The sequence below is a fragment of the Vipera berus genome (genome assembly GCF_964194415.1).
Source record: "Vipera berus genome assembly, chromosome: 2".
Lineage (NCBI taxonomy): Eukaryota > Metazoa > Chordata > Lepidosauria > Squamata > Viperidae > Vipera > Vipera berus.
Genome location: NC_138203.1, coordinates 172,547,153 through 172,614,684, shown reverse-complemented (window position 1 = coordinate 172,614,684; position 67,532 = coordinate 172,547,153). Strand labels below are relative to the sequence as shown.

The 67,532-nt window shown below is 40.1% G+C and overlaps 1 protein-coding gene across 1 annotated transcript; it reads right to left on the bottom strand.

Moving 5' to 3' along the window:
- Positions 1-6,987: 6,987 nt before the first annotated feature.
- SEC14L1 (SEC14 like lipid binding 1) lies at positions 6,988-43,511 on the bottom strand. Its single transcript, XM_081320419.1, has 16 exons — positions 43,337-43,511; positions 39,911-40,000; positions 27,744-27,893; positions 27,530-27,661; positions 26,724-26,852; positions 25,732-25,963; positions 25,263-25,372; positions 22,373-22,562; positions 20,355-20,443; positions 19,331-19,401; positions 17,298-17,469; positions 16,815-16,949; positions 15,181-15,315; positions 13,237-13,491; positions 11,932-12,110; positions 6,988-10,273 (listed from the first exon to the last, which is right to left on the bottom strand). The coding sequence occupies exons 2-16, from the start codon at positions 39,971-39,973 to the stop codon at positions 10,168-10,170; spliced, it is 2,148 nt and encodes a 715-aa protein (XP_081176545.1). The 5' UTR covers positions 39,974-40,000; positions 43,337-43,511; the 3' UTR covers positions 6,988-10,167.
- Between the last annotated feature and the right edge of the window lie 24,021 nt (positions 43,512-67,532).

The window sequence follows — 67,532 nt, the reverse complement described above, 5'->3', positions numbered from 1 at the left end:
CCCTGGAAACCACAAAAGCTCTAAAATGTCCCCTCACGTGATGGGGCTTGGCTCTAAGCTTGACCAGATGTGGTTCCTGCATAATGGACTGGAAGGAGAGGAGCGAGTCCAGCCTCCAAGGCAGGGAACTCCACCTGTTGCTTCCTCTTTCCTCAAACTGTAACACACGTGGATTGGCACTTACCAAGGCTGCCCATCTGATCAATGTTTTTAATGGAACTGCTTTTTGTTTGATTGCAATTGGAACTCCAAAAATATTTATTGCAGTGCTCTCTTGCTCTCATGAAGTAATAGTGTCTGGAAGTCATCCCTGTATAAGATGACTTATTAGAGCCAGTTTGGTCTAATAGTTAAGGCTCCAGGCTAGAAAACAGGAGAGTGTGAGTTCAGGTTCTGCCTTAGCCATGGGTGACTTTGGGCCAGTTACTCTCTCTTAGCTCTACCCACCTCACAGGGTTGTTGTTGTGGGGAAAATAGGAAGAGGAAGGTGTGTTGGATATGTTTGCCACCTTGAGTTACTTATAAAAATAATAAAAGTGGGATATGAATGAATTAATACTACTAAATACTGCTACTATGCAGACTCCAGAATTAGTTTTGGATTGAGGCCCTTTAGAAGGCCTTCTATTAAGGAATACTACTTCATATCAGTTTTGGAAACATTTCTACCAAAAGTTGAAGTTTGTAATTATCACTACAAATAAGAGAGAGAACTTTCCATTGTCAAAAAATCCAACCATGATAACTTTTCTCTTATAACTCTATTCCTTTGTTTTCTTTTTATGTAGTTTTATATACTGCTCTCCAATGTCAAAAAGATGGTGCTCTGCAGATTTATTTACAATGCTATCAACATTTAGGACCCAAGCAAAATACAGATTTCATCCATTGGGGTAGAATGAATGAGAACTCTTACTCTCCATAACCAAATCATGTAATGTGGACCTACTTGTTCTGTTGGGTTTACATCCAGGTAGCCAAAACTGAATTGACAGATTGCAGTCTCAGGGGTCAGGAGATTTTTTCGTATTTCATTGTTTGACAGAACAGGTAACTCCAACAGAGAGGAAAATCTAATGGAAAAAACTCTTCCTGAACCAATAGAAGCCATCATGGCCCATTCTTATCCCCCACTCCTCATTATATTCTAAGGCCAGAAGGAATTAGAAGGAAACATGCTGAAGCTGAACCAGGAGATGTGCTTGGAGAGGGCATGGATCTACATCTGAAAATACTGTACTGCCAATCTGGTCTCTAATTTCTTTCTAATCTTTAAATTAAAAACTCAAGAGAAGAGTTGAAAAAAGATTTCTACCAACCTTTCTGCCCAAGTCCAGTGGAATGCAGGATGTCATGGGGGCTCCAATGACTGAGATTTCTATTATAGCAGTCACCTAGGATGGCCTTGTAACTTTTGTAAATGCATTTTTTTTTTAAAAAAAGAGTAGGATAAGAACAGTCCAATATGTATTCTATCATGGCCTGTGAGATTATGAATTTCAGTTAAAATGTCTATTACCAACTTCTGTTACGTGAGATAACATGCTGTTTTATTACACTGGCTGGTCCCAATGGGACAAAATTTTATAGCTCTCAACATATAAAATTCAGATCAAGGAAAGGAATTTAATTATCGTTACAAATCAATTCAGAGGAAGATGGAGTCTTTATACCTTCCTGGTTTTGGCAATCAGTGGTTCTCTGGAAGAAATGGATTTTGGTACCAGTTCTTTTACACGTAATAATGATCTTCTCCAGTCATTGTTACGAGTAACTTCTTTGACCTCCAACAATGGAATGAAGACTTTAGGGAGATGAGTATAACTAAGCTCAAAATAGAAGTGTAGTCTGTTCCAGTTTAGCTGTGTCCCAGCAACCTCAGCATCCTGTGTTGAAGCAGTTTGGATTTCAGCATTTAGGCAGCTGAGAAACAGTGGGAAATGGAGCAGTATGACCATGCAAGAGAGCACTGAATAACTCCTGTTGTTTTGCATTTTTTTAAAAAAAACTGTTTTGTTTGCAATGGGTGTCTGCAGTATCGAAATACACGAATAAAGCAGCCTAAGGCTGTTTTGCTGTAATACTTGGGGGGGGGGAGGAGGGGGGGAGAGGATAAAGAGGAGAACCTGCCTGCACTAAATTAAACTGAGAAAGGAGCTATATCTGCTTTGTAGAGCAACTGTGAAAAATATTCATAATAGTTTTCTTTCCAAACAAGAGAACTGTGTTCTGATCAAGCCTCACAAATCCTCTTCAATAGATTTTTTTAAAACATTTGAATTATTCAGAGAGATGGCAGGTATAGGAACCATTCAGGGTAGGAGGCAGATATAGGGCACTGTCCATATTTCAAATCATAGTAATCTTTCTGTATAATCTGTATCTTGTGCAATTATTAACATTATTGTTGCAATAATAACTGTGACAGTGACTGACTAGGTCACATACTTCAGCAGAGATTGCAATGAGGATTTGGAGAGCTAAAGGAATGTGAGTGATACTTTTTTTTTGCATCTCATGAACTCACCCAGAATCCACCAAATTGTCTCCTAATATCCTAGCTGTGTAAGCTTGAATTGTTGAACCAAGTGAATGCATCTGTTCATTTCCAGTCCAGGTCAACCTAGCATGCTCAGCCAACATCCATCCAAATGTTTGCATGAGCATGAAATGGATGCAAGTTGAGCCACTTGGTTCTCTTGGGCATTATCATAACTTGTTTTAGGTTGAGAAGAAGGATGTGGCTGCCATGACTTTCTCTTTCTTGGTAAAGTTTATAGATTTCAGAAATATTTCGTAGGTTTTCTATAGATTCTATAAACATCTGGGGCCTTGATCCACTCTATATGGGTGGGGAAGCTCTCCTCCCCTACCTTTTTATCAATCTTTGTGAATTTTCATTGGTAGATATCTTCACTAGACACTTCTAACATTATCAGATAAACTACATGCTGGCTGTGAGTGTGCATCTTGTTGAAAATACCAACTATAGTTCTAGTTGAAAAAGATACAATAGTTAAAAAGAGATTGAAAAAGCTAAGATGTTCACTGGCACCTTTTCTGGTCCAGAAAAGGTTGAACAAGTCAATGAATGTTTCCTTAAGATAAAAAGTTGTCTGATACGGAGACAGATCATTAGTTCATCTAATCTGGTATTGTGAATGACTTGCTAACCTGGGGAAGCTCTTTACCATTCCAGACAACACTACCCCTCAACCCTGAAACTCATGTTGAAATGTTACAGATTAAACAGTGTCCTGTGCTTTCCCATTGAATTACAAACTTTTCCTTATGTATTTATTAATTACATTTTAATGCCACTATTTCACTGATCCATTGGAGTAGTGTCTACTGTGGGTGGTGACTCTGGGCAGCATACACTATTACAGTGTATTCATTTCATGCAAGATTCATTTTATACAAAATATATTTACATTGTGCTGTGCGGTCTGCTACAAAATTAACTAATTTTTCTTTTGGGTTTAAGAAAACAACCTGATGATGAATGAAATTGTTTGCATAATTTGAAATTTTTAATGCTATATTCTTCAAATGAAACCAATGGACTATACTTAATTCATATTTAAATTTCATCATACATTCCTAAAAGGTAACAATAACCGACTCGGCCATCTTGCTGTTCATACATAGAAGCTAGAGCAGGGGTGTCAAACTCAATTTCATTGAGGGCCGCATCAGCATTGCGGTTGCCCTCAGGGGGGTGGGTGGGCGTGGCCTGGGCAGGCGTGGCTAGAGTGTGTATGGCCTACTGGGTGGGTGTGGCCAGCTCTACATCGTTCGCATCAAGGGTGCCTATGGGGGCCTGGGCAGGAGTGGGACAGATCTGAGGGTCTCTGGCAGGAGGAGGGTCTCTGGGCCAGGGCCAAGGCAGTGGGGGCCATTTCCTCACTGTTTCCAGGATGGCTTCGCGGGCCGCATGAAACCACTTCATGGGCCGGATCTGGCCCCCGGGCCTTGTGTTTGACATGTCTGAGCTAGAGTAATGTATTTATTTATTTACCTCCCTGCACCACCTACAAGAAGAGGAGGCTAGGACTTTCAAAGACATAATGATTATTTTGAAAAGACTAAAAAAAATTCAACATGAACCGTGTTAAGATTAGCACTTCTGCCAAATCTGCCAGATTTGACCATGAAGCACTAAGATAGCCCCACATCTAACCAACATCAATATTGGGATGAAGGGAAGTAAACTGTTTTCAGACTCACACTGAATGAATACTTACCGGAGCAGCTGTAGAAATTCCAGAGGTTGGACTCTGAACTAAGTTGTTTATTACATGTCTATGCATTCCAATTTGCAGTTTATGTGGAAATTATCAGATGGTGAATGCCTATTTCAGAAGTGTGGAAACAAAAATCCCAAGATTGTAAATATTTTTTCACAAATTGTGGAATGGATGCAGGCTGTTCACTCAAGAGATCTTCATGCCACCTCGACATCGAGATACGGAAGACAGCTAAGGGGTAACATATGAAGATTGTGTGCAAATTGGTTTTAGTCAAAGTCTTCTCCTGAATTGCTCTTTTAAATTTCCCTATGACTGTATGCTTAGTCTGCAAGCACGAGGGAGTGATGGGTCCTGCAAAATTCAGCCGTCTCTAGCCAGGGATGCACCATGAGCCACCCCCTCGCCACAACTAACTTATCAAAGGGTAGTTTTCAGGCATACAGAGAACTGTATGGTTTTTTTCCTACAAGATTGAAGCCTGCTTGATAAGATTAAAATGCAAAATAGAGGAGTTCATGGACCAGATGCATCCTTACGGAACTGAACATGAAGTCAGTCAGCCAGTCAAGGTGAAACTCATTCTCCCGTCTCCTCCAGGTAGAGATATTCATCTGGAGAATAGAACAGCAGTCAGCTGCTAAAGATTACTTGCATCACCTAGTGGACATTTCTGACTCTGCACCATCTACATTAGCAAGATTACTGTGTCAGTAACGGTCTGAAGAGATGTCACAGGCATATACATCCACACTTCAGGAGAACTGATTGAAGACATAGACAACCTGCTTGCTTTTCCCAGGGGGGATTTTATAGTCAAATATTCATATTACCATATCACAAGACTAGGTAAGAAATATTCAAACATGGGAAAGAGAATGCTTTTTAAAATGGCAAATTTTAGGCTCGCCTTCTGGATGTTTCTAGATATTTCTATGTAAGAAATTGCATCTCTGTCTCCATCAAAGCAGTTTCTCTGACTGCAGACCTCGTCCGCAAAAGTCTTCATCTGTCTTTCTGATGTGTTAAATTTCTTGCTTATCAACAACTTTTATAAAATACATAGGTAGGATTGTTTACAAACACAATATGGCAAATCAAAGTGTGCGTTAATCCTGCTGTCACACTATAGGAAGTGCAGGACATAAGGTAGGCCAGATCCCTTTTAGAAAAGGCAAAATGTAAATATTTAGCCAGTTTGGTGTAAAGACACCAGGCTAGAAACCAGGAGACTTGTGAGTTCTAGTCCCACCTTAGACAGAAAGACAGCTGAATGAGTATGAGGCGATCATTCTCATTCAGCCCTAGGGAGCAGACAATGGCAAACCACTTATAAAATCTTGCTAAAAAAACTGCAGTCAACTGATCTGAAGGCAAAAAAAGCTATTTATTTAACGTATTAGTTCATATGCTCAAAATTTTCCTGCTGACCTTTCCATTGTGAGCCCTGGTGGTACAGGGGTTAGAATGCAGTACTGCAGGCTAACTGTAACCACTGCCTGGAGTTCGATCCTGACAGGGCTCGAGGTTGATTCAGCCTTCCATTGTTTGAAGATCGGTAGAATGAGGACCCAGATTGTTCGGGGCAATATGCTGACATTGTAACCATTCAGAGAATGCTGTAAAGCACTATGAGGCGATATATATATATATATATATATATATATATATATATATATATATATATATATATATATATATATATATATATATATATATATATATATATATATATATATATATATATGTCTAAGGGCTATTGCTATTATTCTTCTACAGGTTATTGAAAGGAGATGGACAAGTACACAAGAGAGTAAAAAACATGTAAATTGTACTTGTGCAAAGTAGTCCCCAAAGCATCTACACTGCCCTGTTAAAAGTATGACCAGCAAGTGACATTAATGGAGAACTGGCAAAAATAAATAAGAGTTGGCTGCCACTTCTCTAGAATTGTCAGAACTCATCAAACTTCAAAGCTTAAAAGGAAAAGGTAGCCAGGACTGATTCAGAAAACTGTGATGGTGCATTTGGTACCTCAGTCTGCCCACAACCACATTGGATCATGTTTTCCCAGCCGATTATGACCTTCTTCAATTCCAATACAACATAAAAATAGATGTAATTGCATGTTCACAGTATATTTTTTTTAATTTCGGTGTATCTTCATTTAAGAAGGTGAAGATTTTGAGGGAGTGCTTGTAATCTGCTCCACTACAATAGGAATAGCCCTAAGACTTATATACCACTTCACAGTGCTTTATAGCCCTCTCTAAGCGGTTTACAGGGTCAGCATATTGCCCCCAACAATCTGGGTTCTCATTTTATTAACCTCAAAAGAAGGCGGAGTCAACTTTGAGCGGGTAAGAATCGAACTGCTGGCAGTTGGCAGAATTAGCTTGCAATACTGCATTCTAACCACTGCACCACCACAGCTCAATAAAAACAAAAAACTAAGGGAACCTGGTAGAACAGCCTGCTTATTCAGAAATCAATGCCGTGAAGTTTAATTGGGGTTACTCTGTAAGAATATGGAATATTGTACTCAAAGTCTATTATATACTGTACATACCATTTCTATGAAGTATTTGATAAGTTAATCTTTATTGTTGTTTTTTACTGTGGGCACAACGGCACACATTAAAATGAAATTTAGTCTGAATGACAGCATTTCTTTGACACCAAATGCTATCCAACTTCATATAGGATATAAAGGGAGTCCAAAAGAACAAACACTATCCAATTTTGATCTTTGCTTCATTTATTCCATTAAAAAAATAAAGTACACAATATGCTTGGGTGAGAAAGTAATCATCCTGTTAAATTCAGTAAATGCCTGCGCTCTTTCAACTATAATAACTGAACCAAATGCTGTTTTTACTGACCCGTGACTCACATCATGGACAAACACCTTCAGTTCAGAAATATCTTTGGGATTTTCTTAGCATGAAAGGAGTTTATATCAGGTTCGGCTACATCTTTTCTACTGGGCTGAGATATGAACTCAGCTGTGGAAAACACTGAAGCTTATAGACTTGCTTTCATGTTTGGAATAATTATTTTTCTGCATGCCCCAGCTGAACATCAGCTTCAGCCGACAGGAAGACGGATTATTTCTGTAGATTTTTGTTATAAAGCAATATTTAAACTTCCTTAAGATAGTCATCTGGGTCCTGCGGCAGCACAGAATTCCCAAACAACAATACTGCCTCCATGTTTGATAGTTGGTATAAGGTTCTTAATATGAGTTTCTGCCAGCCCAAACAGCCTAGCCTGAACAGTTTCCTTTCTAGTTCATCTGTCCATAAAATATTCCTCCAGAAATCTGCAGGGTTTTGACTGCATAGATGGAACCATTAGGAATAGTTTTCTGATCTCCAGATTGATGGGCATCAGTTACGTTTCAATGAGGTCTTCAGAAGTATTTTCTGGACGCACAATGGGTTGTCTATAAAATCTGTGGTGACACCAGTGACGAGGGGACCCTATGTGAGTGTCATACTGCACACAGACCTAATCATTTAATGAAATAGCCACACAACCATCCCTACACTAAGCACTCTTGTTGTGTCTTGTAGAAAATCACCACTTCTGAAGCATGTTGAGAATAAATCGATTCAGACACTTTTCCCATATCACATTTATTACTGATACAAATAAAAAAAAATCTTTAAAAGACTGTTACCTTATTACCGAGATTGAGGTAATATGTTTAGAAAACATTTACAGAAATCAATATGAAGTTGAGGAATATAGAGAAGGTGGGAGAAAGTTGCTAAATTAAGTTAATAGAAGGGAGGTTTATGAGTTCTGGCAGAACAGAGACAGAATACTACTAGTAAGATCACACACTAAGGAGAAGAGCAAAGGGTTAGTTGGGCCATAGCTGGGAGGTCATGCTTTTTATGAGGGCTAGCAACTCCTCCACTCCATGTTTTTGTGCTTTGAGCTCTGAAATGCACTTTCCTCACGAAGTCTAGTGTATTGCCCTCCAAGGGACATTGCTGAGCAAGCAGACATCTTAAGATAGGAACCGGTGTTCCAATGGTTAAACATTCTCTTTACAGCTGCCAGCAAAATTGCCATGGGGGGAGGAAACTATCTTTTACAGAACCCCTGTTTTGGAGAGGGAAGACTGTACCATCTTGCAACCAGGCATGGGGGACAATAATTACAAGATGATGAACATGGCACAATGTTTCTGAGGCTGGGTACCATGTTCATGATTACATACCAACAATTAAAAACTGCGCTACTGAAGATACTAGTGCTCTTAGAAACTTATCACAAAAAAGCAGCAGCTGGATGAAATACAGCATGGGTGGATCTGTGGAACAAATCTATACTCTTTCAACTCCATTTAACCAGTATTTAGAATGATCATCTAGATTTAATATTTTAAACACTCACGGGTTTTAGTTTTATCATTCATATGACAAGTCCTTTGAATTAGCACATAAACACTCTTGACCTTAAAACAAATTCCTTGACCTTAAAACAAATTAATAAATTAGCAAGTTGCATTCATCATTTACTTTCCTTTTCTCCAAAACAGAGTGTACGTTAACCTCCTAGAAGATATGTAAGCATAGAGTCTTCTCTAAACAAGGGTATAATTATACACTGGAGGTGTGTGTGGTGTCTAGAGCTCTAATTGGGAATGAATGAATCCAGCAGATACTATTCCATCAGCTACTGTCGGCTACATGAACAGATTTGCAATCCTTGTTGTATCAGCAAGACTAGTCTGGCAGCTGGCTGTTTTAGCTCCCAAGGCTTCCGAAAAGCATGCTTCAAATACTAATGAAGCAAGTGCTGGAGAGTTTAAGCAACCTTTAGCAAATTTAATATTACAGAAACATGTGGATGTCTGCAATGGATTATTGCCACAGCCTGGCTGTGCTCTGGTAAGAGGGTAAACATCCTGTCTGTACTGCAGAAGCGCAGGATAATTTCTCTTGGCATTCACAGGGCAGATCAGGAAAGTGGAGAAGGGCACAGGAAGGAAAGGACTCATGCAGCCACTTCTCCAGGAAGGTCTTGGCAGGAAAGACGCCACTCTTCAAAGGGTATTTGTCGAAGGTGAAAAGAAGCAAACGAGGTACAATCAGGTGCACCTCCGGGAGAAACAAACCTGAGGACTCAAAGGAGGGCCAGCCTTTGGATTGAATTGAGGGGAGCCTGCTCTGCCCTCTTCCCTCCCACCTTCGGCGCTCAGAAGTGTACGTTCTAGCTTAATGCCCTTCAATGCCCCCCAAAAGGAGTCTGTCCTTAATCATGTGAGCTAGCAGAATGAACTCATGTTAAAAGAGCTGTCTGACAAGGATGAACAGCTCGCCTCCATCTGTCAGGGCAGTATCTCTCGCTGAGAAAAGGTAGGGGAAAGGGTTCAGCCAGTTCACCAGCTGGCTTTTCACACAAAATGTCGGGTACCCGGCTATTGCACTCCTTAGGCCTTAATGCTGGGCCGCAACAGACTCAGGAGAGCAGGAGCAGAAAGTGTGTGTGTGTGGGGGGGGAGTGTACTTAAACTTTGAGAAAGTCTCACTGGTAAAAGCTTTAGGACAGACTTCTAATGCGTTACAAATATATCAACAGGAAGTTAAATAAATTCTCAGCCATACAACCATTGATTGAGTCTTCCTTTGCAAAACAGCCCTTACATTTCCCAATGTGTGGATTTGTGCAAGCGTATGTATAAAAAACTATGGCTATTAAGATTGGACACACTCTTTCGGCTCCAATTCAAAACGAAACCAGAATATTTAAATGCACGCAGCTACTTTTACTATCTATAAAAAGACCTTCCATTTGTGTGTGTGTTTTTGCAACTGTCACTGATGATTATGCTGTATTGCAGGTGACTGCCATAGACGAGGGTCCCGCCATCTCATCAGCTGGCTTAATGTAGGCAGCGGCACTACCTGGATATCATGGAGCTGGACTGGGATTGGCTGGAGGAAGTTGTAGCAGCACTGAGCTGAGAAAATCCACTGTGACTTGATTCAAGGCTGCTCATGGATCCCCTGTGGAAAGATGGACTTACGGTAAGGATAAGACACCTTCACATGCTGAGCTGTATGAAAAAAATGTACACCGGGGCGGGGGGGGGAGGGGAAGGAAGGAAGAAAGAAAGAAAGAAAGAAAGAAAGAGAGATCCCAAATGGAACTGGCAATGTTTACTGATAGCCTTTGCCAGAGGCTCAATGTATAGTGCTGATCATGGAGTCTTTTCATTAGCTTTAGCTTCTACAGCTTCCTGGCCAACCTGAGGAACCATATGGCACACAGCAGGTGGAGAAGGGCTGGTTTATATAGCCGGTAAGCCAAGGAACCAGAACGAACCATCCATGTATATGCCAGCTTTCTAACTTCCCAAAGCAACTCCCAACTATTACAATAAACAGTCAGCCTCAAAGATGCCAAAGCCATCTTTAAAATAAATAAAATAAAAATAAACGGTACTAGTTTGCCATATATCTTTATAGCTAACATCACCATTTAAAAATCAACTATAATACCTTGTTTATGTACCTACAGTTAAGAAAATAAATTGTTCTTCAGGACTTAATTGAAAGTCTGCAGTGATGGGACACTGACCCACCCCCTACTAACACTGAAGAAAGGAGTACTTCTTACCTTCCAATTCCAATTTCTTATTCAAGAAACTAAAAAAAATAAGTTTCTCTAAAAAAATAAGCATGTGGTATGTGGAATCCAGAAAATTCCTTAAATTGATTCAGATTACAAATGATTAATCTGAGTCCTTTAAGCAATCTTCAAGATTTTATATACTAAAAAACGTTCACATAAGCAATTGCCACTTATAACCAAAAAACAGATTTGAAGAGACAAAATGCCAACACCCACACTCGTAGTGAATAGCATCAAAAACAGTCATAAGTTCATTTACAAAAGTATTTGGCTTGTTGTTTTCTTTCTCTTCAAACCAATAAGCAAAGGTCGCCACTGTCTGATGTAACTTACTAGTGTAAGAAAAAATTCTGGAACCACACAGCCACGATTGAACTCTTTACTGTTAAAAAAAGATCAGTAAAGCTACTTAACTAGTCCAGGATTACTGTAGTTTTTGAGACCTGCACTTATGTTTTCATGATAACAATTTGCCCCTTATCTCTGGTCTAAAAGATGATCTAACTTTTTTCCTCTCTCTCTCTCTCTATTTATCAAACCAATGTTTGTTAGTATCAGTCAAGTGTACTTATTGTTTAAAGACCAGTAGATATATTAGCTACCCCTAGCGATTATCAATTTTCCTATAGGACAGAAACAGTTAAAATCATTTTCCAACTTGGTGAAACCAGTCACCCAAGGCAAGAAAACTGGACAGCAATATAATATATGCATTTTTGCTGTGCAACCCAGCAAGTAATGTGAAGAATAGAGATAAGAGAAAGCAGTTAAGACAGAGGAACCACAAACATCAGATGAATTACTTTTAACCAAAAGTGTTGTCTAAAGCTCACAGGCGTAGTACTTTTAGGTATCATCTTGATGACTCTAAAGTCTCTAGGAAAACCAAGTCATGAAAATGCTGCTGTTCCTGTAACCATTCTGGGTAGCCTTCAACTACTTGCACTTAGGCTTAGTGAATCCTCAGAAATTTTCTCAATTTTTTGTGTGTGTAAAAGACTAGCATTTGCAACACTACAGTTAACCTCACCTGAAATCTTCTGACCCAATTACTTCTGTGTAGTACATCACTTTGCACTTGTGAGATGAGACTTGTAGAGATGCCAGTACATCATCAACACGAGGCAGACTGGTGGTAGCGCAGGCAGGCATACTGTGGAACCTCCACTGGAGAATGTAGAAGCCAGGCCATCTAGTCACATGAGACCCCTTAAAGCAAGAGTGGAGGAAATCAAAATAACCTGAAATGGCCATCAGTGCTAATAAACGACCACTTGGGTATAATATTAGGGCACTTCTTCAATCAGCAGCTGTAAGTCGGCTCTCCCTTTCATGCTCAGCCTACTTGATCTATTCAGGGAGGCTGGTAGGCAAGAACGCAAGAAACATAGTTCGATTAAACCCGATTCGGTTTTCTTGAGTTCATGGCTACTGATCATCATGGCTTATCACAGATATAAGATATGAAAAATAAGGGTTAACTGGCAAGCATGGCATACATAATACCTCAGTACCAGATTCTGACTTGGTGGTAAGTCTCAATGTTTACACCAGGTACAAAGTTGTAACAAATTATGTAGCCTACCATCCTGCAGATGGACTTACGCATAGTTTTGAACATACAAACTTGTTACCATTGTAGAATTTGTATATCACCCTTTTAAAACGCAGAGATGTACTTTTCAGAGATTCTGAAAGTTGGGAGATCTCCCCTAAAAAGCAGCTATTTCCTAGAAGAAGGTTGCAAAATTTTAAGGAGGTACAGAAACCCAAGAGAGAGGGACTAATCACCAACTAAAGCAGTCCAAGATTGAAAGGTACATCCCCCTGGCAGAGCTTCCTCACTGACGTACAATTGATCTCAGAAGTACACGACTGACTAAAATATCACTTTTCCCTTGCCCTGAAGGAGCAGTTACTTTTAAGGTTTGGTTGGCTGAATTGGTATCCCAGTTTGCAGAACTTTAAAATGAGTAATTGGCCAAGTGTTCTGGTGTGCAGCAGAAGGCAAAATAGGTTTAGTGGGTGAAACCAAACTCAAAACTATTTAAGAAGGACTTAAGATCTCTTCCCCTCCTATAGCCACATTAAGGCAACCCATTTTGGAAATGAAAACACGTGAAGAAGCCCTCACTTTCTAAGGATTTCACGCTGCTGCGATGATACATTAGGAATTCTATTAAGACTGGCTAATGACATAATCCCAAAGAAGCAACACAAGAATGCTGCTGTGAGCATTCAAAACATGCTTGAATTAAAAAGTCCATTCTGATACATTCTAAAAGCATTTTGCTAGGAGTCAAAGTAGGGACTGTGTTTAAAAAAGTGTTCTCACCTGCACGCTTTCCCCTTCCTTGCAGGTGAGTGGTGATTCCACCATACTGTAGTCTCTTCCCAGTTGCCAAGCTTTGTCTATCAACTGTACGTTATTGCCGCCAGGAGAGGTAATGCTATGTGCTCCTACCAAAGAGTCCTTTTTTGGAGGCTGAGGGGCTCTCTTGGAGTGATAGATGTTGAAAACAACATCACCTTTACAAACATCAAAATCCCAGGTGATCACAGAAGAAGATTCCACAATCTGAATGAAAATCTGGAAAGAAAAGCAAGTGGCTATATTAGAAACTCAAGCCATGACAGGTATCTCTACCGGCCAAGGCTCCCCTCTCAGCCTTCTCTCTCTGGTTGGGAGCCTGCTATTTATATCAATTACGGTACCAATAAAGGAGAATATTTGTAGCTCGGGGTGGAAACGAGGGGCCCTCTCTGAGCTTTTTTTTTTTTTGCAGATGTTTCATTACCCAAACAAGGTAACATCATCAATGCTAGGAAGGAGTGGTGTTTGCTCTCAGTGTCTATTCTACTGGCTTGCCCTGTCAGTGTTGGTGGGGGTGGTCACTTGGTTGGGCTGCTTACCGTTGGCTTGTTTGGCAGTTCCCTGATTGGGGTATTGTTTACTTGATTGTTGGTCTGATGATAATCTTGGAGTTAATCTATGGTCACCTGGGTGCAGATTGCTGGTGTTTGGGCCTTTTTGTTCCCTTTTTGGTTTGTTGATTGTCTCTTTTGCATAGTATGCAGATATTGTTTACGTCTATTGATGGCCAATTTGTCAGGGTGCCAGGCTTCTAGAAGTTCCCTTAGTGGACTTGCGTTTGGTTTAGGATGGTCACAGCTTCCCAACTGAAACTATGGTTAGGTCTGACCATAGTTACAGTACCTCCCATCAGAAATCAGATTGAAGAGTTCATCTAGCTACAAATGTCCATTAATAGTGTCACATACTCAAAGCAATAAGAGTTTGCTATTGTACAATTTTAATCTTCAAGTTAGATGACTGTTGAAACCTTAACACTGCAAATCAAAATTTGATGCCCCAAAGCCATAAACATAGGCTGTGGTCAGGTGAGACCTATGGTTATTTAAGCAAAAATAACAAAGAACTAGTAACAGAAGCTAGGAAAATACAGTGAGCCAAGCATTAGCAGAATTGTTAACAACATTCAGATTACAGAGGGTGAGAACGAAGGAGATTCTGCTCCTCTTCTGTAACTTTTTAATTACAGATGATGGAATGCTGCATCAGTCAAGAGAAAGTGGGGAAGAAAGTCAAGGGCTAGTGTAGGGGTAGGCAACCTTGACTCTTTTATGACTTGTGGACTTCAACTCCCAGAATTCCTGAGCCAGCCATGCTGGCTTAGTTGCCTACACCTTGGCTAGGGACTTCCCATATTTCACATAAGGTCTCTTTTCCTTAGAAATAAAGCATTACCATTACAAATACATAGATAGGATTTTGAGGCCATTCAGATGATGCTCAAGATAGCATTTTTGCCCAAAATTGTCGTGCAAGATTGAAGCACCTAATGGAATGTACAATTTTTTTTTTTAAAAGGAAAAGTTTTATGGTATGATTTTTCCTAACTGTGGACATAGAATTTCAGTTTTGAAATCAAAAGAGTATCTCTTGAACCAGTTCTGAAAATGAAATTGCTTCCAAAAATCCTCCCCACATCCCTCTTTGGTTACCTTTACCACAGGCTTCCCAGCTAGATAGCAGGCCCGAAGGAAACCTGAACCTGGTTAGTACTCAGAGGACAGCCTACCAGAAAATAGCAAAACTAGAGGCTAGACTAGGAAGTTAAAAAAAAAGAGCCAGAAAATATCCATGGTAAACCAAAACACTGACTTATTCATGAGATCATCGGGAATTGACCTTGATTTGAAGGAGATTATTTTTTAGCAAACACCAGAGGGAAAGGGGAAAAATAAAACGATTTACCTCATGGGGAGCTCCTTTGAAGACACTTGCAGACTGATAGATAGTTTCTGTCCACAATTTTATATCTTCATTTTCCAGTTCTTCTGCTGTCCGGTACAAAGATTTGGGAACCAGCCCACCTTCTGGAACTTCACACTAAATAAATTTAATTAAAAAGTGGAGGGAAGCGTCAGCAAAATGGATCTGTTTCTGCTCCAACTGAAAACATCTCGGGAACAATATTCCATAGTCAATTTGAAATAGTGAAAAGCTGTAAACAGATTAATGACTAAAAGAACTCTCTGTGACTGGAAACATTTTCTCACTGTAGCTTATATCTGCCCTCACAACACACTTCTCAAGCAAGTACTGATGAGGCACAGACTGAGGGTCAATTGGCCTGAAACCCTGGATTCGGCTTGACTTCACTGTAAGACAAGCTAAATTCAAAAACTAGCTCTTCAGCCATAATAGAACATCATCTACGGTGTCACATACAAATGAATGCGTTGGCAGGATTTGAGTTTATTATTATCAATGGTTTATATTTCAGCATATGTTCTAAAGATGTTACCTAAATAACCTGGTTATGTCATGATGGGGTCTGGGGGAGCCTGCAGATGTGAGGGGGCCAGCAAGATGCCTGTATTATCTGTGAGTGGTAGTTACAACTCTCCTACGCCTTTATGTTTTTGATTTATTGTGTTTATTTTGTTTATTTCTTTACACAAGTTTGTTTTGTTTATTGTTTTAACTTGAGAATTGCCTAGAATCATGTAAATAAGATGAAGACTATATTAATTTTAAAACAAAGCAAAACATTTTCTTGAAGCTCTGACTGTGAGGTTTCGAGGTTGGGTGGACAAGGCAACAACACACTCTGTAAGTAGCCATCCTGAAGTTGTCCTCCCAGAATAAGCAGCTCCAGGATAACCTGAAGCCTCTTCTAGAAAGCACCTCAGAGAAGCAAGTGGCATGGAAAAGCATGTTTCACACCACACAACTGTTCCAACTACCTTGCCAACAACTGAGAGAGACCAGCAGCCCAGAAAACCTATTGTTGGCCCTCCCTGATTCCTAGCACCTAGCTGACAGAGGAATGCACTATACAGTAATGCCATTTTCTCATGCTGCTTTCCTTATCCCAATTTCTGGATTCATTGAAGGGACTAGTGGCACAAAAGGATGAATCTTGCTGGAGGCCGAGAAAGCCTTTGGGAGTGCTCTGGAAAAACAGAGAAGAGCCTTCTCCATATGAAGTCCCTTGGAGTTAATTAACTCAAGCAAATGCTGAGACTACGATATGTACTAAAGGGCCCCAACCGGAGGTGTGTGCCGAAGGACCTTTAGGCTGGGTGGCTTCAACAAAGCCTTTGAGAAATCTCAAAGCAACCCAGCCTAAAAATACTTGATTTCACTTGAGTCCAAAGGGATTCAAAGCCACCCAAACTGCTTTGCTAAATTGAACTGGATGGCCACTCCAGCAAATTATGTCACCTATACAACTCAAATGGCTTCTTGGAAATGTATCTAGGCCTCTCTGCACAGGCTAAATAGATTGGGCACTGGATTACACTAGCACAGAGTGAATTATTACAGGTCATTCAACTTGGTTGTCAAACAAACTGAAAGCAATTCTCCTTTTTTCTACTTACCATACATTCTCCACCAAGAAAATCGGGAATAATTTCTTTGTCAATGTAATCCAACAGCCCACCAGGACCCTGGTAATCATTGCCAGCATAAATCAGGAATTTCTTTCGAGTGTTGTCATCAATGAAAGGGCTAACCTACAAACAAAATACTAAAGTAGTAACATTCCCAAGATAAACTCAAGAGAAACACATTATTTCACATGGCCACTTAGGTCTATGCTTTAGCTCACGGGTGTCAAACTTGCCGTGTCATGTGACGTGTCGTGACGTATCACGACTTTTTTTGTGTTGCCGGAGCTGGGGTGGACGCGACCTCCATATGATCCAACTGGCCCGTGGGCCGGCAGTTTGACACCCCTGCTCTAGCTGGATTTCTACGTTGGATTTCTAAATATCAAGCTTGCCAATGTTGCCTATTCCAAAGTACACACTGACTCCAATTTACAAAACACAAAGTCCCAGAGAACCAACTTAAAGACCTACCAGTGTCCAAAGAACTGGAAACACTCTGGGGGCTCGGAGAATTAGAAGACGTCCTAGCGTTTCTGGATAATTGGCTTCTACCACCTCAATGATTCTCAGCAAGGCCTTGACCCCAGGTCTCCATAGGTGACGCATGTTCAAGCCCTCCAGATCCACCAAGCAAGTCCAAGAGCTGGTTTCCCCCAAAATAAAACATAATCAGCATGTTCAGCTTAAGTCAATCAAGCAATTATTTGATTGTGACAGTATACAAGAGCCTTGGTGCAGCAGTGGGCTAATGCCTCCTTACGTAACACCAGCTGCCTGCAATTAGTGCAGGTTCGCATCCCACCAGGCTCAAGGTTGACTCAGCCTTCCATCCTTCCGAGGTAGGTAAAATGAGGACCCAGATTGTTGGGGGCAATTAAGCTGACTTTGTAATAATGCCGCTTGGGGGGTGTATGAAAGCCCTAATAAGCAGGCATATACATAGAATGAAGGCTACTGCTAAGCTTGTAAGCCGCCCTGAGTCTTCGGAGAAGGGCGGGATATAAATGGAATTAAAATAAAAAAATAAATAAATACAAATATACTCTGCTACATTAGATGTTTTTACTCATCACTTAAATTCTGATAGGTCAAAAAGTTTTAAATCATAACCATTAAATCTGAAATATTTGTTAATTTGAGAAAGAGAATAAATTTACTCTACCCTCTTTCAAATCCAGATGCTTATAATTCTTTCAATCTCCTTCCAACTCTTTCAATTTCTGTGTTTAATTGCATTGCTCACTCATGAAGAGCAAGCACTCCCAATTTCATTGATCCTCATTTTCAGCCTTTCCTTGACCTACAATATTTTTATTGTTTACATCCCATCCCATTTTTTCATCCATTGTGGTTTTAGAACGTTGTGTATGGAATTCCCAAATAGTCTTGTATTCATACTGATTCAATATACGAGGGCAATTTGGAAATAAACCTCTGTTTGGTTATCAATAACAGACACTCGCAGATACAGAACTTTTATTATACACATTAGAAAACTTCAATATTACATTACTTTTCGACATAATCGCCATTCAAATTGAGGCACTTGTCATAACGTCTTACAAGGTTTGAAATTCTTTAGTTGTAGTCGCTCGGTGCCAAATCTGGGCTACGGGGGTGGTGATTAAAAACATCCCAACGGAACTGCTTCAAAATTTCTTGGGTCCGTGTAGCAGTGTGCAGGCAAGCATTATCGTGAACCAACACCACACCGCAAGTCAGCATACCCCAACGCTTGTTATGGAAAGCTCGTCTGAGTTTCATAACATTTCACAGTAGACTTCTGAATTGATGGTTGAACCACGCTCCATGACTTCACTAGCAGCACTCCTTTAGCATCTTCATATTTAGCGGTGGTGCCACTTCTGGTGTAGTGTTGGTTCACGATAATGCTCACCCGCACACTGCTAGACGCACCCAAGAACTTTTAAAGCAGTTCCCTTCGGAATGTTTTTCATCAAACCCACCCCCCATAGCCCAGATTTCAATCCTTGTAAGACATTATGACAAGTGCCTTAATTTGAATGGCGATTATGTCAAAAAGTAAAGTAATGTTGTAGTTTTCTAATGTGTATAATAAAGGTTCTGTATTTGCGAGTGTCTGTCATTGACAACCATACAGAGGTTTATTTCCAAATTGCCCTCAAAATTAGCTGAGCTACACCAGAGGGCAGCACTGCCTATTTTCATACTGCTCTTGGGTCTATCATCACTTCTTTACTTATTGCCATCTTTACTTATCTGGATCTACTTTTAGCTCTTACTCTGAAGTATTTGATACTGCTGTTTAGCAGAGTGGGTGAGGTGCCAGAATCCTACAGAATCAACTCTGCCTATGTGTGTGCCATTTTGCATAAATGACCACTGTAATTGTGCTAAAGTGTTCTATTTCTTAACCTAGGAGCTGGTGAAAACACTACACAGCAAAACCTTATCTCAATTAGCACAAACATATCTAAAGTTCAGTGAAACAGACTCATGGAATTTTAAGAGAGTTTCTTTACCTAATTGGCCTTCCGAATACTTTTGTATTTTCTTTACACCTCCTCAGTCCTTCTTCATTTATAGATAGAACCTGCACGTAATAAAAAAGATGAGAACATTGTATTATGTCACTGTAAAATGAGCATGGATAAAATTTCAGCCACAGAGTTACTTTGGGTTCAATTTTATTTCATTTTGTAAGAAATTAAAAAATAAAATAAATTAAAGTATCAGAACTATGAAATAATTTGAACATCCAGTTTTGAGGAATCAATATGTAGAGATATTTAAAAATGTAAAATACCTCTTACAATTTAAAAATGAATTGCATATACCAGAAGATATTATTTTATATTTATTGGGCCTTTCAAAGAATGTTTAAAAAGAAATTAATACAATTTATATTGATGACATAAGAAATGTGAAAGTTCATACAATCTGCTCTTGTCCATCTACAGCTTTGTTTGAATTTCAAATCACTACATATGTTAATACAATTTGGGGGGAAAATATTACAGCCAAAGATCTCAATGTAATGTTGATTTATGTTCCTAAAACGTGGAATTTGTTATCTCGTTGAGATGTTGGCACTTTGGAGGCTGGATCATGAAAAAGTAGCAATTTTATGGAACTGGAAAAACCATTTCTCTCTTACTTGCCTTCAGAGGCAAGAAGGCTGTTCTGATAACACTTTATTACACCTATTCAGAAGGGAGCAATCTATAACGGCTCCAGCTTAGCTGGCCAATAATAAGAGATGCGATATCTCAAGAGCAAAAAGCTGCCCATATGTTTATTCTTGCACAAAAGACAGAAAACCACACTGCTAATTCTAATAAAGCGATATCAAAATGAATAGATTGTCAATGACATTCTAGAGCGTTCATCACTGTAATGTAACCTTTTCCAACTGAGAATACCCTGAAGATATTTTGGACATGGTTACTAGGAACTTCCAGTTATGCTAAACTGATACGAGATAATGAAATGGGGATGTAACATTCCCACTAAAAACCATCTGCAAATTGTATCTGAGGCACTTACATAGCGAAGCAGGGCTTCTTCTCCAAGAGCTCGCACCAAACCTTTGGTATCCATCTGGCCTAGTCTCAACACATAAAGTGGACGCCCATCTGAACCAAAAGAATAACAGTGGTGATGTTCAAGTTATCTTCTGATAAAGCAAGAAATGGTTAGAAGGCCTTCTGTATTCGTCTCCAAAGCAAACTGGAATGATCAGTACTTGCTTATTAACTTAGTTTCCAACAAGAGTTTTGGCTGCACAAATAAAGATGACACTAAATGAAGATGATAAAGATTTAACAATCATTAAACAAACGGTCAATGACTTTTGACCACTTGTTTAATGGCTATTCAAAGTTATGAGGGCCTCAGAAAGGGTGCTTTACAGCCTATACAGTACTTCCAGCGACTGTAAAATGCCACCCACGACCTCATTTGGGATGCTTGGCAACTAGCTTGCATTTACAACTGGTTACCAAGCAACCCATGATCACGTGATCGCATTTTGCAATCTTTTCTGCCAGCTTCTCTGCCAGCAAGCCAATTCTGGTCATAAGGTTTACCTACATAGGAACTGCTGGCTTGGAAACATGCTTAATATTATTTTCCTTTTTCTATTATATTATTTCAATTTCTGTGGCTGCCCGCTCATGCATCGCTCATCAACTTTATTGTATTATTACAAGTATTATAAGCAGAAGAGGCAATGGGAATGGAAAAAAAAACCTTATTATGATAAACAGAATGTTTTCCCCTAGATGAACAGGACAACCATGAGTTAAGGACATACTGAGAAGTTATCAATGAAAGTTAGAAGACACTGGTCTGACTCCAGTGACTCTACAGTCATGCCATGACATCTTCCCAATGGGTATTTCTTTTCGTTAGAATTTGAGATCACTTCATTCCAAAATAATTTTGGGTGGCTTAACATTTTAAAACTATACTATGTAATATAAAGGGAGGGAAAAAGTGCCCAAACAAAGCCACAGAAATAATAACTCCCCAAATCACCAGGGACTCCCTAACCCGAGGCCTGAGAACAGAGGGAGGTTTTCAGAGACTTCTGGAAGGCCAGCATGGGGATCCCAAAGATGCTTTTTCCAAAAGGCAACTGGACTTTGTTTTTCCTTGAAGATGTTTCGCTTCTTGTCCATGAAACTTTTCAGTTGGCTGTAGAACTGAAAAAGCTTCTTGGATGAGAAGCAAAACCTCTTCAAGGAAAAATAAAGTCCAGTTGCCTTTTGAAAACAGCACCCTTTGGACAACTATGAACTGGATGACTGAGAATCTCCATAGACATAGTATGGGGATGCAGTTCCAAAGATATGCTTCTCTGTTCCCAGGAGATGGCAATTAAATGAAGGAACCTGGAGCTCACCCACTCTGCCTGATCAGAGTGAATGGGCAGAAACTATTGGGAACATGCAGTCCCTCAAATAACCAGGCCCGAAGCTCAGAAAGGCTATAGAAGTGATGAACAGCATCTTGAATTACACCCAGAAGTCAACTGGCAACTAATACAGCTTGTAAAATGGTGATGATACATGGGAGTGACATGAGACACCCATTACAGCCTATGCTCCTGAATTTTGGATCAGCTTTGAATGGTCTTCAATGGCCTCCAAAGGTACAAACTGATTTGATCCCATGGCAGTATTTTGGCCAGCGACTGCTACATGCTGCGTTCATCGAACTCCCAAACTGTGCAAGATTGAAAACCGAGCAGAAATCTGAAGTTGCAGATTGTTGATGTATTTTTTTTATATTGTGTTTTATATTGCTGCCACTTAAGAGTTGGCAACAACTGAAATAGCTTGCATGCCAAATAAATAATAAAGCCAAGTCTTCTCACTCTAATAGGATGCCTTCCACTGTATCAAGATACCTATATCTTCAGATCTTACCTTTTACTCCAACAAAGTATAATAAACTTTGAGAATCGGTTTTAAGTACTCTCTTTAGCAAACCATACTGGCAGCATTTCAGAAGACCTAAGGCTTCCCCCTATAAAAACATCTGCATTGCTGTTACAATACCTTTGTCATGATGGTGCCAACCACCTGCATAATAATCCTGCAGTACTTGAGGAGGGTTCCATGTATCCAGGATGTAGTCCACCTGATGCTGTTTGCGCCACGTTAAAGACTGGCACAGGATTTCTCTGGCCTTATCAATGTTGAAATCTCTGGCACGCAAGAACCTTAAGATGTGTTCATCTTTGGGGATCTATGAATGTATAGTAATCACTGGATAAGAACTGTTGAAAGTATATAATGCTCCATAAAAAAATGCCAAGAAGTAAGCTAGTCCCTTTCTGTGCTTAAGCAGCATCCTTTCTCTATTAGAAAGCTGCCATTTCTTTCTTTCATTAATTCCACAGCAAAATAGTACAATCGGACAAGAAATTTAAAAATTTTATATATCAACTCATTAACTAAATACAGAGAAATAATTAAGACAATCAGAAGTTATTGTATAAACTATAAATTACTCTATAAACGACTACCCAGCTCAGACTTCTGAAAAGAATAAATTCTTGGCTGCAACTGAAAAATACTTTCCAATGCTAAGCAATATGATATTAAAAGCTCCTTGCCTTTTTTGCTGCTAGTTAACAGAAACTGTAAGTGGCATAAATAGAATGAAATAGATAATTAAATATAACTATCAAATCAAAATCTTTATTATTATTGACCAGCACAAAGTAACTGTCAATGCTGCTAACATCGATTGCTATTGCTTGACAAGAGATGAAGAAGTAGCTATTTCATATGTTAAACCTGTGTATTGTTTTAAGACTTGTGTATTGCTTTAGTTTAAAGTTGGGAGGAGGGAAGAGTAGGAATGCACTTTCATTTCATGCAAGGCCATTTGTCTCTCTAAAGAAGATAAGGCTTTGGTGGTTCTTCTAACGGAAGGGAAACTGATTCTTTAAATTAATTGGAGAATATGATTAATGACAAAATTAGAAAGGTTGGAGAATTGTGTCTTAATATATTGTGCAAGGGGCGGAGATTTCAGATTCCAGCTTCTTTCGAGCAAGCATTTGCTGGTGTATTAGGCTAATAAAGGACTTTTAAGGTAAACAATGCCTCAGAGTCACTTGAAAAGCCCATACCTCGGAAACTTGACATCAAGCTGGAATCTGAAATCTCCACCCCTTGCACAATATATTAAGACACAATTCTCCACCTTTCTAATTTTGTCATTAATCATATTCTAAGAACCGCCAAAGCCTTATCTTCTTTAGAGAGACAAATGGCCTGGAAAGTGCATTCCTACTCTTCCCTCCTCCCAACCTTAAACTAAAGCAATACACAAGTCTTAAAGCAATACACAAGTTTAACATATGAAATAGCTACTTCTTCATCTCTTGTCAAGCAATAACAATCCACGTTAGCAGCGTTGACATCAACAACTATCTAACATATCAGCTCTGGAAAACTTAGTTAAAAATAAAAAATTACTGGTATACAAAACTAAGAACTCACTAAAATACTTAAATCTATATAAAACTTATAAAACAGAATATAATTCAAATTAAGACTACCTGCAATGTAATTAATATTTACTTATTAGTTAATTAATTAATGACAAAAAACTCATGGTGACAAAAATATGCCACACATCTTCCTCCTCTTATTTTCCCCACAGTAACAACTGAGAGAGTGAGTGACTGGCCAAAGGTTACTCAGCTGGCTTTCATGGCTAAGGCGGGACTTGAACTCATGGTCTCCTGCTTTTCAGCCTGATGCCCTAACCATGATGTTTTAATCAATGCCTATATATTTTGGTAATAGTACAGTAAGCTATCCTATAACTTAAATAATTCTTTGATAAAACATGGCAATGAAGACTGAAAATCTAAGTAACTGGAGTTAATAAATGATAATGTAAATGTGGCATAATTTTTGTTCAGTCTAACTAGACTTTTTTAATAGTTCCCCAGCAGCTCTCTTTCCCCTCTCCCTTAACAGGTACCACATACTGCTGCTTTTGAATTCAAACACAGCACTGACAGGATTGAGAAGTTATGGAGGTAAGGGTGGGCAGAGCCATTCAAATTGCAATAATAATAATAATAATAATAATAATAATAATAATAATAATAATAATGGTGATGATGATGATGATGATGATGATGATGTTGGAAGGGACCTTGGGGGTCATCTAGTTCAACCCCTTGCTCGGGCAGGAAACCCTATATCATTTCAGACAAATGGCTGTCCAGTCTCTTCTTAAAAACGTCCAGTGTTGGAGCATTCACCACTTCTGGAGGCAGGTTGTTCCACTGGTTAATTGTTCTAACTGTCAGGAAGTTTCTCCTTAGTTCTAGGTTGCTTCTCTGCTTGGTTAGTGTTAGCAGCCCCTCACTATCTTCTCTAAGTCTCTGCCAATAATGTCTTATTCCTGCCCCACACCACATGGTGAAAAAAATGCCTGCTTTGGTCTCATACAAACAATTAAAAACTGATCCATAGACAAAACAGTTCATGAACAGAATGTTTTCCTAAATAAGGATATGCAAAACATTCTGTATGTGAACTGTTTTGCATATCCTTATTTAGGAAAAAAATAGAAATCCAAAGACAAAAAGGATGCCTTATAGTAGAATGGAGAAGTTAGACAGGAAATATAAGAACACAGTCCAGGAAATCTTCAACCACAGTACTAGAAGATCCTAAAAAACATCACGAGGAGGAAGTCTTGGAGGAGGGAGAATCACCCAGTTCTGAAATAGAATTAGGAATCTAAATTCTGCACTATGGGAAACTAAAGATTGGAATTTTCTAATTTATAAATAAATACATAAATATTTTTGCACTTTGTTTTTCTTCCTTTGGACACTGACATTCTGCCAGACATTCTTGTACACCATGCACTTTTCTAATGGACAGGAAGCAAAAGAGAGACACATCCTCTTACTTTGCCTTTGTGAGTTTCCTGGAGCCACTGCCGAAGCCTGATGAGGCAGCTTTCCTGAAGTGGGGTCAAGTCGCCCAGATACCTCTTGATATAATCTGCATCTAATTTGTCTGAAAATTTTAAGTAGAATTGTTTTCATTGCCCGTACTTCCAGTGGAAACCCCTCATTTGCAACCCCTCATTTAAAATGTTCAATTATTTACATAAATTAGCCACTAGTACTTTTGATATTTCCATCAGTTCCATAGGATCTTTGTAACCTCCATGCTACTAACTGCCTTCAACATCTATCATCTGAATCCCCAGTTGATAAAAAAAAACCTGTGCGCCTACTTGATATTGAGATAAAACTGTGCAACTGCCCGCCTGCATTTTTTTTCTGAATAAATTAATTCAATTCTCTCCTTGTATCCTTACTATGAGGGCATTCATAAAATGGTTATAAAAGAGGACGGGACAAACTACACACCATCAGGTGTTCCAGCCGCCAGTTCTGATGCATTGTTGCATGTGTTCATTTCCTTGGTGCTCAGTCCCTCTTTAACGACAGTTTCTGGTATGTTGATTGGAGGGGACAGTGACCGTCTAAAGTGAGCTGTGCCTTGTTCGAATGCAAATTTAGCAGGAGGAGTCCAACGAGGAATAAATGCTACACCTTCTTCTTCTAGCTGCTTCAAGTAGTACTCTATTATCTCTTTGCCCTTTCAAAACAAGACAATTCTTACATCAATGCATTGTAGATGCACATGTCTGGTGTGTGTGTATGTGTGTGTGTGTGTGTGTGTGTGTGTGTGTGTGTGTGTGTGTGTGTGTGAAGAACCCACGTAATTAGCTCCTGATTGAAGAAAACTAAGTCTGCTGGAATAGCAGGAACCTAGTGTTATGTCATATACTTCAGCATTACAAATCCTCAAATAGAAACTCAAGAAGAGAAGAACAAATATATTCCCATGAATTTCAATACCAAAAAAAAAAAAGAAAAGAAAGAAATGAAAAATATGTCTTCCGGATCTTTTTGTTCAAAAACAGACATAACTGCCTTTTTGAATCGTGAAGATCATTCCAGGTCATGGGTAACCTCATTCCTTCTAAATATAAATTGTAAAGTAGACTATTTTTAGTGGCTTAGTGCTGAAGGGCCAACTTCTTCTAAACTGGTTTATTCTTCAGCAGAACATGATCCCCAATATGTCTGTATTCATTCATTCCTGTTATTGGACAATAATCTCTGATATGATTAAAAGGTGGTAACTGATGGTACTTCTGGATGACCAGAGCCCACCATACTCAGGTCTCTTTCTTGCCAATATAATAGAGTAGAACATGCCTCTAATAGAAGATGAGAGTAAACACAGAGTATGAAGTCATACATGATCAATAAGATCCTTCTCAGGAGCTGAAAATTGTTCTCAGCCTTCAGGAAACAGCAACGTTATTTGCGTATAAAACTTAAAGGATTACCTTTTTAATATTGCTGGTATATTGCTTCATAGCAATCTTTTCTACTGTGCTTTCAAAGCCAAAGAAAGATTTAATATCAAGACTTGCAGACTGCTCAAAACATGTCCAGTCTTCATTGTCTGGGTGCACCTGGAGATTTAAGAAATACAAATCTAGGTGTAAGAAAATCTTAATCCAGTAGCACAAAGACAACTATATCTTAAGGAATAGATAGTGCATTTCCCTTTTTTCACTTACCACTTTTTTCTCACCAACATAACAGAATGCCCAATATGCCCAACATTTGTGTTCCTAAAGAATTATTTTACTAAACGTGTTGTTTGAAAAAATTATCTTCTTAAATCTTAAAAACTGTGGAGCCAATAATTCCTTTGAATGGAATAAAATCTGAGAAAAACTACAAAGCAAATATAAAATCTGCATTAATCCAAGACTTGTGAATTAGATTTTCTTCAGATCAGAATTGCCAACAAAAATGACAAATCCTGAGTATCACATAACAATTTACATCACAAATTGTCTTCAAGTGATCAGGAAAATTTGTCGGGTATATTCTTCTTGCTCCTAAACTCTACCCAGGAGCTACGTTCTCATCACTATGCTTTCAGAAAAGTAAGCAAGAACATCTCTTCAAATAAGTCTTTAAAGTCAAATCAATAATGTTATATGGGTTAACTGTGCTTTTAATTGAAAACAGAACCATAAATAGTTGAAACCATAAATAACAAAGAAAGCTTAATTAGAAATGGCCAGAGAGATGTTCTTAGAAAGACCATAATGTAAAATTGAAGCTTTCCCTTACTCACCGTATATGAGCATTTTTCAATAATGACAACTCTGTTTGAGAAAGTTTCATTGTGGGCCTCTATGTGTAAAGTGCGGTCTCTTCTATTCAAGGAGTTCTTTTGGATAAAGTAAACATAATCTACCCCAGCAATCTGAGAAGGAGAACAGAGATGAATTTAAGAAGCAGCCCCATATAGACGGTTATTTGGGCAAAGAACCTGACTAGGCGTATACCTTTTTCAGGAGGCGTGGAGCATCCACATCCAGTTTACAACGTCTTTCGGTCACATGGATTGCTTGGTCGTCACTCTTGAATTCACTCACAATATCACTGCCTACAAACATGGGGATAAGAGGGCAAGTGGGAAACCTTTTCTCATATGCCTGTAAGAAAAGAAGAATATAAACATCAACCTCTGTCACAAGGCTCTCAAGGCAGCATTTCCATACTTGCTAAACTAATCACAGATGCCCTCTTCATTTTAATAAATGGCTAAATTCTTTTAAATACTAAAACCCTGCCTTGTATTTCTCACATATCTAACACGAGCAGTGAGTGGCACTGGAGGCGATTGTCTCCAGTTTTCCAAAGTACTTCCTCCAAGCCTAATAAAGATATCGAAAGCTTACTCCTGCCATACTGGTTGTCCACAAGCATATCTATACAAATTCTTCTCAGAACTGGGGCCACCAATTCCCAGCCTGTATTCATGCCTAAGTACATGCAGGCAGTCCTTGACTTATGATGGCAATTGCAATCCCTGCAGTCCTGGTTGCCGTCATTAATATGGTTATGAGGTAAGACAGCTTCCTGCAGTCAAAGTTACTGGGGAAGCTGATAAAAGTTGCAAGTCCCCCGGCTGGTAGGCAGCTAAGTGGCTGTTGCCAGAAGGGCGTGAGGCATGGAGCAGGAAAGGTGCATGAGGGTGAGGTACGGATTGGACGCAAAAGTTTGTGTGAGAGGTCTAACACAAGTTGGGGAGGGTGTACGAGAGGGTTTGTGAGGGCATATTCATTCACAAACCAAATTCTTGTATCAGATCAAATTCTTGTATCAGGTCATTGTGTTTATCTATCCCCACACATTTGCACTGAAACCATCCATTCAGATAATCTGTTTGTGTATGGGTTTTACGCATTTATTAATTGTATCGTGCTTTTAACACCTCAGAATTTCTGCTATTACATCCTATTTGTATTTATTATAGGGGCATACATTTGGGCTGTTAATATTGACATGGCATGCTGCTAACTACAGTATAAGATGGTGATACAATCCAGTTTCAGAATAAACGTTTACTCTAGCATAATAAATATTACTACTTTCAGAAAAAAAAAGATTTCAATTTATTCTATCAAGTTATCCAGGTATTTCCCAACACATTCACTTATTACTAGGATATGAATTTGTAATCTCTCCATCTCTCAGGGGGCATTCAGGAGCTTTTCGGCTATGAATAAAATTGTAAGATTCCTGGCAAATCTTCACATCCCCTGACAACCTAAGTCTGCCAGGGACTCAGTTTTTAATTGCTTTCCTTCTGAAGTTATTCCTCCATTATACGAAAATTATCAAGCTAATGTTCTTCTCTTCTGACAGAAACCTGGACATTAATAAAAGTAGGTTATTTCCTTTTCTGCCTCTAAAAATTTTAGTTTCAGTGTGAAGGAACATAGTCCTTTACTTTGAATGTAGCTTTAACACCTAAGACATAAATATGAATTCTAAGAATCCATTCAGGCACAATAGTGAATCAAACTTTGGAAATCCACCTCTAATGGTAAAGATTAGAAACATATCTCCAAGGTGGAATATATGAATGGTGGTATGTAGTTTTATAATTCAAAATAAATTGGAAGTAGCCATTTTTGCTAATAGCTTAGAAATCATAGGGAAACTGAGAAGTAAATTCACAAACATCTGACCCATGAAAGAAGCTCTAGATGTCTAGCTTTTCTGCTTAACTGCCTTTCAGCTATTATAGTAACTAAGAATCTTGAAAAATGCGTCCCCTCTCCCCAAAATACACATGCTGCACAGGAAACAATTACTAATGCAAACGTTCATATCAGATTCAAAATCTGTCCCACCTAGCGCATCTTTTGCTTTGCTCTTTGTGACCTTGGTGGTTTTTGATACTATCAACCATGGTAGCCTTTTGAGCTGGCTTAGGGAGGTGGGGGGGCATTACCTAAATTTGACAAATAAATAAAATTTCCCACATTTGAAGGAGTCAGTTTGCTTAACACCAAATTCTGCAAGGTAGGTCTATTATAGGTAGGTCTAACCTGCATTGATATTAAGCCTTTAAAAATGTAGTGTGCTCAACTAGCCATATTTAGAATGCTTTCATGAAGGAGATGACTAGGCAGGTACTAGTCATTTAATTTTAAAATGCTCAGCACATATGGGTCTTCAACAGAGCTGCATGAAGCCAGCTGCAGTGGCATTTTATTTTCCAAGAACAGTTTTTGGCATTATGTATATGACAAAGTCTGGCATCAGCTGCAACTGAACAAAGCCTTCAGCTATTATTTCCCACATACCAGCTTAAAAATCTTAACTCAAACCGTAAGTATGTAGTTGCTTAGCAACTGCAAGGGTTGCAATAGGCTGTTTTTTCCACCAGAACTTAAGCATTCAAGCCATTTCCTTCTTTCATCATTTTATGATATTATTTGCATTAATTTTAAAGATTGTATATAAAAATTCCAGTGATATCTCCAAAGTGAGCCTGAATGAATTACTCTAGATGTATTAAAAGGATAAGTGATTATCCATAACACAGCCATAGCATCCTAAACAGTGTGCTAACAGCCAAAGCAGTACTAATGTCAGCATGAGAAGAATATTTCAAAAATCAATTTTCTAAACTCAGTGCTGTATTGGGAAAAGTTAAGGAGATCAAGAAGATAGTGCTAATGGCGCTCTATTCCTTTATATTGGTGGTATAGCTTTCTAAAAATACTACAGGATATGAAAGCCACCTGCTCCCTCCTTTAAAACAAATGTCTGCCAAGAAACCACATGGGAGCTTAAACCCATATAAGTATTGCTAAATGCCATTCACAGGAGAATACTGTCAATTATTTTAATTTGACAATATATATACTCCAAGACAATTAATGTATCAATGTTGTACCTTTTGGGCACAAAGGTTATATCCACTAATTATACATACCAACTTAAAAGTTACCAAGAATTTCCCGTGAAAAATGTGTAGCAGAAATGCTATAAAACACCCATGGATATGGTTGTGCCATTTCCATATTATATTCTATGAACCACAGTAATCACACTGGAAGTATACAAACATTACAGGCATATCGACATTATCAGAAGTATATCAACAGGGTTTGGCAATCTAAATTATAATGCTTTTTTTTTAAGTATACCTTCCTCAACAACTTTTTTTCCTTCTAGGTTTGTTAAATTTCTGTTTTATAAATGGACTATTCCACTGTATGCAGAAATTAACTCTTTTGTGTCTTGAAGCATATTGACTATACCAACACTTGCCTCATTACAGTAATGTAGATCCCTCCACCTAATTATCTAACTCAGTGGTTCTCAACCTGCAATGTCATCACAGCGGATCCGTAAAGACTTGGAAAAATGTTATGATTTAAACCTTAAGTCTTGGGGGTCTGTGGTCATGGTCCGTGGCCACAAAAGCTTTTTAAAAGGGGTCCGTGGTGCAGAAAAGGTTGAGAACCACTGATCTAACTCATGCCTCCAATGTGAATAGAGCACCATTCATGATTCAGCAAAATAAAGATCTCATCTTTATTACAACTACTAGTTAGAAAAGCCAATCTTAAATAATCCTAGACATCTTCCCCCCCCTCAAATTTTCTTCCTCAGAATTCAAATTATCAGTTGGTCCTCTGTTGTTATTGTTATGTTTTGCATCCAATATTGATTACAAATAACTTTGCTGTTGTTAAGACAAGGTATTCAGGTCTTGTTTCAAGAGCATATAAGTATCATTTATTGTTGGCAACCACTTAAAACTTCTAGAAAATCTTGACTGTAGCTCCTAGTAGCAAAATGCATAATCATATAGCATGCAATCTTGACTGCAGTGTGGCTAAGAACATTAAAAGTTAGATGGGACTTCTCTCATACACCATCATCACTACAGGAGCCTTGTGAAGATGACTAAGTTATAAATGACCAGTCCAAAACTGCATAATGGCCTACAAAAAAAATTTGTCAGAAAATATTCTTAAATAATTTTGGTGAAGTATACCTGCTTAAGACATCAAGATATATGGCATTTCCTGTAAGAGGCTGGTAGCAAAATTAACTAGAGATTCATATAAAAATAAACCAAGGTTGAATAATTTCATACATATTTCCTTATAAGATAAATATCTTCTCATACTACCATTCTTTGGGTAGGTAAAGGTAAAGGTAAAGGTTCCCCCGCACATGCGTGCTAGTCGTTTCCGACTCTAGGGGCCGGTGCTCATCTCCGTTTCAAAGCCGAAGAGCCAGCGCTTGTCCGAGGACGTCTCCGTGGTCATGTGGCCAGCGTGACTAGACGCCAAAGGCGCACGGAATGCTGTTACCTTCCCTCTGTAGTGGTCTCTATTTTTCTACTTGCATTTTTACATGCTTTCGAACTGCTAGGTTGGCAGAAGCTGGGACGAGTAACAGGCGCTCACTCTGTTATGCGGCACTCGGGATTCGACCCGCCAAACTGCCGACCTTCTGATCGACAAGCTCAGCGTCCTAATTCCAAAAGCCTGGAAGTGCTGTATTAACAAATGAATCTGAAGGAAGCCATTCACACTCAGTTCTACTCCTCAAAAAAAAACACCACGTTTTACAAAACATGAGAAATTTATTACAGAAATACAAATAGACAATTTAACTTCAAGCCACGTCAGGCAAAACTATTTAAGTAACAAAATAAAACATATTAAATGAACAATTCAAAATTCAGACATGGGACTGAAGGAAGAAAATGTACTAGCAGAGCTAGATAAGTTCTTGAACTGAGTCCAACATTGATGTCAGTCACATTTCCCATCACGTGGAGAAACACAATATGTTTTGGAAAAGAAAATAACTCCATCAGGAAGCTCATTACTTATTCTGCTATTGTGGTTCAAACATCTCTGAATGCTGTGACGCTTATTCCCACCGTCTTGCGGGGACTCAGGAAATTTAAGAATATGGCAAACACAACCTTTTAATCATTCAGGGTTCACACATACTCCGGTACTACCAAAGCAAGAGCCTAATAACATATCTGCCTGTGGTTGCAGTGAAATTACAATTTGCATTAAGAAGGGCCATTATGTTAAGGCAGCTTGAACAATGCTGCCTTATTAATTCAACTGCTTACATAATCTGCTTACAATATTTCTGAAAGTTCTAAGATTTCATCTGGATTCTCAAAACTCTCAGTTGTTTCCTTATATGGAATATTTCTCCTTTTCATATTTGACATGATGGTGAATATTTTCTAGCAGGAGGTGATCAAGCATTTTAATCCTAATGTGGGTATGCCACACCAATACTGTAACTCTTCTAAAAATGTTCTACCCACAGCTGCAGATGAAGGCATCTCTGTAACACAGCTGATATCCCTTAAACTCATAATCCGCCTAGTTAATTGCCTCTCCCATTATTTCCCAGGATATTATCATCCATTAATCAAAGAATGTAAATGTTACTAGTTTTCTACATTCAATTACTATTAGATAACGTTTCTTTATTGTACTGCTGCTTAGAGATCTTCAAATCATGGGTTAATGAATATTAATCAGTAACATGGCATTTTAACAAATTAGAATGAAAGTGCCGTGCAAAATGGTAAAAAATAAAAAAGCACTAAAATATACAGAACCGCAAATTCAATGGGAATAGATTCCTACATCAGTTTCGTGATCTGAGTAATAAATGCTCTCTTCTTTCAGTTCCATAATTATTTTAGCTGATCTAAAAAGCTAGTAAGATGAGCCCTGCTTAGATGGGGAACCATCCAGAAAGTCCAGGTTAGATTAGGAAGCTGAAAAAGAGAACGCAGTGAGAAAACATTTCCACCTTATTGCTAAGAAAGCTGCATTAAAGTGTTCCATGTAAATCATCACAAATTGATGCATTATTTGAAGATACTCCTTACATAGTACAAGTAGTCCCTGCTTACCAACAGTATTTGGGACCGTGAGCGACGCAGTCATACAGCACAATGTACCTGAGCGACGCAGTCATACAGCACAATGAGACATTTACAACCTCATTCCCACGGAAACCAGTAATGAAGGATGCAAATGGCAATCACACAGCTGTGGGATGCTGCAACGTTGTAACTACGAGTTGGTTGCAAAGTTGATTACATGACTGTGGGGACAAAGCAATGGCTACAATGGCAAGGATGCATTGTCAAGAAGCTCCTATTCATACTTCCCATCACAACTTTGAATGATCCCTGAACAAGTGGGTACTAAATGAGGAGTACCTACAAGTAGTAGATATCAAAAGGTGGAACAAGAGGATATTGTGAAGAAAACAACATCCAGCTTTTTATCTGCTTCCTCTTGTATCTACTGGAGTAGACAGATGAAAGATGCTTTAACAATAGTCAACAATATTGCAAAGTTTCTTATATTTAGTAGAACAATTCACTACATGAGGGTGCTACATTATTCATAAATGTCACAGGAGAGACATTTAAGACCCGAGGCTCTATTCTGGAATTGAATAATGACAATATAATTGCCAGGAAGTAGTATAGATGAATATTTCTTCTCGTTAAAAGTTTGGTTAATATGGCCTCCTTTTAGCATAGCATGCATGTATAATTTAATTGCTATCCTGCCTGTTTTTCCACTTGACATTCAGGACACGTTAACAAACAGTTCAAATTCATAAAAAAGAATACAAAGAACAATTAAACCAATTTACTCTTAGTTGTATATTATACATGTTTTAATTGCAAGGCCTTCAGAATACTAAATATCAGCACTAAACCCAGGAGGGATAAAAAATGTCTAAGTTCCTTTGCTTGTCTGAATATTTAAATATTTTTGGCATAGATACACCCACAGACATTTAAAAAAAATAAACTAGTTAAAAGTTAATTTATACTTTAAGCCTTGAGTACAATGCCACAATGCGGTTCAGCTGGGCACTCGGTATTTAAACCTTCTTTTCATGACTATCTATGTAGCGGCGCACAGACAGTGCTCTACTTAAGAGCTAAGGATGACTCTCAGTGGCATTAGCAGCGGCAGAAATTTTTCTAATTTTGCTTGCAGAAGAAAACAAACTTCCAAACTGAGGGCTCAGCCAATTTTGACAGATGGTGCTGATGGACTGGAAGTGACTGAGATAGAGATGTCCACTCTCCTTCCAGATGAGAGATGGCAGTGAGGACCTGGCTGTCTATACCTTCAGCTATCCCACAAACCAGGAATGTGGTATGGGTTCATCTGTGTCTGTGTGTGAATGGGAGGGGGTGTTGTTGAGTGACTGGGACCAGAGATTTTGAGAACTAGATTAGCCAACTGGTTATGATGGCTGTGTCGTCTGACTGTTAGCTGGGGTACTTTGACCTGGGAGAGGGATGCCAGAAGATGGAAGGAGAGGAGGTCTGCCAGGAGCAAAGCAGACAATAACATCATGGGAGTGATGGGCAGTGGAAAGTATAAAGGAAAACAGAGCAGGAAATTCTTGGAAAGGCAGCCTTAGTACTTAAACCAATTCCAGATCCCAAGCTCTGCCCCAATACTGGATCCTCAGTGGCCCACATTGCTAAGTGGATAGGGGAACTATCCACTGGCTTTCAAGCCATAGCCTTGTGCAGGAGAAACAGAATGGCCGTAGTCATCTGGGAATCTCTTGGGGTTTTCAAAGGTACTGTTCTACAGATAGCAGAAGGGATATCCTATGTGCAAGGCCTCCTGGGATCAGATGGGATTGCTGCTGCTATGCTAGCCTTCCTCCAACATAGTGACTTTCATGCCTGAACTGCTGGAGCCTGGGACTGGGTTGATGGTGATGTTCCTAAGACTTACAGTACTAAGGGACTTCAAACTACCTTCCCTGGGTTTAGAGTCAGTGGCTTGGGAGTTTATGGCCACAATGAACTTAACCCAATTCATTAGGACCCAACACATAATCCAGGAGCCTGCAAGCCTGCCTCCTTCTTCAAGATGTCACACATTTGGTTTTTCCCTTAGGCATTAGATGACCCTACTTTAAGGGGTTCATCTAATGATACCTGGAGAGATAATTATAGATAAGGTGGCTAATTGAACTATGGTGCTGGAGAAGACTCCTGCGAGTCCCCTGGACTGCAAGGTGATCAAACCGGTCAGTCCTAGAGGAGATCAACCCTGACTGCTCTTTAGAAGGCCAGATCCTGAAGTTGAAACTCAAATACTTTGGCCACCTAATGAGAAAGAAGGACTCACTGGAGAAGAGCCTAATGCTGGGAAAGGTTGAGGGCAAGAGAAGAAGGGGACGATAGAGAACGAGGTGGCTGGATGGAGTCACTGAAGCAGTAGGCGTGAGCTTAAATGGACTCCAGAAGATGGTAGAGGACAGGAAGGCCTGGAGGAATGTTGTCCTTGGGGTCGCGATGGGTCGGACACAATTTCGCAGCTAACAACAACAACAAAGGTGGCTAATATTTTTTTAGTTTTTTGCTCTGGTATTTTTGTCTGCTGCTTTTAATCTGATGTTAGCCACTCAGAGTTGCATGTGCTAGTTGGCCAGTTATATAAAAGGAAGGAAGGAAGGAAGGAAGGAAGGAAGGAAGGAAGGAAGGAAGGAAGGAAGGAAGGAAGGAAGGAAGGAAGGAAGGAAGGAAGGATTTTTAGAATCACACAACTAGTCATGATCTATAGGCATTTCGGTCTAAGCATTTTAGACTTCTTATTATTCCATCCCAGATTGTGCCTGAAACTGCAAGTGAACAAAAATCATATTAAATAAGAATTTCAATTAGAATGTTTCAAACTTAAAAAAATACTAAGCTATAACATAAGGGAACAATAGCTATGACCTATATATTTCAGCCTACAGCAACCAAGTGAAGACTTCACTTCTCTAAGAAAGGAAGAGAACTTTTCTTTAATTACAGACCAATATACTTTAAGCAATCATTGACAAGTACATACTTTTCCTATTTTCAGTTGCAAATAACAATCCTGATTGATCCTGCTCTGTTTTCTACTCTTGAGTGTATTTCAGAATGCTAGAAATCAAAATCAGTCCAATTAATATTGCCAATCTTGTAGCTCATCAAAATTAAATGCATTTTCTTTTCTGAAGTTCCATTTCACTGAATATGTTTGCTTTATTAAAAAGAATCATGCAGAGAAATTCTTTTCATATTTTTTCCTATTTCAGGCTTAGTTATAAGCTTATCCCTGAACAACTCTGACTATAAATCCTTAGGTATGGATTAAGATGTTTTAAATTTTTAATATCCAAAATGGAATTAATAGGTATTTTTAGGACAGGGAACCCAGAATTCAGTATTTAGGAGCCCTATATATATTTCACAGAATTATTTACTTTATCCGTTTTTTCAGGACGCATTAAATAAAAAAAAACATTTTCTCCAATGTATCTGCTAAGCAGAATTCTGTATGCTTTATATTGCAAGATTAAAAAATCCATTGCATTATTTGCATAAAAAACTGCTTAAAACAGTTTTGAAAAACCTATTTGGCCATTAGCGTTTGACATTTGGCATACATAAACTATGAATGAAGATATTCTTACAAAGTTTTAAAGCCATCTGCAAACCACTTCAATGTTTAGGAAAGTGTGGAATTCATTCATTTGATACATATAGTGTATTTTTCTGAATTCTATTCACATGTACAGTGGAAATGTAACAAAATCACTGATCAGAGCAATCACCGAAAGAGATGTATTTGAGACAAAAGAAAGCTTATTGAACAGTTGCTAATAATGAAGAACACAATAGACAATTTGCACGTAGAGACAAATTGCACCAGAACAGGACTTTACAAGAGAAACTGTAATTTATATAGAATCACTGAATATAGGAACCTTTATAGCTCATCTAATCTTGGCCCATTGTTAATACAAGAATCCACTAAACCACCTCCAGCATAAAGCTCCTCTTTCAAATGGAGGTTTTAAAAGCTTCACTTCAAGGAAAAGCAACCTTTATTGTTAGGAATTTTCCTCCAGTGTTCAAATCTTTCTTGTACTTTAGCCCACTGAACCTTGTCCTGCTCTTGGTTTCAACAGAGAATAGATATCTCCCACGATAGTTTGTTCGATATTTGTGGATTGTTGTCATGTAGCTTTTTTTTTTTTTTTTGAAAGCTAAACATGCCCAGGTCTTTTAGGTAATCCATATAGGTCTTGGTTTTCAGAATCCTTATCAACTCCATAACGCATGTTCCCTTTGTTTCAGGTTCCTTTCACATTACCCCCAGAACTGAATACAGTACTTTAAATATGGTCTAACTAGTGTAGATTACAACAAAATTATCATCTTCTGTCATCTGTATGGAACCCTTCTTTATCCACTGCATCACATTGCTATTTTGTGTTCATCTAAAAGTCCACTAGTATTCCTAGAAACTAGTCACATACAATGCTTCCAAAACCAGATATTTTCCTGTCCTGCACCTTATTTTTCCTAGCCAAATATATCACTTTACACCTGTCACAGAAATAGTATTTCAGTGCATTTGACCCAACGTTCAACTTTTTGATGGTGATATACTTGAGTATTTCAATGAGAATCTTCTAGAGGGCAAATTTGTACTAGAGACAAACTCTAAATATGTACTGGAGATAAACTCCTTGTGTATCTAATCATTTGCCCAAATAAAGTATTCAATTCAATTTGATTCAATGTTAATCGAATCAAATATTTCATGGTTAAGTTAACTCTAGATATGTACTGGAGACAAATTCCTTGTGTATCTAATCACTTACCCAAATAAAGTATTCAATTCAATTTGATTCAATGTTAATCGAATCAAATATTTCATGGTTGAGTTAATGGCCATAGTAGAAGGCAGTGGTACCCAAGAACTGTTAGCATAACCCTCAATTTTTGGTTCAATTTTGTCTCTCAGCGCTCAGTTATCTTGAGGAACGGGGGTGGGAAGAAGCTCTTTTTAACTTTTTTGTTATATCTTGTGAATTTCTCCTATATATATGATCAGCTTCCGATGGACAAAAATAAATGAAAGTATTTCAGTGTTCTTTGACTCATGCTTTTTAAACAGTTAACCAAATCTCAATTTCTGTATTTTTCAGCCCTATTTGCAAGCATTAATATACTATCCCTACAAAAGGTATTCAGAAAATAAATACAGTAATTTTATAAACCAGTAAAACAAAAAGATGAGTTAGAGGGGCAACAGCTGAAAAGTTCCAATATGGCCAATGGTGAGGGATGCTTTGAACAACTGTAAGGCCAGCAGTACCAGTCCCCTCCTAATAATGGATTAATAACACAGTCAACCCAGAGTGAGTATCCAAGTTAATCTACATACAGTATTTTAATAACATCTTTTAAGTCTTCTTTCTGTTGCTAAACTTTAGTTTTTAAGGTTTTGTAACCAATGATATATTACAAAACATTTAATGATATATTAAATACTGATATCATTTTATCAGTATTTCCTTGGCACAAAGTAACTGTTTTACATAGCACACTGTGCCTATTTGCTATTGCCAACGCCTTCAGATATGCTGTTCCTCCTACAACAATTCTGCCAATAATATTGCTGGTTTAGTAGCAAAAGATTTTTAAATGGTACAGGATTTTTCCCCCTCTCCTACAAGTGAAGAGGGAGGAATTTTTCAAACTAAACCAGAAAAAAAGTAAGCAATTTTACAATCTCAGAACCAGATGCTCCAGAATAGCTATATCACACACCACTTAACCATTGTATACCAAATATTTTTTTACAATCCAAAACTATGATATGCAGAACATGTCTCTGGATTCTAAAAAAATACAGCAACATAAAATATGATTTTACAGCGCCCTGTCTGTTTCTGTTTTCATCAGCAGATAGCAATCTGTCTAAAGCCAAGCAGTCAAAAGTAATATAAGATATTATGCCAAACCAAGTTAATTTTCTTGCAAATGCTTTTCTATAATAGCATAAATTAATCAACCAACTTCCTCAATAGTGATGTATTGTATATTATTCCAATCTTGTTCATGGTATTTGTTTCAAGTCATCTATTCATGTCAAAGAACAGAAATGAACATGCCATCTTGAATATATATTACTGGAACTAGTTACAAACACCAACTTCTTTACAGCAACTATGTTCAAGCCAGTTATATTTATTAATCTTTTCTTAATTAACCAATCAAGCATTAAACAGAGCCAATACAATTCATGATTATATTACCCAAACAGATACTTACAGCCATAATTAGCTCAAAGGGGTGTTTATACACCCTCACGGGAGACTGGTATTTCTGCACCATGGTTACCAATAATTTGTGCTATAAGATCTAAAACAAAAAAACAAAAAACAGTTATAGGTATATTGAAGCTGAAACAATAATACTCACCAAGAGGTTGTAGATCATGTAGTTAGCACCCTAGTTTCTTACTCCACTGATATAAGCAAAGAGATCTTAAAAACTGAAAATAAGAATTCACTGGGAATATTTTATCTTCAGTAGCTTTCCATTTTGTTAAAACATGTCATGTGTTTAGAGGCACCATCCATTTTTCCACCATTATTTAGCTGGAAGAGATATAGTTACTCTATTTTAAATGTTTAAAACATGCAAAATGCTTACTATGTGTGCATGGGTGTACATATAAAATTACCAGAAGAAAGAAGTTCAATGCAGTATTTATACATGAAATCAATACAACTGGAGTTTCATGTTACTAACATAAAAATATATTTAAGTACAGATGGCTATAAGATAGAAATACTACAATTCTTAAAAAGCTGAGCTTCAGATACTTGCACATAGCCATTTTATCATTTTAAACATGATTGTTTTATAGCTTTTCTATTTATGGTTTTAGAACATTTAAGTTATAAGTAACTCGATTACTTGGATTATTAAAAGTAGAGGAAATTATCAATTTCCCAGTTCATGTAAATGGGAAGATATAGTAAATTGTAATTTCTTAGCTAGTTTTGCTGCTTGCAATTAAGAGGATAATATTTTGAACAAACAAGATGTTAGACAGTAAAAGATATAGCCCTCAGCATTTAAGAAGAACTATGAACCGCTGAGATATGTTTCAAAGAAAAAAGAGAATTACTACCATCTATTCTAAAACAAGCAATGCTTTTACACTATTACTAATATATTCATAGATTCCGTTTCAGTTGAGAAATAAAATGATTAGGTTTATTTACAAAATCACAAGATTTTTACTAAATCAGATGGGATACATACACACACACACACATATATATGACTGTTCTTACTCTGTAATGTTTGTAAAATTTCTTAAAGTGATTCTGAACAATATGCTTATATAGCCCTTGGAATTCTGAGTACAAATTTGAAGACATTGCCAAAAAATATACAAAGTGAGCTACTCTCTAAATCAAATAGCTAATTTTGTGACCTGAACAAAATTATTAAATTTCTAGCTCATTCTCTCGTGGGCCTCAAGATTGGTATCTATCATTTTAATAAACAAGTTTATTTTAAAGTCATTAAAATAAGCACAATAAAGACAATGTCACACAATAGTTTCCATCCATACATTTTATGTATTTCAGGTATTTTCACGGATCCGCTTCTGTGCTGATAAATACATACAGAAAGCTGATACTAAAAATAAGTATCACACAGCACAACATCCTTAAGGAATGTGTGGAACTGAGTTATTACTGCATATTGACATATAGGTTTTTCAGAAATGAAAGCTATAGTTTTATTCTTCAAAGAATATATAAAACTACCTTCCTACATTAATACAAAGGGCAAATAAACATTTTAAAAGCAATAAAAATTTATTAAAAAATCAAAGAGAAATTAATAAGGAACACTTTCTGAAGCTGCAAGAGGGACTCTCTTTAAACAGGGGACTACTTCTTTAAATCCGTTGGCAATCTGAAGTTAACATAGACTTCTATAAACAACTAAGGAGAGGAACATTGAAGAAAAGTGAGCTCCTTTCAAATACCACAATTGTCCATTTGTCAGCAAGCCATAAACAAATTATTTATAGTCAGATATCCAAGTTGTGGGGGAACCTTTACCTTTTTATCCAAGCAGAACTATCAGACTAAATCATAAGCCATTCTTGAAAAGCAACAGTTCTTTTCTCTTCCTATTTATGCACAACAGACAATTGTTTATTATTGCTCCTCTATTATTAAAAAGCAAATAAAACATGGAATCTATTTACTATTTACTATGACAAAGAAAGATGACAAGATAAATTTTGAACTGAACACCGGGACTCAGCCCTGTTCCCCAGTACTTGTGAATACAATACAAAAAAAAGTTTAACATGCAAAGGAAGCTAGACATCATGCCAACTCGAAATGCCCGACTGCAAAATAGCTAGGAATTTCAGGAACCGTTTAGAAAATCCAAAGCAAGGAAAACAAATAATACAGAAGAGTGGGGTAGCAGTTTAGAGAGTGAAGTAAAGAGGCATAAAATGAGACTTCCGAGATAAAGCAAGGATGTGAAAATACATTGTTTGAGTTCGTGTTCTACAAAAAAAAAAAAAATAGAAAGGAAAAGAAAGATGCATTCCAGGGCAAGGGTGAGTAGAGTTCAGCAGGAAAGAAGCCAGAGAATCAAGGGTACACAGGAACTAAGAAGAGATTGTACAACCATTTGTCTGAAATGATATAGGCTTTCCTGCCTGAGCAGGGGGTTAGACTAGAAGACCTCCAAGGTCCCTTCCAGCTCTGTTATTTGGTTCTGTTATTCTGCTGTTGCCAATTAGATGGAACATAGGAAGATGATTTTAGATGATTTAGTTGGTCAGGAGGGCCAGAACAGAGGCTCCTTCCAGTTAATGGTGCAAGAACAAAATGGAAAAAAGGGAGAGTCTGCGAAAGGACTCTAAAAGGATGGGAAGAAGTAGATGCGGAGAAGGGGGGGGAGAGAGAGAGAGAGAGGGAGGGAGAGAGGAGAGAGAGAGAGGAGAGAGAGAGAGAGAGAGAGAGAGAGGGAGGGAGGGAGGGAGAGGGAGAGAGAGAGAGGGAGGGAGAGAGAGGGAGGGAGAGAGAGAGGAGAGAGGAGGAGAGAGAGGGAGAGGGAGGGAGGGAGAGAAAGGGAGGGAGGGAGGGAGAGAGAGAGAGAGAGAGAAAGGGAGGGAGGGAGGGAGAGCGAGCGAGCTCAAGACCAAGTGACTCTGACGTGGAGAAAGGAACTTCGCAATATTTAGGGTCAAACTGGCGAGTTCAATCGTGCGTTGCGGGGAGTAGTAACCCTGAGAAAAGAGCGAATCGGGAGACGCAAGACGGGTATGCGAGTAAAGGACCGGGGTGGGGTGGGGTGGGGTGGGGGAGGAAAATGCCTTCCCAAGGCAAGGTCAGAGGAGGGAAGGTGAACGAAGGCGGACGAAGACGGACGAAAGGAAGGCAAAGCAGGAGCAGCAGGTGAGTATCCTTCCCGCAACTTAGGGGCCCGGAGTACAGCTCCCAACCGCCCAGCCAGCAGATCCAGGACGAGCCAGATGTGAAGTCCCATTAAACCCGCAGACATCGGGCTGGGGAGCCAGAGAAAGACCCCGGAGGGCACGAGCTGGAAGGAAACAGCGATGGGGGCGGGGGGGGGAGAGGTGGGAGAAAGTGGTGGGAACAGCCGGGGAGGAAGAAGCCCACCGAGGTGGGCGAGGCGGAAACCCACCTTCTATCGCCAAGGCCGGCAGCTCTCCTGCCTCATGTCGGCTCCCCGTCCTTTTGATGCCGCTGGCGATGGAGGGGCCCCTCCTGAGTGGTGCTAGCCCTGCCGGTTCTGGGAAGCGACAAAGAGGAGGAGGCGGAGGAAGCCGACAGTGGCAAACCAGAGGAGGAGGAGGAGGAGGAGGGGCCCTGTCGCCCGGCCGCTCGTGCGCCCGCGCACTCTGAAGAACGGCTAAGCTCCCCCACCTCCGCAGGGAATGAGCTCGTTCTGCGCATGCTCCCTGCAGCCCGCTTCTGCGCAGAAGCTGGAGTGAGCCTGCGTGGGATTTTTTCCATGATATGTTTCTCAAAATAAATAAATAAATAAATAAACTCCCCTCTTTTAAATAGGAGGCTTAATTTTTTCACGTTGGGGTGAAAAATTGGTTTGTAAGAAGAGTTGATGTTGTTCGTGGAATTTTTGACAAAGGCAGTTAGTGACGTGGTAGGTTAGGAGCCAATACGGTTTAGCCCTTGATGAGCGATTATTTGGGGTTTTAGCCCAAAGCAAGCGAATAAATAACAAGAAAAAGAGTTGAGTATCTATGCTTATTTAACTAACCTTAATAATAAAGATAAACTTTCCAGGAACCCACTGTTTAGTCATTCAGTCATTTCCTTCTCTGATTCTAAGGAAAAAATAGCGGAAAAAAATGATTCCCTCGAAATTTTACGTAGCTTTTGTGGAATAGTTCAGTAGCTCATACAGAATATTGTATTTTAGGACTGCATTTTTAGGATGCCTGGAAATAATCAGATGTCCAAGAGGACGTGCATAACTAGGGCTTTTAAGGGATGAAGCTCCATGAAACATAGTTTGTTTGCTGTATAGAATGTTTCCATACAAAGGAAGAAACAAAGCAATAATTGGAGGTTTTCAAGTTTATACACTAGATTATAGCTGGGTTTAACAGATACACATGCAAGATATGTTTGCTCAGGAAAGATTTGTTGTTGTTGTTAGCTGCGAAGTCGTGTCCGACCCATCACGACCCTATGGACAACGTTCCTCCAGGTCTTCCTGTCCTCTACCATCTTCTGGAGTCCATTTAAGCTCACGCCTACTGCTTCAATGACTCCATCCAGCCACCTCATTCTCTGTCGTCCCTTTCTTCTCTTGCCCTCAATCTTTCCCAGCATTAGGCTCTTCTCCAGTGAGCCCTTCCTTCTCATTAGGTGGCCAAAGTATTTGAGTTTTAGCTTCAGGATCTGGCCTTCTAAAGAGCAGTCAGGGTTGATCTCTAGGACTGACTGGTTTGATCGCCTTGCAGTCCAAGGGACTTGCAGGAGTCTTCTCCAGCACCATAGTTCAAAGGCCTTGTTTCTTTGACTCTCAGCCTGTTTTATGGTCCAACTTTCACTGCCATACATTGCAACTGGGAAGACCATAGCCTTGACTATACGCACTTTTGTTGACAGGGTGATGTCTCTGCTTTTTAGTGTGCTGTCTAGATTTGCCATGGCTTTCCTCCTGAGGAACAAGCGTCTTTTAATTTCTTTGCTACAGTCCCTATCTGCAGTGATCTTGGAGCCCAGGAAAATAAAATCTGTCACTACCTCCATTTCTTCCCCATCTATTTGCCCGGAATTGAGAGGGCTGGATGCCATGATCTTGGTTTTCTTAATGTTAGGTTTCAGCACAACTTTTGCACTCTCCTCCTTCACCCGCAACAAGAGGCTCTTTAGTTCTTCACTTTCTGCCATTAGAGTGGTATCATCTGCGTATCTTAGGTTGTTGATATTTCTTCCGGCAATCTTAATTCCAACTTTTGATTCATCTAGCCCTGCCTTTCTCATGATGTGCTCTGCATATAAGTTAAATAGGCAGGGCGACAGTATACAGCCTTGCCGGACTCCTTTCCCAATTTTGAACCAATCGGTGGTTCCGTGTCCAGTTCTCACTGTTGTTTCTTGACCCGCATATAGGTTTCTCAAGAGACAAATAAGATGGTCTGGTACGCCCATCTCTTTAAGAACTTGCCACAGTTTGTTATGATACACGCAATCAAATGCTTTAGCATAGTCAATGAAGCAGAAGTAGATGTTTTTCTGGAACTCTCTAGCTTTCTCCATGATCCAGTGTATGTTGGCAATTTGATCTCTAGTTCCTCTGCCTCTTCGAAATCCTGCCTGTACTTCTGGTAATTCTCGATCCACATACTGCTGGAGTCTAGCTTGTAGGATTTTAAGCATAACTTTACTAGCATGAGAAATGAGTGAAATGGTGCGATAGTTTGAACATTGTTTGGCACTGCCTTTCTTTGGAATTGGAATGTAAACTGATCTTTTCCAATCCTGTTGCCACTGTTGAGTTTTCCAAATTTGCTGGCAAATTGAGTGTAGTACTTTTACTGCATCGTCTTTTAGGATTTTGAATAGCTCAGCTGGAATACTGTCACCTTCACTAGCTTTGTTGTTGCTCAGCTTTTCTAAGGCCCACTTCACTTCACATTCTAGGATGTCTGGCTCGAGGTCAGTGACCACCTCATTGTGATTATCAGGGACGTTAAGCTCATTCTTGTATAGATCTTCTGTGTAATTTTGCCACCTCTTCTTAATTTCTTCTGCCTCTGTTAGGTCCCTGCCATTTTGATCCTTTATCATGCCCATTTTTGCATGAAACGTTCCCTTCATCTGTCCAATTTTCTTGAAAAGATCTCTGGTCCTCCCTATTCTATTGTTTTCTTCTATTTGTTTGTACTGTTCATTTAAGAAGGCATTCTTATCTCTTCTAGCTATTCTCTGGAATTCTGAATTCAATTGGGCGTATCTTTTTCTCCCTTGCCTTTCGCTTCTTTCCTCAGCTATTTGCAAAGCTTCCTCAGACAGCCATTTTGCTTTCTTGCATTTCTTTTTCTTTGGGATGGTTTTGGTTGCTACCTGTTGTACAATGTTGCGAACCTCTGTCCATAGTTCTTCAGGCACTCTGTCTATCAGATCTAATTCCTTAAATCTATTTGTCACCTCTACTGTATATTCAACAGGGATATGATTTAATTCATACCTGAGTGGCCTAGTGCTTTTCCCTACTTTCTTCAGTTTAAGCCTAAACTTTGCAATGAGAAGCTCATGGTCTGAGCCACAGTCAGCTCCTGGTCTTGTTTTTACTGACTGTATAGAGCTTCTCCATCTTTGGCTGCAGAGCACATAGTCAATCTGATTTCTGTGTTGACCGTCTGGTGATGTCCATGTGTAGAGCCGTCTCTTGGGTTGTTGGAAAAGAGAGTTTGCTATGACCATCGTATTCTCTTGACAAAATTCTATCAGTCTGTGCCCTGCTTCATTTTGTACTCCAAGGCCAAACTTGCCTGTTATTCCAGTTATCTTTTGGCTTCCTACTTTAGGATTCCAATCCCCCATGATGATAAGGACATCATTTTTTGGTGTTAGTTCTGTAAGGTGCTGTAGGGCTTCATAGAACCGGTCAATTTCATCCTCTTCAGCACTGGTGGTTGGGGCATAGACTTGGACTACTGTGATATTGAATGGTTTGCCTTGGATTCGAACTGAGATCATTCTGTCATTTTGGGGATTGTATCCCAGTATTGCTTTTCCTACTCTTTTATTGACTATGAAGGCTACTCCATTTCTTCTGAGGGATTTTTGCCCGCAGTAGTATACCTGATGGTCATCTGAATTAAATTCACCCATTCCTGTCCATTTTAGTTCGCTGATACCTAAGATGTCGATGTTTAGTCTTGTCATCTCTTGTTTGACCACGTCCAGCTTGCCTTGATTCATGGATCTTACATTCCAGGTTCCTATGGAGAAAAAATCTTTACAGCATTGGACTTTCCTTTCACCACCAGACATATCCACAGCTGAGCGTCCTTTCGGCTTTGGCCCAGTCGCTTCATTCTTTCTGGCGCTACTAGTACTAGCCCTCTGCTCTTCCCCAGTAGCATATTGGACGCCTTCCGACCTGAGGGGCTCATCTTCCAGCGTCATATCGTTTTGCCTTTTGGTACTGTCCATAGGGTTTTCATGGCAAAGATACTGGAGTGGGCTGCCATTTCCTTCTCCAGTGGATCACGTTTTGTCAGAACTCTCTGCTATGACCTGTCCGTCTTGGCATAGCTCATAGCTTCATTGAATTACGCAAGCCCCTTCGCCACGACAAGGCAGTAATCCATGAAGTGGTCAGGAAAGATACAACCATTTATTTTTCTGGAATAACTTTAAGAACAGTTTGTGGAGACATTCTGTCTTATACAAGTAATCTTTGATTTACAACTATTTGTTTAGTGACTGTTTGAAGTTACAGTGGCACTGAAAAATGACATGACTGCTTTTCACACTTATGATCATTGCAGTACCACTATGGTCATATGATTAAAATTCAGATGCTTAGCTTCTGGCTCATTTTTATGACATTTGCAATGTCCTGGGGTCATGTGATCACCTTTTGCAACATTCTTAAAATCAAAATCAATGGGGAAGCCAGATTCATTGAGTTACTAACTTAACATCTGCATTGATTCACTTAACAACTGTGGTAAGAAAGATTATAAAATGGGGCAAAACTCACTTAACAACTCTCTTGCTTAGCAACAGAAATGTTGTTAAACTTTGTCAGAAGATGGCAAAAGGTGATCACATGACCACAGGACACTGTAACCATCATAAATACATGCTAGTTGCCAAGTGTCCTCATTTTGATCGTGTGACCACAGGGATGCTGTGATGGTCGCAGGTATGAAAACTGGTCATAAGTCATTTTTCTGAGTGCCATTGTAACTTCAAACAGTCACTAAACAGTTGTAAGTCAAGGACTACCTGTACTCATGTAAATTATTTAATTATTTAGCTGGTTTTTATATCCTGTGTTAATAGTTGGTTTTATTATATGTCACCCAGAATCACCTTGTGTGAGATGGGCAGCCATATAAATATGAGAAATAAATTAGTAAATGTACTTCCTTTTATATCTCTCCATAGTATAAAGCACTGCAGCATTATGATTAATAAAAGCAGGTTTAGAATGAGGATTGAATAAAAAGGAATGCCTCCAATATTATAGGTCACTAGTAAATAGCAATACTGATGTATTGGAAGCTCTGACATGTTTAATAGTACTGTCTATTCTTTTATTTCAATAGCCATGAAATTACTGTGAGAAAAGGTTGTATTGTTATTGTTCATGAAATGGAAGCCTGCAGTGTGTACTCAACAGTGTGCTTTAAACAAAGGTCCGTGATTGAATTTTTGACTGCCAAAGGAGTCCCTCCAATTGAAATGCATTACCGTATGCAGGTTGTTTCTGGTGATGACTGTATTGATGTAAGTACTGGGCATCTCTGGGCTAAAAAATGTAAAGATGATCAACCAGGAGTTGATTTGTATGATAAAGAATGAAGTGGACAACCTGTGATTATAACCAAGGAGCTTCACATGAGAAGGTTGATAAACTGCTCAAGAACTGTCAGCAGAGCACTCAAAGGGAAGTTGCTGTATTTTACCAAAAGCTTGACACTTTACAAGAACCTATGGGTCAGGTTCTTCAATATCTGAAGGTTTATGCAGCATGAGCTCCTTGTAAATTAGAGACTCAGAAAAGTAAGCTGGAGGAAGAAAATAAAGCAGGGTTGCCACTGATCTGTGCTCCTAAAACAAAGATCAAGAGATTTTTCACATGCTACTATATGATGAAACTTTGTTAAAGAACAGCTGATAAAAAGTTTAAAAGTATTCTTCCTTTTGACTTTGCACAGTTGAACCATGAATAAATTTCTGTCTCAGGAAACTAACATCTGCAACATTTTATGATGTCTCCTAGTTCCTAAGATTATTGAAATATTTTTTTAGCATGCCAAATAAATTTATGATTTTGTATGCATGGCAATGTGAATTGAGCCGATGGCCTAGTGTTGAGGATGCTCACCTCCCATTGGGAAGTTTGAGAGTTCAATCCTAAGTAGTGGCAGATGTTTCTTTCCTAGAACTCAAAGAAAAAATATTTGCTCCACATAGGCGTCAGAAGGGGAATCCAGCCAGTCGCCTCAATTCTGCCCTGAATAGGGACTACAGCAGGGGTGTCAAACTGCCAGCCCATGGGTCAGATGCATCACACTGAAATCGTGCCCACCCCATTGCCAGCAATGGGGAAAAAGTTCCGATGCGTCACGTGACGTCACATGATGTCATGAGTTTGACATGTCTGGACTAGAGGGTTGTAAAAACGAGAGTTCGCATGACTGTGAATGTCAGGACTATTTTTTGCAGGTAGTCCTTGACTTATGACCATTCAGTTAACCGACCATATAAAGTTACGGTGCTAAAAAAAGTGATCTATGACTGTTCTTTGTACTTATGACCATCACTAAAATCATGTGATCAAATTTGGGCACTTGGCAACTTGCATGTAATTATGATTTACGATGGTTGCAGCATTGTGGGGTCAGGTGATTGCCATTGATGTCTTTCCCCGTGGACTTCCAACAAGCAAAGTCAATGCGGGAGCCAGATTCACTTAACGACCATGGGAAAAAGTCATAAATCAGGTGTGACTCAATAATGAAAGTTCCAGTCCCAATTATGGCCCTGTCTATACTTCCTATACTATAAATGCATCCAAAGGTCCCTCAAACCCTGGTGGGGGCATCAGGCCTAGGATCCCTAGAGGACTGGTAAATTACTAAGGTGGTTCCAGTATTATTAATATGTGTTTACATAATAGTCCTTTTTGTCTTGTTCTTAAAAATGTTTTTAATAATTATAATAATAATGGATCAGTATTTATTAATTCACTGTTTTTCGCTTTCTTGTATGCCATCTAGATCAGGGGTAGGCAACCTTGCTGGCTCAAGAATTCTGGGAGTTGAAGTCCATGAGTCATAAAAGAGCCAAGGTTGCCTACCCCTGCTCTAGAATCACTTGTGAAATGCATGGCTATATAAATTTGACAGATAAATATGACAACAGTTCTGCTCACAAACAGCATCTAATCACTAAGTGAATGTGACATGTTCAAAAGGCCAGTTTCGGAAGATAGATACAGAGTCAGAAAACAATATATTTCCACATAACATTTTCAAAAATTTAAAAAAATGCTGCCCTTATTATCTAGTGTAGACAACACTACCATCAACTACCCTGTGACCACCATCACGTTTGATTAACAAAACAGCTAGGGGGAAAAGCATCTGGAATAAACAAGTATTCAGATTTAACATTTCAGGGAAACTTCCCTGCCTCCCTTAATAATTAATCATTTCAAAACCTCACTATGTTGTGAAAACAGTTGTACTGTGTAACGAAGTTCATGTTGCAAGCCAAGATTCTCAGGACGTTGTCACTGCCTAAAAATAGATCACATTTTCTGAAATGGGTGTTTCTTCTAATCAGCAATTTATGAACTGGTGCCAGAGCACTACTTTGCATCATTCAGCAGAGAAGCTTTCTCGGACTTGATGCCCTTCCGATTCATTAAGACTCCCACCCAAGGGCAATGTTCCCAGAACAACTTCTTTGGCCAAACAAATCTTAAACCTCACTAAGACCAGCTGAGGAAAATGACAGAGAGGCACATTCACTGCCCTATAGAGTCTCCAAACCAATCCTTCCATTGCCTTACCCTGGCAGAGCTAATGAAAGCTGTAGTGGCAGCCCCACAAGGCTGCCTTCTAGTCCTTTCAGCCTTTTACTTAGGATCCACAGACTGATACTCTGGGCTTCATTATTTGTAGTCTCTTCTAATGCGGTATACATAATGGCTTCCTGGGTGAGGGTTCTGGCTGCAAAGGGACAATAGTGACCTCTATCTCAGTTCCTCACATCCAGTCAGTATAACCGTGGTATGGTGTTTCGTCTTTGTCCAGTAGCTGTCTTTTCTTCTTCAATAGGAATCCACTCCAGACTTTTCTATTTTCTGACTGATTCCACCTTTTCACATCTCAGTTCCTTTGCCCTTGTCATTCTTCCAAATCATATACTTTAGTTCTTTCCATCCAATTCCTCTGTCTTCGTTCAATAGGATTCAATAAGATGTCGTGTTTTTTTTTCCTCTCTAGCTTGCATCCACTCACTTCCTCATTTTATCCTTCTCATGCCTTCATCATGCTGACAATTTCTTTCTTATTCTTCCCATAGCATCTCTGGTTACTGTTTTCCTAACTGGGCAATATGCAAAGAAATGGGATTACTGATACAAACTTCACTGCCTAGTATGGTAAATTTCTCCCCCACACTCCTTATGGGTGCTTGTTCTTCGTACAAAAAAAAGGAAAAACTACTTGCACCCTCCCTCCCCACCCCCCAGAAATGCAACCCAGAAACCTGCAACAGTCTCTTATCATGAGGACCAAAATCCTGCAGTAGTATTAACAACAACAAAAATCCCAATCAAATTTCTTCCTGCAGATAAGTCTTGAGATAGCGTATGTCAATTATCTATTATAGTCAAATAAAACAAATCAAAATATGGTAAATGCTTCTCTAGAATATTTGGATTCGTGTGAGTTACCAGGAACAGGGTGGGATCCAATGTGCAAAAGTGGAAATAGATTTGAAAAGAAAAGGAAAAACAAATTGGACACCGTAAAAGTACTGTGAGTACTGACTGCCTTCTAAGAAAAACTTGATGTGAATGTAATGATGGTTACTTCCGTTATTACCTGTTTTGCAATGTTCAACCTGTACCATTTGTAAATAAGTACAAATATTGACATTTTAGGAATAGGCCTTCCAAAGGAATCCATCTGAGATAAACATTGGACTATTAACCTTCACTTCTTATGAAAGTACAGTATGCCTGCCTCCTGATGGCCTTTTTGGACTCCCAGTGAATGGGCCATAGGTAGAAACTTGCCCCAGTGCTTAAACATTGTCATAAATTAATTTTTATTTTAAGTTGCTGCCAATGTCATATAAAGGAGGGGGTTGGTGGAAGATAGTTATGGCTATTTTCAGATTATTTATAAAATCTGCATCACTGTTTCCACCTTTTCTCAACTAAGATCTTACTAGCACCATCAGAAGTACTTACTTACTTTCAGTGTCTTGATTGTTTGAGTGGCCATTTTCTCTTTCTTCCTCCAGGGACTCTTTAAGAATGGACCGCCAGGAGTGCCCATAACACTCCAAATGTGGCTGGTATCAAAGATTTAAATAGTATATGGGACGTGGTGGCTCAGTGGGTTAGGACGCTGAGCTTGTCGATCAGATGGTCGGCAGTTTGGCAGGTCGAATCCTGAGTGCCGCGTAACAGAGTGAGCGCCTGTTACTCGTCCCAGCTTCTGCCAACCTAGCAGTTCGAAAGCACGTAAAAATGCAAGTAGAAAAATAGGGACCACTACGGTGGGAAGGTAACAGCGTTCCGTGTGCCTTTGGCATCTAGTCATGCTGGCCACATGACCACGGAGACGTCCTCGGACAAGCGCTGGCTCTTCGGCGGCCGGCCCCTAGATTTGGAAATGACTAGCACACATGTGCGGGGGAACCGTTACCTTTACCTTTTTTATAGTGACATTTGTTTATCATTTTTAGTCTTTGGTAACAATCTATAACACTGAATCTGTTTTTTCTCCCTGCTTTTACATAGTCAGCACTTGTGTATTCTTTTAAAATAAATAACCAGGAAATTCAAAATGGAGTATTAGGTAAAAAAGTTGGCCTTCACTGCATCATTGCTTAAGGTGTATGCAGACTAACATTAGTATGTGCCTTCCTGAAAACCAGACATGATTCATGGAAATTTTAGGAGGGAAAGGTCATATGATTTGCAATAGGTTTGGTAGCCATCACCCTCTTTCAAGGCATTTCATGCCAAGCTTTCTGTATACATACAGAACTGAGTGCCAGCATCTATCATCATCATAAGTGTCAGTGTTCTTACCAACCCCTGGTTCCCACAGAAAACAAGTGGTAGATGTCAAGGTGGCTGGCAAAAAAACCAGAACAGTCTGACAAGCGTTTAATCACAGCAAACAAAGTTAGTGCTGGGAGTGATTTTCTCCCAGCGCCTTACATACATTCCTCCCCACCAGCTCCACACCCCACCCACCTAACCAGCATCCAGTGGCTAGTGTTAAGAACAGCGATGCAGGCCTCTAGCCCTCTTCTCTGTTTGGCTGTTCAGTACACACTGCCGGGTGACGATTCTGCGCAGATCAGCTATTCGTCGGACGCACGGCTGCTCAGCTCTTCAGCGGTTCTGCATTTAGTAACACCAGGTCAGGCTGCCCCTGGCTTCTTCCCGGGCGTCGTCCTTGCCACTGGCCTCTGCTGGCCTCCTCCCTAATGTCTCCTCGCTGGCTTCCTCCCGGCGGTCGTACTTGCCACTGTACTCCTCCCTAAGGCCTTCCCGTACCAAACAGCTGTCTGGCGGCGCAGCCAAGGAACTGCTCAGCCATTCGGTGACATCCCAGGTATTGTCGTCTCCCTCCCCACTCCCGTCAATGTCGAGCCCACGCGGCTTGACAATAAGGTCAATGAAGCAAGCTGGAAAACAAAACAGGAAGTTTGATCTATCCTATCCTAAGGGAATCACAATCTTTAAAAGCAGATAATCATGGTCCTGTGCATAAATTAGACAAATTGTCATCACAGACATTCATTTTTTGGGGTGGGGGGTGGGGGTTGGACATTGGTATGCTTAAATTCTGGAATCAAGTCTTGATGGATAATTTTAAGGCAAGAAGATTAAGTATCAAATTGGTTAGGAAAAATCAAAGATACAAGTACAGATGAGACAAGACCTGGCTTAAAAACAGTAGCTCTGAGAAAGACCTTGGAGTCCTAGTGGATGATCACTTGACCATGAGCCAGCAGTGTGCAGCAGCCGCCATAACAGCTAATACAATCCTGAGTTGTATAAACAGAGGCATGGAATCAAGATCACGTGAAGTATTAGCACCGCTTTATAAAACCCCAGGGGTGTCAAACTCAATTTCATTGAGGGCCGCATCAGCATTGCGGTTGCCCTCAGGGGGCCGGGTGGGTATGGCCAGGGTGGGCGTGGCCTACTGGGTGGGCGTGGCTAGAGTGCGTATGGCCTACTGGGTGGGCGTGGCCAGCTCTACATCGTTGGCATCAAGGGTGCCTATGGGGGCCTGGGCAGGAGTGGAACAGATCTGAGGGTCTCTGGCAGAAGGAGGGTCTCTGGGCTAGGGCCAAGGCAGAGGGGGCTGTTCCCTCACTGTTTCCAGGATGGCTTCACGGGCCAAATGAAACCACTTCGCGGGCCGGATCCAGCCCCCGGGCCTTGTGTTTGACATGTCTGCCCTAGTAAGACCACACATAGAATACTGCAGCCAATTTTTGTCACCATGTCACAAAAAAGATGTTTGTTTATTTATTTATTTATTTATTTATTTATTTATTTATTTATTTATTTATTTAATTATTTGTTTGTTTGTTTATTTGTTTGTTTTTATATACCGCCCTTCTCCCGAGGGACTCGGGGCGGTGTACAGAGCAAGGTAGGTATACAGTTAAACAATAGTAAAAACAAATGAAACCCCAAGAGCTATCAGGCCAGGCCGGACTGCTGGAACAGGTAGGTTTTTAAGTCGCGCCGGAAGGTGTGAAGGTCGGGGGCCATCCGGATTTCGGTAGGTAAGCAGTTCCAGAGGGTTGGCGCACCCACTGAGAATGCTCTCCCCCTGGGGGCCACCAGCCGGCATTCTCTGACCGGTGGCACCCTGAGGAGGCCCTCTCTGTGGGAGCGCACAGAGGGCTTTGCATGTCATCACTAGTACCTTGAATTTCACTCGGAAGGCAACTGGGAGCCAGTGCAGCTCACGGAGGAGAGGTGTGATATGGGAGTATCGGGAAGCCCCCAAAAGTGTTCGTGCAGCTGCACTCTGCACCAGCTGAAGCTTCCGAGTGGATCTCAAGGGCAGCCCCATGTAGAGAGTGTTGCAGTAGTCAAGGCGAGAGGTCACAAGTGCATGGGTGACTGTACATAAGGCATCCAGGTCCAGATAGGGTCGTAGTTGGCGCACCAGTCGAACCCGAGTGAAGGCCCCCCTGGTCACAGTTCCTATGTGATCTTCCAAGGATAGCTGTGAATCTAGGAGGACACCCAGGTTGCGGGCCTTATCAACAGGGAGTAATAACTCACCCCCGATGTTAAGAGTTTGGAAAAAATTCAGAGAAGAGCAACTAAGATGATCAAAGGCCTGGAGACTAAAACATATGAAGAATGGCTGCAGGACTTGGGTTTGGCTAGTCTAAAGAAAAGAAGAAATAGGGGAGACATGATAGCAGTATTCTAGTATTTGAGGGGCTGCCACAAAGAAGAGTGGGTCACGTTATTCACCAAAACACCAAAGGGCAGGACAAGAAGCAAAGGTTGGAAACTGATGAAAGAGAGAAGCAACCTGGAATTAAGGAGAAACTTCCTGACAGTGAGGACAATTAACCAATGGAACAGCTTACCCCTAGAAATTGTGGGGGCTTCATCACTGGAGATTTTAAAAAAGAGGCTAGACAGTCACTTGTCTGAGATGGTATAGGTTCTTTTGCTTGATTAGAGGGCTGGACAAGAAAACCTTCAAGGTCCCTTCCAGCTCCTATCCTATCCTATCCTATCCTATCCTATCCTATCCTATCCTATCCTATCCTATCCTATCCTATCCTATCCTATTCTATTCTATTCCATTCCATTCCATTCTATTCCATTCTAATTCTATTCCATTCCATTCCATTCCATTCCATTCTAATCTATTCTATTCCATTCCATTCCATTCCATTCTATTAATTCTATTCTATTCTATTCTATTCTATTCTATTCTATTCTATTCTATTCTATTCTATTCTATTCTATTCTATTCTATTCTATTCTATTCTATTCTATTCTATTCTATTCTATTCTATTCTATTCTATTCTATTCTAATTCCATTCCATTCCATTCCATTCCATTCCATTCCATTCCATTCCATTCTAATCCATTCCATTCTAATTCTAATTCTAATTCTAATTCTAATTCTATTCTGTGTTCCATATATTCATGCTATCTTTACTGGTAGCACAACAATGATGGGGATGAGAAGTGAGTCCTCCAGAATACTCTCCCCTTCATAAGGAGGGTTGCTTTTCACCATATAAAGGGCCTTTTGAATCCAAACCAATATTTTTAAGGCATGGTGTTTCTCTGCCCTGTCCCAATCTATGTACAGTAACTGGCAATAATAGGGGAACTGACAAAGTGGCTATTGCATGTGGTCACTACTCTAAAATGCACAGGCTGTGATTCATTGGAAGCTGCAAAATAAATCCTGCCCATTAAATAGGAAGAGCCTTTTAGAACCTTAGAATGGAAGCAGATGTGCACCAATCAGAGCAGGAGCTCAGCATGGTTTACAATGTTAACTGGCAACAGCTTGCCAGAATACAAGGTGTGGGGAGAAGAGTAAGATGCCAAGGATTTCTCTGGGGATTTTCTGCATACTAAGTACATAATCTATCTCTAAACTGTATTTCCCTTTCCATCCCTTTTAAGGTCTCAATTCTGTACTATATAGTGTTTAGTCTACAACATAGTCTGAACAACTGTATGAACCACACAAGTGGAAAGCATGGGGGGGGGATGGAAGTGATGTGTAAATACGGTCACATGAAATATGACAGCTCCAGGCAAAGCTAGCATGAAAGCAATTGCTTTCTACATCTCAGCCCATCATAATGGAAATATCTCTGTAGCACTGTACAGGACCAGATAACTGGTAAAGGGGCAGTGGGAGGAAGAGGGAAGAGTTGGGGAAGAGAGAGAGCAATTTTCTAAAACATTTTTTTAAAATGTATGTCTTGAAAAGTAATATATATGAAATTATTCCTGTCTTTAAATGATCCTATTAAGCATTATTATTGCAACCCAAAGTATTTTTGTTTAAAAATAAATTCCATTTGGTTTAATCTGTACAGATTTACTATTTCCAATTAAATCTGTACAGAGAGTGAAGTCTTGGTGGTTTATGAAATGAGTAAAACTTTCCTCTTGCTGTATTTTCTGTATAATGATTAGCGCTTTAAGAATTTCTTTATGAAATTCATTAAGGATAGCTGTAAAAAAAGCGCACATTAAGAATGGAAAGAAATTGAATAAAATTTTCTGAATTTTGTTCTAAATCTGAAAAGCTTAGATGGAAGAATACTTGTAGGAGGATAACGGCATTTGGACTGAAGAGTTCCAGCAATGGAGTTCTGTGTTCTTTTCTCAGTTGCTAGTTAAACAAGCTCCTACAATAAAACATCTGTGGCTGTAGGATAAAATTTGTTGTCTTATGTCTTGCCTTATGTGGGTGGCTCCACTGGAACACAATGACCCAGGCAAGCTTTTTCAAGTCATAGATGTTTCCAAAATTGGGAGAAGGAAGGAAAATATGGTCAACTTCATCGCTTGATCTCCATCCTGGGTGGGCCTTTCCCCAACGGCAGCTAACCACGGTATTGAGATATCCTGGCATCTTCTTTTTCCACTATAACTCTCTGATGCAACCTTCATCTCATCCATAGACCATGAGTGAGAGTGAGCCCTGAGTCATCCTTAGCCATATTGATGTTAAAGTATTATTTCCTTCCTTATTTTGACACCATCCAAGGGCAGCCTTGAACTATACAAAGTCCCACTAAGTCCAGCCTGGCAGCAGCTGGAAACAGACTATAGAAGCAGGGCCAGGGATAAGCAATGGGGACAGCCAATGCCATGCTGATATATTTTCCTGAAGGAGTACTTTGGATTAGCATTGGTGAAAGACCCAACAAACCCCAGATCCAACAACACACGTGCCTCTTGCATGAGCAAAAAGACAGGGCTTGCACTGCAACACTGCAACCACCATCTTGTCTATCTTTTTCTTTATTTCTTTATTTTATTTATTTAATTAAATTTCTATACCGCCCTATTCCCAAAGGACTCAGGGCGGTTTACAGGGCAGCATAAAATACAATATAAAAATAATATAGAATTAAAATACATTAAATTAATTAAGCCCAATTAAAACAACATTTAAAAAAGCTAAACCCCCTTCAGTCCAGGCCTGATAGATCGAAAAACCAGGTTTTCAGGTCCCGGCGAAACGAACGCAGATCGGGGGCGGTCCTAAGTTCCACGGGTAAATCATTCCAGAGGGCAGGCGTGCCCACAGAGAACGCTCTTCCCCTAGGAATAACCCGCCGGCATTCCCTAACCAGCGGTATCCTGAGAAGGCCCTCCCTGTGGGAGCGCACGGGATGAAGGGAGCTTGATGCCGGCAGCAGGTGTTCCCTCAGATAACCCGGACCCAAGCCATTAAGGGCTTTATAGTCATCACCAGCACCTTGAATCTCACCCGAAGGGCAACCGGAAGCCAATGCAGTTCGCGGAGTAGAGGTGTTACATGGGAGTATCGGAAAGCCCCCATCACAACTCACACGGCTGCATTCTGCACCAATTGAAGCCTTCGAGTGGTCCTCAAGGGCAGCCCCATGTAGAGAGCGTTGCAGTAGTCTAAACGGGAGGTCACGAGCGCATGAGTGACTGTGCGTAGGGCATCTCGGTCCAGATAGGGTCGCAACTGGCGCACCAGGCGAACCTGGGCTAAAGCCCCCCTGGTCACGGCTCCTATATGATCTTCTAAACTGAGCCGTGAATCCAGGAGGACGCCCAAGTTGCAAGCCCTATCAACGATTTTTTTTTATCACACCTTTACTGTTTTGGTAAATAACTCAAGGCAACAAACACACACAATACTCTTTCCTCCTCTTATTTTCTCCACAACAGTAACCTTGTGAAGTGAGGTGAGTTGAGAGAGAGTGACTGGCCCAAAGTCATCAGCCTGGTGTCTTAATTACTAGACTGAACTGACCAAACCCTGTTCCTTGAGGTACTGCAGTCTGGATCTGATGGATACTGTACTAGTATCAAAATCAACAATATCTGCAGCCCCTGGTTAAAATAATGATTCTTTATTTAAAATAAACCTTCCCTAGCCTAGAAGATCTGCATGAAGCAACACTGGAGGCAGTCGCCTGAATAGCTGAACTGGGCATCCAGTTCTGAGGTATCAAACCCTTGTAGAAATTTTGTATATAATTATGTGGATTGTGTGTATTTGTTTACTTCTGTCATGTTCTCATCATATGCTAGATAATAAATAATATATTGAATTAAAAAGGGGAATAAAATGTGGCATTTTTGTATAATAACAGTAATAGACCGATTTTGTTTTTGCAATATTTATTCAGCTTCTGTAACCAGGGAGAAAGCACTGAAGTCCCTCCTGTGCATTGGAAGTACCGTCACCAACACACCTCCCCCATTTCACCCCTGAGACCTCACAGGACTCACAGTTTCCAAAGGGTAATTATATAGTCTACAAACCCAAAAGTTGATATCCTTGAGAGAGCAGCGGGGAGTCTCACGAAACCTAAATAAATGTCCCGCCCAAGAGCACATTCCATTTCCCCCCCCCCCATGCTCTGAAATCTTTCCAGCCCTAAAGGTTAAAGCATTTCTAGCAAGCTTACAGCAAACAGAGTAGCAATCACTGAAGTGGGTGGAGGGTATTAAAATAAATCATTTTATGTAAAAAGAAAATCTTAAAATACATACCAACTGAAGGCAGATTATGAGACATTAAAAGACGAAAGCACTATGTCAATTGCAATTAAAATGATAGGAACAAAACAGCTGGAGTAGCAGAGAATATCAGTTAATTTTAACAAAACATGAGAGGAAGATTTTGTTGTCCGATTAAAAAAAGAAAACAGACACACACACACCCAGGTGCACTTCAGGGTCAGGGAGCTAAAATGGCAGAAATATCTGTTTTTGTATTTCTATCTACCTTCATCTTTTTAGGCCTGGGGTTGGAATTAGGTTGAGTATGTGAGAACGGGTCTCAAAGTTGGAATAATATTCACAAATAAAATGTTATTCCAGGCTGTCTCAGAGATTTGAAAAGACTGGGGATATTTCCAAGATTTTGAGATTCTCGGTAATTTTAAAAACAAAATGATAACATGCAATGTGCTGCATTTGAACTCCTCTTCTTCCAAATGGGTCTCCTACCTCCTCACAATCCACTTGTGTTCCCTTCATACAGGAAGAGAGGAACTAAGTAAAAAAAAATCTACTGTATGTTGGATATTAATTCCTAACCTAAGCTTCTAACAACAAATGTTACTAGTCAGATCCTTGGGCAACCATTATGGGATATTGTTAGTGTTGGAGGACCTTTACTTGCAATGTTTTTTCCCCCCAAGTTAGCCAAATAGCATTCAAGATTATTTGGCATGGAAATTATGTTGAAGCAACTACAGAATTCACTACATAATTAAGCCAATGACAGGAGATATTACAAGGTTTTGGACTGAGTCGGTATATGCTAGTCACAGGCAGTTGAGAATTTGCCAATCAAGCAAATGAATTTGAGTCCGGGAACTTTGATGGATTGAATGAGATTTCAAAACCTGAAACCAAGAGTAAACAAGCTATATATTAGATGTTATGGTGTGTGGGTTGTGTGGTTAATATTAAACTCTTATCAATTGACCATCTACCATTCAGCTGATTGAATGAATTTTAATGCTTACAGCCCTAAAAATAGTGCTCCATGGGCCGAAGATGGAATACAAATTATAAAAATAAGTAACAAAAGAATTAAACTTATGAAAACGAATTACTGTTCTTAGTAGCTTTTTTTTAGGACATAAAAGGAATCATCAAAAGCTGGCTTCAAGGGGAATTCTTTTCTTTTTGTTTTCTTGCTCCTGACCTTTGATTTGCAGCTAGAGTTACAGAGCTACAGATTCATGGAATGTAAAAACCTTCATTTGTCACAATGGAAACTCTAGGAGAGAGGAAAAAAACCTGACAAAATACTTCTTGTCTCTGAAAAATCTAGCACCATTAATGGACAATTGGCGGATTTAAATTTTCTCCCTTACTTTAGCTTATTTAGAAGATATCTGGCAACAACCCAGAAACAACTGATGAATAAAATCTGCAATTATTGGTAGTTAAAGGGAGTCTTAGTGAAATATAATTAAGAATTATTCTGTTGTGCAAAATGGAGTATTGGAAATAGATAGATAGATAGATAGATAGATAGATAGATAGATAGATAGATAGATAGATAATAGATAGATAGATAGATAGATGATAGATAGATAGATAGATAGATAGATAGATAGATAGATAGATAGATAGATAGATAGATAGATAGATTGCAGTGGCTACGTGTACGACTGAGTTTTAAAATTAGAATTCTCAAATCCTACGTCAAGTCTAGAATCTCCAGGGAGGAATCTTAGTGCAAATATTACTAATCGGGTCGGTATGGCACAGTGAGAGCAAGCAGTAACATTGCAGTCTTTACAAGAGCTGACAGAAGGTTCTTGGATCGGGCCTACTTTATATAGATGCTATATTCAGTGGTACATTCCATTTATATCCCACATTCTTATGGTAGATACAGTGCTGGTGTTATTGGACATTTGTCCTCAAGGGAGTGACGAAAGCAAGTGCTTATTCAAGGGAAATTAACTCTCAGTGCTTCTGCATCTAGTGTATTCTGCACTGATAAGCACATTTGTAGTTTTCATTTTTTAAAGTCAAGGAGAGAGAAGGAAATCAGATCAGATGAGGCTTTGTTAATAGAACACTTTTTATAATTTCTGCTGATAAAGGCACTCTGAAAAGTAGCAAGCAACCTTGGTTGAATTCTTGGCAGTCGAGCCTACTCACCCTCCAATTAAATTGCAGCAAGTGCAGTAGAATTTAGGTCACTTTTAGCTCTGTAGAATTTATTCTGAACACTTCTTTAAATATTTAAGACACGGCTGCCTAATTAAGTCTGGCCATTTAAAAAGAAAATTGGCATTGTGTTCATTGAAAAATAGTTCATGATTATGTTTGCTCTCCTTTCATATTTTTAACATTAAAAATACTGCATAAATCTGCATGCAGCAGCATAAAAGAAGCTGTTTAACTATACCTAGAGGCTTTCCCTCTTTGGACTGCTTTTAACAGAGACTTGTAATGTTTCTCCAAAGCAGTGTTTTATCAATGTAAAGATTAGTGGAGTGATAAAAGATGCTACCTGATTTGCTTTCATACACAGCTGATTTGTGTGTGATAATGGCAGTAAAGAGGTTAAACCCAAGAGTCTCTGTTGTATGCCACCTAGAATCACTTGTCTTGAAATGAATGCCATATAAATTGGTTGAATAAAAATAAATAAAAACTAATCAATTCACTTCTTATAATATTGTGTTTACATTGACTCATCAGCAGCAGCTACATTTGTTTAATCACAGTTTGTAGACCAAAGCACAGCAAGCTGGGCTCATGAACCCGCTAAGCCAGGGGTGTCAAACTGCTGGCCTGCAGGCCGGTTGCATCATACGGAGGCCGTGCCCACCCCAGCTCTGGCAATGCAAAAAAAGTCACAATACTTCGCGACACGTCACATGATGCAGCGAGTTTGACACCCGTGTGCTAAGCCATCAACCAGTGTTAATAAAACCAATGGCTAGACATAGATTCTGAACTTAAGAAACCATACTACTACAGTATCCACTTAGCACTAATGTGAATTCAGGGGGAAAAAATAGAATTCTCCAAATAGTTCACTGCTCTGTTTATACAGTATATAACAGAGGCAGCATTTGTATGCCTAAACAAATTATCTGTTGATAACACAATCACAGTGCCTTACTACTACCTTACATTTGAATATCATTAGGGAGACCTTATGTCCGCGGGAGGCCACCGTTTCTCAGATAGTCGGGTGTGAGTCTCTCTTTATGAGATTTGGTCCTGGGGCGCAGTTGGGCTTGCTGCTGGTGTACATTTCGCCTAGTCACACAGCGGCAGCCCTGCCCGAGCTGCTCGATATCCTCTCGGGCTTGGTGGTTGAGTTTCCCAAACTTATAGTTTTGGGAGACTTCAATCTACCATCCCTGGGAGGTTCATCGGAGCTAGCTCGGGAGTTCATGGCTTCCATGGCGGCCATGGACCTGACGCAAGTAATTTCAGAGCCAACTCATGAGGGAGGCCACACCCTTGACCTGATTTTTTATCTAGACGGTGGTTGGATGATCTAGGTGGGGGCTCTCCATTTATTATGCCCCTGTCATGGACCGATCATCATCTCCTGCGGCTGGTCTTCCGTTTTGCCACCCCCCGCCGTGGGGGCATGGAGCCAATTAGATGGTACCGCCCCAGACGCTTAATGGATCCTGATAGATTCCAAGCGGCGCTGGGGTCCCCACCTGCCTCCACTGCTCACAGCTCGGCGGATGCCTTAGTGGAAGCCTGGGAAAGGGCAGCCACTGAGGCACTTGACCGGGTTGTACCCTTGCGGCCCCTGACCCGGCGCAGATCCCAGCGAGCTCCATGGTTTTCCGCGGAGCTCCGGGAGATGAAGCGTCGGAAACGGGGCCTAGAGAGCTGCTGGAGGTCTAGCCGATCCAAACCCGACCGGTTGCGGTTAAGAACCTACATTAGGTCTTATCTCGCAGCGATGAGGGTGGCGAGGTGCAATTACTTCTCCACCCTCATCGCGTCCGCAGATAATCGCCCGGCCGCCTTGTTTAGGGTGACTCGCTCACTTCTTAATCAGGAGGTGAGGGAGGATCCCTTGCAGGGTCGTGCCGAGGAATTTAGTCAACATCTGTCGGATAAAATCGCTCGGATTCGGACCGGTTTGGACTCCAGCTGGGCAGAGTCGGGCGATCAGGACACGGGCGGTCTTGTCAATGTTACCTGGGAAGAGTTTGATTCTGTGACCCCTGATGAAGTGGACAGGATTATGGGGAGGCTGAGCTCCTCCACATGTTTGTTGGACCCGTGCCCTTCCTGGCTGGTTTATGCAGCTAGGGAGAGGACACGAGGCTGGCTCCAGGCGGTTATATCTGCTTCTTTGAGTGAGGGTTATTTCCCCACCGTCTTGAAGGAGGCGGTGGTGAGACCTCTCCTCAAGAAGCCTGCCTTGGACCCAGCTGTTTTGAACAACTTTCGTCCAGTCTCCAACCTTCGCTTTCTTGCGAAGGTTGTCGAGAGTGTGGTGGCGCATCAGCTCCCTCTGGTCCTGGATGAAGCGGATTATCTGGACCCCTACCAATCGGGTTTCAGGCCCGGGTACAGCACGGAGACGGCATTGGTCGCTCTGGTGAATGATCTCTGGAGGGCTCGGGATAGGGGATATTCCTCTGTCCTAGTCCTATTAGACCTCTCGGCGGCTTTCGATACCATCGACCATGGTATCCTGCCGCGGCGTCTCAGGGGATTGGGAGTGGGAGGCACAGTTCTTCAGTGGTTCTCCTCCTATCTCCTGGGACGCTCGCAGTCGGTGTTGGCAGGGGGGCAGAGATCGGCCCCTAGGTCTCTCGTTTGTGGAGTTCCTCAGGGGTCGGTTCTCTCGCCTCTCCTGTTCAACATCTACATGAAACCGCTGGGTGAGATCATTCGTGGTTTTGGAGTTGGGTATCATCAATATGCTGATGATACCCAACTTTTCTTTTCGACCCCAAACCACCCCAGTGATGCCCTCGCTGTGATGTCCCGTTGCCTGGAGGCGGTTCGGGTCTGGATGGGGAGGAACAGACTTCAACTCAACCCTGACAAGACTGAGTGGCTGTACATTCCGGCATCCCGGGACATTCAAAATGTTCCATCTCTTTCTATGGGGGGTGAGCTCTTACCCCCCGTGGATAGGGCTCGCAACTTGGGAGTCCTCCTAGATTCACGGCTTACCCTGGAAGATCATATAGTGGCCGTGACTAGGGGGGCTTTCGCCCAGGTTCGCCTGGTGCGCCAGTTGCGGCCCTATCTGAACCGGGATGCCCTGTGTACGGTCACTCATGCGCTCGTGACCTCTCGCCTTGACTACTGTAATGCTCTCTACATGGGGCTTCCCTTGAAGACCACTCGGAGGCTCCAACTGGTACAGAATGCGGCCGCAAGAGTTGTCTTGGGAGTTTCCCGGTACTCCCATGTTACACCTTTGCTCCGCGAGCTGCATTGGTTACCAGTTGTCTTTCGGGTGAGGTTCAAGGTTTTGGTTACGATCTTTAAGTCCCTACATGGCATGGGTCCGGGATACCTCAGGGACCACCTGCTGCCGGCATCAACTCCCCTCCGCCCTGTGCGTTCCCACAGAGAGGGCCTCCTCAGGGTGCCGCCAGTCAAGGAATGCCGACTGGTGGCCCCCAGGGGGAGGGCCTTCTCTGTGGGCGCTCCGGCATTATGGAACCAACTGCCGGTGGAGCTCCGGACGGCATCAGACCTCCGAACTTTCCGTCGTGGCCTGAAGACCCACCTATTTGAAATGGCTGGTCTGGCCTGACGGGGGATTATGGGTTTTAATTTGTCGTTTTAGATTTGTATTACTGTTTTAACTGGGCATGGGTTTAATCTTTTTTAATTTTTGTATTGTCTTTTTTATATATGCCCTGTGAACCGCCCTGAGTCCCTACCAAGGAGAAGGGCGGTATACAAATTAAATAAAACTTAAACTTAAACTTATCAGGATCATTAGAAGCTTCTTTATGTTGTTGATCAGCTTACTGTAGCTCTCATTGTCAATAGCACACTCCCCTATCTGGACACATTTCAGAAACAATATATTGCAATGAACTTTATTAATTATCTTTTCAGCAACTTTCCAAGGTTAGACTGACTCATCAGTGGCTACGTTTGCTTAAGCATAGTTTGTAGACTGAAGGTTTTTCCAATTTTGTTTGAAGATGTTGGAGATTAAAGCTGGTATGTTTTTGAAAGCAAAACATGGACTCTACTGCTGAACCACTTCCTTCTTATGGAGTCTTTACAGATGTAACCAAATATGTTGGTACCCCTCCATTTTTGCAAAATGTCTGCTTCATGGACCACGGAATAAAGAATGTTAGATGCCATTTACTTGTGGCAGTTTCAACTTATTTCATAAGTTGGGATTCTTCGGGAAAAAAGTGAAGGGGTACCAATATTGTGTACTGTATTCTTTTGCTGATACAGCAGCCTTTCCTGAACCAAATGACCTGCAAAATGTATTCGTTAAATTTATTTTTGCTTTTTTTCAGAATGGAATGATTATTATTTATGCTTTTCATAATGACAGTCCTGTACGGTAGGCTGACTTAGACACAATCCAGTAAGCTTCTATGATTGAGAAAAAATTTGAATGTGGACTTCAGATCTAGCCAGCACCTTAACCAGCAGGCTGCATACATTAGTCTTTCATAATTCCCAGCCAACACAACCAATGATCACAGTAGCTAGTGATTAGGGGAGATGGCTCCCCCCAGCTGAAAGACAGAGCTCGCTGAGATAAATAGAAGATGCCTCTGGAGCTTGAATATTGCCTAGGTTGCCTCATAACACTAAAAGGTAATGTTGGTCATTGTTAATAGCTTAATGCAGTGCATGACTCTAGCTCTATGATTTAATTGGCTAACCATGATTTTTTTAAAAAATTGTGGGCCACTACATTATGGAAACCCAGATGTCCACAGTTGCTGAATTCACACACAGCAGCATTGTCGCCCCCCCCCCCCCCCGTCGAGTCAATGTCATGAAGGAACTATAGCTTTGGATCCTTTACTTTGCCAATATGTTTTCCTCATATTGCTTAAGCTGTGGTGAATGGAATTATATTGCCCTTCTTGTCACACCTCATCGCTAGCATCAAAAGGACTCCTTTCTTCACAGCATTATATAAGCCACGGCCTGATTCACTTGTTTTATATTGGGGGAAAAAAGGTCACAGATTTCAAGCTATGTTCCTGGTGGACACAAAGGGAAGTTGCATGAGGCATACTGATAGCTGCAAAACCCACAATGTCTATACCCCTGCTGTCATTTGCTACTTTTCCCACACAAACCATGATTACGGAAGTATTTCTATCTATACTTTATCTATACAATGTAATTCACAAATCATTGTGTCAGAAGCTATGCTGCCATTGCAGTCAATTGGGGTGGTTTTTTTCGTGAACAATTTGCATCTATCAGTAATTACTAGTTACCAGTTGAGCATTTCGTTCTTTTCCTATTTAGCCTTCTGTTTTGTGACATTTTATGAAATAGTATCCACTGTTCTTTTAAACTGGCATAGCAGGAAGTACAAGAACATCTTGTACAAAAGCTCTGTCTTGCTGGACTGGTACAAGTTAAACGGGTTCTGTCAGTTACAAAATAATCTGCAACAGCTCAAAATCACCATTCTCTTTAGATATT

Coding starts and splice junctions, on each gene's coding strand:
- SEC14L1 (XM_081320419.1), bottom strand. CDS start 39,973: ATGGTGCAGAAATACCAGTCTCCCGTGAGGGTGTATAAACACCCCTTT. Junction 20,444..22,372: donor TTGGCACCATCATGACAAAG/GTATTGTAACAG, acceptor CTTTTGGTTCAG/ATGGGCGTCCACTTTATGTG. Junction 15,316..16,814: donor TTCTTGGTGGAGAATGTATG/GTAAGTAGAAAA, acceptor AAATTTATTTAG/TGTGAAGTTCCAGAAGGTGG.